This window comes from Callospermophilus lateralis, chromosome 10 (assembly GCF_048772815.1).
Source record: "Callospermophilus lateralis isolate mCalLat2 chromosome 10, mCalLat2.hap1, whole genome shotgun sequence".
In the NCBI taxonomy this organism is placed as follows: Eukaryota; Metazoa; Chordata; class Mammalia; order Rodentia; family Sciuridae; genus Callospermophilus; species Callospermophilus lateralis.
Genome location: NC_135314.1, coordinates 101,041,085 through 101,113,173, shown reverse-complemented (window position 1 = coordinate 101,113,173; position 72,089 = coordinate 101,041,085). Strand labels below are relative to the sequence as shown.

The 72,089-nt window shown below is 31.5% G+C and overlaps 1 non-coding gene across 1 annotated transcript; it reads left to right on the top strand.

Annotated features, from left to right (window-relative positions):
* Positions 1 to 48,105: 48,105 nt before the first annotated feature.
* Positions 48,106 to 48,240, top strand: LOC143409034 (U8 small nucleolar RNA). Its single transcript, XR_013092550.1, has one exon. It is a non-coding gene; the product is annotated as a U8 small nucleolar RNA (small nucleolar RNA).
* The last annotated feature ends 23,849 nt before the right edge of the window (positions 48,241 to 72,089 follow it).

Genomic DNA, 72,089 nt, shown 5'->3' with positions numbered 1-72,089 from the left:
TCTCCGAGATCTTGTTTCTTAAGAAAGGGGAGAAATTATGGAGAAATGGGGAGAGAGGAAAAGAAAGAAATATGCTCATTTTAAAATAAAGATGTATTGACAGAGCAGCAAGAGCTATATTCAAAGAAGGAAGTGGACTACTGTTACATCTTTGATGTCTGATCTCTCCATACTCAGACATGCCTCAGGCTTCCTATTTGTTGTTGTTGTTTGAATTGATGTATTTCTTAGTGGAGGACCAGGGTCCACACTGGCAGGTGCTACTGCTGGCGGCAGCAGAACTAAAAATTCGTTGTTTTGCTATATCTAACCTCATGAGACCTCAATCTGCTTTGAGCATCCAGAATGAATCCCAGTAGAACCTCCCCTTTTCAACATGATGAGAAGTTGTGCGTCCGATTTCATGCTGTGGAACAACCAGGAAAGTGATGTTCTCTAATCCACAGTTATTCTCCTCCTCCTGGTTTCTCTTCTTGAACCTATGTTCCTCTCAGCTGCAAAAACCTACAATCCTCCAACAATTTTGTAGGTGGAGAATATCAAACATGTAATTATCCCAGGTTCTGCTTTTAAAAGTTCACTGCTGAGAAATCCAGGATGACAGATTGGAGGAATGGAAGATTAGAAGTAAAATTTAAATATGCTGGCAGTGAAAATAAAAACAAAAACACCAATAAAATAAAGGAGAAAACTGAAGAATATTTGAAAAGTTAAATCAACAGATATTAAGTGTCTGTCCTAAGGCATTCAATAAACATCTCTTTATACAAGTATAGGATATTAAGAATAAGGACCTTCCAAAGTGTTAGTAACAATAGAATTAGCATTCATTCATCAGTACTGAGACTTATTCCTATTGTTATTATTACAGAATACTTTGTTCTCAAATTAGCTTCTACGTTTGTCATGAGAAGAATATAGAGTATGGGAAACTACATAAGATACACTAATAAAAGTTTGGAACTGGAAATTATACTTATCCCTGTGTGCCTTTCATTTGCCACGGAAAATCTTCATTCTTAATTTCCCAATAGAATGTAACTGAAAGGAGAAAAGTAATTTAAGTTTGTTGAATACAACTACTATAATTCCAGTGCTCTGTGCTAGAGATCAGAATACAAAATAAGGATATTTAAATAGGTATGTGCATTTTGTATGATTCAACTACATGGAAAATACAAAAGAGAAAATGTTTGAGATCAGTGATGAAGAAACCATTACAAGGCATGTTTAAAAGTATTTATGTGATGTGAGAATAGAATTATACTATATTGCAGGTGTTTGAGGTGATGAGTTTGAATTATTCTATCCAATTATAGGATATAACTTGAGATGAAAGAAGCAATGGAACCATAGCATCCATAATGATCAGTGTATTTATTAGCAGTATCATTTCTACCAAAAATTTTAAAATTAAAATATTCTATTTCTTTTGTCATTTGTCATTTTGTCATTATTCTATTTTATTTTATTTATTTGTTATTTGACAGATTTTACTAGATAAGAAGTTTTACCATCAAATGAGATTTAGGAGTATTGACTAACTTTCCACTTAATGAAAAATATCTCCTTCAGTAAATAATATGTGTCTAAATTTATTTCACTTTGTTGACAATTATTTTCAAATTTTTTAAATATATGTTATATGAAAATGGAGAAACACAGCCTAGAATAGTTCTATTCTGAAACCTGAAGCATACAAATAGAATTTATTACTCCATAAAAAAATGTTTCTCCTTACTCTCTGATCATTTGATTTAAAATAGTGAATTATTGAGCAGCATATGTTCCTTAGAACTAGAGTGCATCTTCAATGAGATTTCTGTTCATCTGTTGTTTTTTTCTGTGGGAAATAAATATTTCTCTGTAGAAAATGCTAGATGTTTACTAATAAGTTGTTTTCTCAATATGCTTAGACTTTTGGATGCTAAATTTAAATTTTTCTTTTTATTACATTGAGTCTGTTTTAATATTGTACAAGTTCCTAAAATTCAGAGACATTTTAGCCTACATTTATATTACATAACGTCAAGGAACACTTACAGACCTTTGTGAATTATTTTCTTAGAGATTATCATACAAAAGTATCATGTTTAATTCATGTGGAAACATAGTGCCTTATGATTCTTTCCTTTAATTGATTAAATGTTTTTCAAATGCATTTTTACTCAAATATAACTGAAATTTTTTTCTAGAATTGAATGTGTTACAGAATTAACAGTGTAATAACAGCCATATAAGGGGGGTGACTCAATTTGGGGTAGGGAGGGAGAGCATGGGAGAAAGATTACCTCTAGATAGGGAAGAGGGGTGGGAAGGAAAGGGAGGGAGAAGAGGAATAGCATGGATGGTGGAAGGAGATAGTCATCATTATACAAAATACATGTATGAAGATGTGAATTGGTGTCAACACCTTATATACAAACAGATATGATAAATCGTGGTACAAAGGTGTATTAAGAATTGTAATGCAACAACAATAATAATAATAATAATAATAATAATAATAATAATGTATAATGGCATAATTTGGCATACTTCATATACATACTTTATACACAGAGTTACAAAAATTTGTGCTGTGAATGGATAAATAATTATGATTGTAATGCATTCCACTAGTGTCATGTAAGAAATTAAAAAAAAAATTAAAAATTGAAAAAAATAAAAAATAAAATAAATTTAAAAAATTGCAGAAATAAATTCATATGTGTTTTTTTATCTTGATTTTTTTCTTAAATGCCTAAATGTGAAAATATGTGATGAATTCTAATGAGAGCAACACACAGTATCCTGATCCCTCTTTCAGTTCTTTCTAAAAATGTAGAAATCATACTGTAACCCTTACCACAAATAGTCATACCAATAACTCTATAACAAAGAAAAACAAATTTGAATAATATGTATTTATGTAAAATTATTTGATGATCATTGTGATAGAGGTAGATAATGTCAAGATGAGGCAGTGTTCCATGAGAACTGCCCTCATGATCCAATTACTTCCCCAAAACTCCACCTCTGAACACTACTATATATTGGGGACCATGCCTACAAAAAATGGGCCTTTGGAAGTCATACTCATCCAAGCCATAAGAACAAGATTCTAAAGATTTAGCTAAAAATAACAAATAGAGTATATAAAATATGAAATAGAAAATCATTTTAAAGTTATTACTTTATGTCTGTCTGCCTATCTAACTGAATAAGAGAGGACTTTTCTGTATAATCTGTTTTGTGAAATATAATGAGTAAAAATATGCAGAAACATGCAATCAAAAATACGTACACAGCTATGTTAAAATATTGCAATGAAGATCCACCATTAAAGGAGATTCTCTGTCCCTGGACTCTCTGGAACTGTTTTGCCTAAATAATGTAGACACAGCTGTGGGGAGAGTCAATCTGTATGCTAACCCCAGCTCAGACACCAATTCACAACTGACCTTGTACGAGTTACTTAACTCTTCTTAAGCTTTCTCATCTCAGGCAATAAAGACCTTATCTAGAGGTGAGTTGTGGATATTGATCAGCTAATGTTCTGAAAGTTCTTTGCAGATGGAAGAAGTAGGACATAAAAGATAAAAGTAAGTCCTTACAGACAAGGAGACTTCAGTTTATGCTTCCAATCATAAAAATTGTATTCTTCTTGTTATTAAAAATAAACTAGAAAGGTGACATTAAAAAAATGATGCAAATAATTTGTAAAGATTATTTTTATTAAAATGGGATCAATCTACATATAATATATGCATATTTGTTTCTACATTAGTTTTCATTAAAATTGATCAAAATAAATAACAAGTGTACACTAAAATTTTCATCAGGTAGGGTTAATAATTTCCACCTAAGAATATGTATTAGACAAGTAGAAATTTCTTCAGCCATAATTTAAAATAATGACTAATATTTAAGATAAAATTTCAAGGTCTAAAATAGTTTTTATTATCTCTGTGATTATAACTTTACCAAATAAACATTAAAATAGTTATAGCTTAAATTATCAATATCTATGAAATATAAAAAAAAATTCATAACTGGCTTTTAAAATCTGCATATAAGAATCTTCTACAAAATCAACTGAAATAATTTGAGGACATATTATTTTAGCAGTCTAGGCTTCTTATGTGCAATGACCTTTTTCAACTGCTTTGTAAAATTCAAACTAAATTAATGTCATATTATAGAGGTATAAGTTATTTTTAAAATATTTTAAAAAAATCTTTTTCAGTTGTCAATGGAGTTTTACTTTATTTATTTATATGCAGTGCTGAGAATCAAGCTTCATGCATCACACATGCTAGGCAAGCATTTTACCACTGAGCCACAACCCCAACCCCTTAAAATCTTTATATAGTATCTTCCATACATGGGAGATAAAACAAAACTCAATTATTGTAGGCTTTCAACATGTCTTAATGTAAAAGGCTCTGAATTCAATCTCCAACACTACAAAGAATTAAAAATACAAATAAACAAAGCCATGAATTCGTCATTTCTTCCTTTACCCACTTTTCCCCTGAATGTTGTGTTGATTCTGGAAATTATTGGAATAATATATATTTTTCAAAAGAAGAAATACAAATGTCTAATACATACATGAATAATTACTTCAAATTATCAGCTGTCAGAGACATGCAAATCAAAAAGCAATCAGATGCCATTTCACCCAAGTTGAATGGTTGTTGTAAAACAACAACAGCAAACGAAAAAATAAATGTTGGCAAGGATGTAGAGAAAAATGAACTCTTATGCACTATTGATAGGATGTACAGGATTATGGAAAACATATCAAGTGTCCTTAACAAACTAAAAATAGATATATCATATGATTCAATTATTTTAATTCTGGGTGTGTACCTAAAGGGAATGAAATCAGTATTCCAAAAAGATTCCTTCATGTCCAGTTTTATCACTGTTCTTTTTGCAATAGCTGATTATATTGAATCAACCATGGTGCCTATCAATGGATAATTAAAGAAAAAAATGGTATATATACACAATGAAAAATTATTTAGCATAAAAATAAGAATAAAATCATATAATATATAGTGAAATAGATGGAATTGGGCAACATTATGCTAGATCAAATAGGTACACACAGAAAGAAAAGATTCACACACTTTCTCTTGTATGTGGATGCTAAAACAGCAACATGGAAATAAGAAGGTGTTTAGTAGAGGTGGGAAAGGATGTGGTGAAAAAAGGAAGGTTGATTTAATCAATACATGCTAAATGCATGTGTTGAAAGATGATGCCAAACTACATTAATATGTACAATAAATATACTACTAAAAATATAAACCAATTTAATATGTTTTTGATGAAAGCCAAATTTAGAAAAGTATTGCATGTTGAAAATGTGTTAAAACTACTTTGGTAACAATTTGAACTTAATTACCAGTGAATATCAATTTCATTTTTTATAGTTCAATGGATTTAATATTTTCAATAGTCAAGATGTTATTTGTGGCAAATCTAGTATCTTCATCATTTCAAATGAGTTACATATACCCAAACAATAATATTCAGCCATATAAAAGAATGAAATCCTCTGATTTGTGATAACATGGATTGGACTGGAGATCATTGTGTTCAGTAAAATAAACCAATAAAATCTTCATGTTAAGATTCACAGCTTAACTTTCACTGTAAAAAAAATAAAAATATAAAAATCTTTTCCAGGTATGTGTTGAGATTAAGATAAGAATTTTCAATATTTCAACTTGTTATTTACGTGGGAATTATCTCAACCTCGTAATATACAAGGCACCTGAAATATGATAATGAGTGTGGTAGTTTGAACATGAAGAACATTTTCATTTGAAGGGTTTTTGTTGCTATTTCTGTTGCTCATTACATGCTTTCACCAATATTTGGAAAAAGAGGCATCTAGTGAATGAGATGCTTAATAATAGGTGCCTTCAAAAATTCTACCTGTGGTTATGGCTCTTATTCCCTGTATTTTATTTTTTTTCTTTACTTAGCTTTACATAAAACCATACAATTTTATACTATGTGAGGTTTTAATACATGCATATATTGTAAAACTTTTAAACCACATTAAATGTATTTCCTCAAACACGTTTATTTAAGGTGAAAATATTTCAAAATCATTTCTTCTAGCCTTTTGATATACAGTAGATGATTGCTATCTATATTCACCACACTATGTGAGGATAGCAAAGGAAAACTTACTCCTATCTAACTCCAAAGTGGTACCACTAATCAACTTTGCCTTCCCCCCATCCCCATATTCCTCAACATTTGTAATAACCATTCTACTCTTACACTATGAGATTCACATTTTTAGAGTTTCATGAGGAGCTTCTGTGTCTGGCTTATTTTATTTAACATAATGATCTCCAGTGCAATGCATGTTGTTACAAATAACAGGATTTTATTTTTTTTATTTATTTTGTAGATGCATAATATTCCATTGTGAATATGTGCCAGATTTTCTTGACCTATTCATCAAATTATGAGTATTTGTATTGTTTCCTTTTATTGGCTATTGAGACTAATTATTCAAAAAGCATGGGAGTGCAAAAAATTTTTGATAATTGGTTTTATTTCTTTGGATATTATACCTAGGAACAGGATTGATAGATTCTATGTTAGTTTTACCTTGATTTTTTTTTTTTTCGAGTGAGGGGTACTGGGAATTGAACTCAGAAACACTCAACTCACCTTTTAAGGAACATTTTTTCCTAGGTTTACATACATATATATATACTCATACATATATATTCATTATTGTAAGTATTATAATTTCTTGATTTCTATTTAAAAAATTTACTATCAGGATACAGTAACATTAAGGATTTTTGTAGGTTGATTCTGTATCTTAAAAAAATCACTGAATTTATTAGTTTTGACAACTTAAGGTGGAGTTCAGATAATATATAATATTCATATGTATATATGTATACACACATATATACATGTATATATACATGTATATATTAAATAGAGAAATAGACAAAATTTGACTTTCTCTTTTCCAGTTTGGTTACATTTTCTTTCTTTGTCTTGTCTGATTACTTTGGCGAGGACTTGGAATACTATATTAAAAGTGGTGAAAGTATATATTTTTGTCATATTCCTGATCTTATAAAAAGAAAAAAAAACTTTCAACTATTTCTCACTAATCTTTTTTAATTATGCAAGGGTAATGTTGACTTTGTAGATTGTGATTTAAAGAATTTCCTGTTAGTCAGTTTTCCATCACTGTGACAAAAATGCCTGACCAGAACGACTTAGAAGGAATTTTTTTTTTTTTTTTGGCTCATGGCTTTGGAGATTCAGTCCATGGTTGGCATGCTGCATAGCTTTGTGTCCTCGGTGAGATACAGCATCAAGATCAATGGGCATGATGGAGGAAAGCTGCTCAACATGGCAGTTGGCATCAGAGAGTTAGAAGGAAAGGGGCTGCAGGAAAGATGCACCCTTCCAAGGGATCCTCACAATGACCCTCCTCCTCCAGCCATGCTCCACTTGCCTGGAGTTACCACCTAGTTAATGCATTCAAACCTATGGATTGATTAGGGGAGAGCTCTCATGAACTAATCTTTTCACTTCTGAGTATTCTGAATTAGCACAGGTACTTTGGAGGGAAACATTATATCTAAACTGTAATACCCTTCTCTTTAAATTTTTAGAATACTAAAGATGTTGTACTAGCATTTGTTTAAAATGTTTGGTATAATGCAGCAGTGAAGTCATCAAGTCCTTTCAGTTTTTCTTTTGGGGTTACTTTTTAATACTGATTTGATATTGTTACTGATTACTGGTCTTTTCCTGTTTCCTTTTTCTCCATGATTTAATCTCCATGGGCAGGAATTTGCCCATTTCTTCCACATTATTGAAATTGTTACTGTATAGTTGTTCATAATAATCTCTTTGATACTTTGTATTTCTGTGGTAGTGTTAGTGATAATTTTTCCATTTGAGTATTCTCTCTCTCTTTTTAGTAGTCTAGCTAAGGGTTGATCTATTCTGATAAAGTTTTGGAAGCACCAGCCTTTTGGTTGCTCTTTTGTATTTTCATGGTTTTATTCTCTATTTCCTTTTTATTCTGCTCTGATTCTTACTATTTCTTTCCTTCTATAAATTTTGAGGCCAGTTTGTTCTTATTTGTCTTGAGTTGTAGCAATAGGGTTGTTTATTTGAGTTTTTACTGTATTTTTATGTAGATTTTTGTTGCTGTAAAATTCAATCTTTATATTGCTTTTGCTGCATCCCATGAATTTTGATTTGCTTTTTTCCTCTTTATTTTCACATATGTCAGCACACTTTTAAAATTTAAAATTGCTTGTTAAAGAGTAAGTTGCTTAATTTTCATATATTTGCATGGTGTCAAAATTTTTATTTTTTGATATCTGGTTTGATTGCATTGTTGTCAGAAAAAATAATTTGATTTCAATTTTCTTGAGATCTGTTTGTTTGTTTATTATATGCTCTATCTTAGATAATTCCCTTGGGCTGATGTAATTGTGTATTCTTCAATGATTGAATGAAATGTCCTGTAGATGTCTGGAGTACATTTAATTCTGTATTTTTCCTTTGCTGATCTGTCTGAATGATCTGTCCATTCCCTGTTGTTAAGGTTCCCTCCTCTTATCATTTAAGAATATGAAGTACCATGGGTCTATTAATAAATGTTTTATACTTTTTGGAGCTTTGAGTGCACATATATGTAATCATGATTTCCTCTTGCACAACTGATCGCTTTATGATGACACTATAATTTTCCTTGTCTCTTTTTGCATCTATATTAATGCTGATTTATGCATGTAAATTTGTTTTCAGTTTTCATTCCAGTAATTTTGCTATTTTTTAAAACTTTGCTGATCTTAAATATAATTAAGAACATGTAATATTTCTTATCAGTAGCATCTATATAAAATTTTGTAAGGGAAAAAAATTTTAAATGTAATGATCAAGGAAACGTTTTTCTTAAAACTTTGCCATGACAAGTCTGTTCGTCCAGGCTAGACATTTACTTATATTTCCATTTTTCTCAAGAAAAATATGTATAGAACTCTTTGAATCTACACACTGAAGCTAAATTACACATTTAAATCAATTTTCATAACATTAAAATGTGTTAAAAAGTACATACTAAGTTTTCATTTGTAATAGAATTCTACTCAGAATATTAGGCTTTCATTCTTACTGTATAAATTAATCCATAGCTTTAATTAGGAACCCTTTTGAATACTTATTGTTTACCTTCAAAACTCTTCTTTCTGAGTCAGCAAATCCTACATAAAATTATATTGTAAAATTTCCGACACAGTTATATAATATAAATATTAAAATAATTAAAATGTATATAAATTCTTCTATCTATGCTATGTCTCATTTTATATGCTATTATAAGATGCATAGTATCATTTCTATCTGTATTATAATTCTTAGGACCAGTGATTTAAAAAAAATTTGCTTATTTCTTTACTGTAAAATTCATAAAAATACAGTATACTGAAGAAATTGGAAAGAACTATATTTCATATAGAATGAAACCACATAATTTTTTATACTTTATGGTTTTTTAAAAGAAAGTGAGAGCTATGGCAAGAGAAAAAAAGGTAACATATATTTTAATTTTCGCCAGACATCATTATACATATCAAAACAGTGGTTATAAACCATTGCTATTATCTCTTTCTTCAAAAGAATTAAGGAGTCTAGGAACTCTCTAAGAATAGGAACTAGATCTAATTCTACAGTAAATTTTATATCTGAAAAACAAAGGAACACTTAAATAAATGTTTACTGACTGAAGAAAGCTAAGAAATGGACAGATGTCATGTGCAGACAGTGCTTTACCAGTTTTCTATGATTATCAGAGGGAAAAATAACATTTAAGGAGAAAGTAAAAAGACAAATTGTGGAATAACTGGAAATTTTGTAATTTTTATATTTCACCATGCCTATTCCTCTTTATTCTTCTCTTTCTTTTTATTTTTTTTTCCTCTTCAGTTGTTGTTACTTGTTTTATCAGGATGAGGATCTCACTGTCTTGCCAGGCTAGTTGTTAATCATGAGCACAAATGATCTTCCCATCTCAGTCTCCTGAATAACTGGAACAGCAGGAGTGTGCTATCATGTTTGACTCTTTTTCTTTTTTTTTAATCATGAAAAAATAATATGATAGGATGAGAAAATAAAACTTTATTTTTAAACCTAAATTTAGACTATATTGAATCCTGAACATACTAAGATTTTTTGCTCAGAGTTTGTATTTTCCTGGATAAGCATAGGTATTATTTTTAAAGGGCCAGTGACTTAGAAGACTTTTCGTTTGATCAGTTGCTAGGTTTCTTCCTTCAGAAACACTGAAAACTTAATTTTCTCTACAATTATCAATGAGACAGGATATACACCTTAAATATTCTACAATCTTTCAAGTATACAGCCAGACCCTAAAGTTGGGTTACTTTCATTAATGCCCCAGTTCCCTGCTGCAGTTTGTATGTGGGTATTAGACAATCTTGTTTCTATGTGCATATGTTGATATAATTAAATTTCCTTCTTTAAGCCAAAAAGTTCTATTTTGTGATGTCTATTCATTTAATACTCTTGAGTGACAAAGTAACTCTGTCCTTTTACACAAACTTCTCATTTCTAACTCTATTTATTATTTTTACTTTTTCTATCGCCAGCCTTGTTGATTCCATTTCTTTTAAAATTTCCTGGTTTTTAAAATAAGAAAGTAAAATATGCAATTTTCTTTTTCAATTATTTATGAGTATGCCTAAATAATCTTATATTGCCCTTTTATTCTAATTTCTCTTGTCTCTCCCCTCTTATCTAATATCTTTGAATTCTAAGGTGTTCACCAAACATGTCATTTTTTCTCCCACATGAGACCCAACAAAAACATTTCCTGTCAGGGGAGAAAAAATCATTGGCACTGGCCTTGAAAACAGAAAAACCCAGTGAAGCCCTTTGCTATCTTTGCTATTGTTTGTCCCCAAATAAATCTTAATAAACAAACAAAAAAAGGTCAATTAGCTTGCTTAAGTACACTGTGCTTAACAGCTAGTAAATATGGTCAAACTTTACATTTCACATTGCCTTATAGACCCCAAAACAATATGATAAAAAAATAGAGTTTCTTATTGCTAGATTTTTCTTATAGTTCTATTGATAAGGACATGCAGTGAATATAGAATATACTATGAATGATCAATTCCTGAATCTAGTTCTTTATTAGTTTCCAAAGAGATACAAACATTGAGAGATGGTTATTCCAATCTTAACTTTCAACTGTTCTGTAAATATACATTCAACTTTATTTCTGAAAGTATATGAATTCATATGATTCCTGAGGTTAAAAATGAAAGGCAAAGAAATCGAAGTGTTTGGAAACTTATGAATAAAACACTTATTTGATAATCTTCAAACATTAAATTTTCAAGTGGGCAGAAAACCAGAGGAAAGAATCAAAAATTATGGTGCCAACAAGTGACTAAGATAATAATGTGAAGTATTGCATAAGAATAATATGCAGAAGACAGACAAATCACAATCAAATAATTTAAATAGTCAATAAACCTCAGGAATGTGCCTATTGTGTATCAGCTTATTTTACACTGCACTTGCTGCATTACTTACTATCAATTTAGCAAATATAAAAAAATAAGAAATAGCTCAGAGTTTTATTAAAGTTTGCAATATATGATATCAAGCTCACAGGATTACAAATAAATTTCATAATGCAGTACTTGGGATACTATAAAATAGTATTTTACTGCCAACTCAATGTGAAAGTAAAATTTTATTGCAACCAACAATCACGTAAATAACCACATGTAATTCCATATCCAAATAAGAGATGCTATTTAGAGTGATAAGCAAACCACATCCAATGACATTTATGGAACTCACACCAGAGTGATCACAGGTACTTTGCAACCTATAATCAACATTTTGCTAATTTAAATCTTAAATTTTTTTCTTTTCTTTTTCATGACAAGAAATCATGTGGACACATTAGTATTTGTAGTTACTTAATGAAGTAAAATAAAATATTATGTAATATATTAAATGATCATAAAATATGTAGACAGTGCAATCATATGTTAAGAAATAACAGTAAATATATGAAGAATTCAATGAAGAATAATACCTTTATTGTTTGATAATTAAATAAATAACACATATGTTGATATTGCAAACTACTTCAAAAACAGACTATAAATGTTGGAAAAGGACTTATGGTATATACCAGAAAAACGGCTATACTTTTAATAGTTAACAACATATTAAGTAGTAGTGTCTAATAATAATAGTAATAGTCTAATAAATGAATTATGGAAATTAACTATAAATAAGTGGTTTTCATGATATTAAAAAGGTTAAAAGTCTTATGATTTGTAGATAAGGTGTCCCCAAAAAACTCCTGTGTTTATGCAGGAATATTCAGAGTTGAAATTATTGCATAATAAGAGCCATTACCTAATCAGTCCATTTCTGTGTGCATAAACTAACAGTGAGATAATCTTAGGCAAGCAGTTTTCTAGAGGAGGTGAGTCACTGGGGAATATATGGAAGAGTTAATATTACCTACAGCTCCTTCCCCTCTATCTCTCTGTTTCTCAGCTGCCTCGGTTGAGCAGCTTTCCTCTGCCACATTCTTTAGTTGCAATACTTGCTTTACCTAGGGCCAGAGCTATGGAGCCAGCCAATCAGAGCTGCTAAACGATGAGCTCAAAATAAGCTTTTTCTCTGCTAAATTGTCTTGATTAAGTGTTTTGGTCATAGTGACTAAAAACTGACTGACAAATACCAAAGAGATAAAAGTAAATAATCAATAATATATGCTAAAATTGTCTAATGAAAATAATAATTATTTGTTATATTTTAAATATTTTGTTTGGCTCATAATTTTAGCCCCAATGTGTTTTAATGCTTTTAAACCAACGGCTCTAAAAAAGAAACCCAAATTTATAAACCAACAAAAATAAAATTATAAATCTGCAAAGACAATTTAGTATATTAGTTGTAGAATATAAACTAAACACAAACCTGTAGGTAAAAGTGATATTTAATAGAATTAATTATTAGCTAGTTTTCAAAAGCAATAATATCTATCTATTTTTATATTATAGAATTTTTTAATATTTTAGTTAACAACTACAAGAAACATCTGTTTTGTTATTTTATTTTATAGGCATATGTAACTAAACACAAAGTTAAAAAATAATTCATATAAAACATGCATAGTTTTCAAAATGCTGAGAGTCAAACTTTTGGAAAACTTTTTAAAATTGTGAATCTCTTTTTTTTCACAATTCTTTATCTCAATAAGTTAGGAAAAAAAACAATAAATTAAAGCAACAATAACTGAAGGGAAGAAATTACCCAGGTAAGAACAGAATTACTGAAGTAGAATACCACTTTACAATATAGACAGCATAAGGGGAGAAATTAACTTATGATTTCAATTTAATATGTAAAGACCTTGGAAGTTCTTATTGCCTCTATTACCACTGAAAGAAAATGGAGGACCAAATGGAAAACAATGATTTTTCTTGAAACAAACCATCATTCTGAATTTTCTCTTCTTTTCACTACATGAACACATCAAGGAAAAATCATATGAGGACATAGCATGAGGGTGACCCTCTAAAATCCAAGGAAAGAATTCTTACCAGAATCTGACCTTGCTGCCACACATTGATTATGAACTATCCTCCAGGTGTGTGAAAAATAAATTTTTGCTGTTTAGGATACTTTTTCTATGGCCCTGAGTTTTGGCAGCCCACATTGACAAGGGCAAGAGCTAAAGATTTGATTATCTGAAATAGAGGCCACTGGAGTTATAAATCCGCAGCAACAGTTAAGTGGAAATCTTGACAAGTTGTTAGAGATTGTGTGTGTATTTTTGTGATAGTAAAAATGTTTTGGGACTCTCATTCTTGGTAGAGAATGAGAATTAAGTGGCAAAAATTTAACATAGTTAAAAGGCATCAATCAATCATAGACATTACCTCCAGGAATTCCACAATATTCTCATGATGAAGAATAATCAAGAATTATCCTCTCATATTGTTGTGGTGTGAACTGATAAATACAATAAATAAGAGTGTAAGTTATAGGTTATACATTGGTAAAAATTCTATATTATAGATATAGGATTTTGATAAGTGAGATAAGACAATTATAAATCAAGAATTGTCATAGACAGGCCTAAGACTGCTTTCTGCTGCCTTTTGTAAAAAAAAAAAAAAAAAAAAAAAAAAAAAAAAGAAAGAAAGAAAAGAAAACTGTTACAAGAGCTGTTTCTGAGAAACTGAAATGAAAGCTGTTTTCTTATAAAATTGTCTTTCTGTACTTTTTACCCCACAAATTGTACCCTACTCAGGATGCAGTGGGTGATCTCGTGGTGAGCTACAACCTGGGTTTGAATGCCCTTATGGGTCTACGTGACTTTGAAGTAGATTCTCACCCGTCTGACCCCTGCCCAATTCAGAATGCGACTGTATAGCATCTGCTTGAACCCAGGACTGTGTTCAACTGAACTGCAAAGCTAATGCTTTTTGTGCTTCTGTTTATCGGTTATGTGCTGATTGAAAAATTCCACTCCTGCCTGGAGCCCACAGGCCCCTCTTATTAATGTTTTATTTTCTAGGATTGGCTAGCTTACATGACGATAAGCAAGTCACTAGGTTGTTGTTTTTGTGCTTATATTCTCTTAGATGAACCAGGAAGCCTCTGTCCTCCCACAGAGCTTGAGTCTCTGCGGTGGATGACAGTCCCTGTCCAGGTAAATAAAGCTCTCTTTTGATTTGAATTCAAATTTAGAGTGCTTTCTGAGGCATCTCCCCATAACAATATCTATGGCAATGGAAAGAGAAAAGTAATTATTCTGAATATGGAGAAGACTATAACTATATTCTGTATGCCAGAGAAAAGTACTTTGAGAGACCTTATTCCAATTTGGGATGGACATTGATCTCACTCCAGCTTCCTATCTAGGTTTTGACTGAAATTAAGTGGTAAAAATTTAACATAGTTAAAAGACATCGAGATTTCAAGAAAATGTGGAAAATCTTCACTCAGAAAATTAAATATGTGGTGTTGAGGGATTTAGAGTAAAAAGAACACAATAAAACTTTCCAAAATAAATGATGGACACTAACCTTCAGAGCTAAAAATAACTCTAAAACTATAATCCTTTTAGAATAAAATAGGAGCTAATCATAGCTGTAACCAAATCATCCAAAAGGAAATATGTAGAGAGAACATTTATTTAGGCCTCATGATCTCAGAGGTTCAGTTTGTAAACAGCTAATTCAATTGCTCTAGGCTCAATATGCATCAGCATTTCATGGTGGAAGGAGCCAGTGGAGGAAAACTGCTCTCCTCAAAACCAGGTCAGGAGAAAGAGAGCAAAACTTGTAGTGACTGCAGGGTACATGCACCCTTCTTGAGCACATCTCATACCTATAGGGACTTACCTCCTCCAGCCATACCCGACATGTCCACATCCATCCAAACTGGGATAAATTGATTAGGTTATAGCTCTTAAAATCCAATCACTTTACTTTGAAAAATTCTGAATCAACCCAGGAGCTTTTGGGGGAATGTCTCACATACAAACCATAACACAAAGTGAACTATGGTTGATTAGAGATTTTTATATGCACCAAAAATAAGATAAAAGAAACAAAAATTGTTAATTTATATTTTATTAAGTTTTAAACATTCAGCTTTGATATAAATTTATATGCTATTAATGACATTTTATGTGAACACCCCCCACCCTGAAAAAAAGTACTATGATAATTAAATTTTGGTGTCAACTTGTGTTGGAGTTCCCCAATACTTACTTAAGCATTATTCTGGGAAGATAATTTTGGATGATATCATTGTTTAATCAGTGAGCTGATGAAAGCAGTTTGCCCTTCTGAGTAAGCAATGGGCCATATCTATTCAGTTGAAAGTCTGGGGAAAAAAGGCTGACACTTTTCCAAGTAAAAGAAAATTCTCATGTCTGATTGTCTTTGAACTGGAACATTAAGTTTTTCTGCCTCTAACAGCTGCTTCTAGCCTCTGGACTTGAACTGAGACATTAGTTCTACAGATTTTGAATTTCTTAGATTTTGTAATTACATTGACCAGTTTCTTACAATAAATCTTTTTACACACACACACACACACACACACACACACACACACAGAAACAAAGGCACACAGATTATTTTGCTTATTGCATCTGTTTCTATGGAGAACACAAACTAACATAAATTTATACAACTAGTCTGATTGTGAAAAAAAGTAGCAGACAGATTCAAGTTTTAAGATTTGAGGGGCATTTTACAAAATGCCTACTCAGAGTTGCACAAAAATGAAAGTCATACAAAAAAAAAAGAGAAGTCTGAGAAGGCAACATAGCAAAAGGATTCTTAGTATATGGTGATGATTTAATAAATATAATGTAATTTTGTGGACAATATTCTAGGACAGAAAGAAATACTAGTTTAAAAATAAAGGAAATTTTAAAAATGATCATAATTTATTTCATGATGATGCCTAAAGTGTGAATCATAAATATATTACACAAATATACCATCCTTATGTTTGGTGTCAACAATCAGAAAAACTGAGTATTTGGTATATGTAAATAATTTGTACCATCCTAATATATCTGTAAACCTAAAACTGGAAAATTTAGTTTATATTGTAAAGGCATAACAAGTTTTTTGAATACTATAAATTGATATTTGTGCTGAGACCAATTAAGACAGATTAAATGCACAAATGCACAATCAAGAAATTTTTCTATTAGGTTTCTGAAATAAATAATCTGGTGATATGAACTCATTACTTTATACATGCTTATTTTAATTCAACATTAGTTAGAATTGTAGTAAGAAAGATGTACAATGATGTTACATAGAAAACATTATTTCAAGAATTTGCAAAAATATTTGCATTAACATTAAATATACCTTGATTTTCAACTATGTTCAAACCATAGAGAGTTGTGTATGATACTATAAACTAGAACTGTGTTTTATATCCCTTTTCTTTTGTCCTTCTAAATAGTTAATTATATATTATGGTATGGAAAATATTACAGTTTATTTTTAACCCAGGAATATGTCAAATAATACGGGGAAATACCAGAAATATCCAGCAGAATTTTACTTTTATTTCATAAGCCAAAGGAAAGAGAAATCACACATTTTTAAATTTTTTATGTAAACCCTGAAATATAGTTTTGAAATTTCTACATTTGATTATCTTTAGTATTCAACCAGTTTCTGCAAGCAGAAAATTACTTCTTTATTTATTCAATATTGTACTAGGAAGAATAGGAAGGAGGAGGAGGAGGAGGAGGAGGAAGAGGAAGAGGAGGAGGAGGAGGAAAAAAGGGGGAGAAGAAAGAAAGGGGAGGAAGAGAAGGAAGGGGGAAGAAGAGGGGGAGGAGGAGGGGAGGAATAATTTCTGATGTGACTGTGTCCCTGTAGTATGCTGTTTTTAAGACCTTTGGGTATAGACTGAGCATAATACTTATATTTTAGCCTAAATTTTAATATGATAATATGCATTTTCTGATGGTAAAATAAGGTAGAAAAATATAAAGTTGGTGAAAGCTAATTGATCTTTTACTTGACTTTAGATTTTTTTTCAACAATTAAAATTTTCAACAATTAAACTATTACTGAACTCAAAAAATATCTCCAAAAATATATCCAATAACCCAATCTATAAATGTACAAAATATCTAAACACACATTTCTCCAAAGAAGAAACACAAATGTAGAACAAATATATGAAAAAATGCACAATATTCACAGCAATAAAGGAAATGCAAATCAAAAGTACAATAAAGCCAGTGCAGTGGGGCTCACCTGTAAACTCTGTGGCTCGGGAGGCTGAGGCTGGATGATTACAAGTTCAAAGCCAGACTCAGCAACATTGAAGTGCTAAGCAAGTCAGCGAGACTCTGTCTCTAAATAAACTATAAAATAGGGCTAGGGATATGTCTCAGTGGTTAAGCACCCCTGAATTTAATACCCGGTAACCGCCCCCCTCCACCCCCCAAAAAAGTACACTGAGATTTCTTCTCATAAGAATTAGAAAGGCAATTCTTATGAATGCAGATAATGGTAAATATTGGTGAGAATGTGGGAAAAGATGTAAACTCATGCCTTGTTGGTGGAACTGCAAATTAGTACAACCACTTTGGGAAGCTGTATAGAGCATCCTTAAAAGATTAGAAATGGAAACACCATATGTGGCTATCCAACTTCTTTGCATTTATCTAGAAGAACTAAAATAAGCATACTTTGAGTGATACATGCATACCAGTTTTTATTCACTGTTTGTTTATTTTATATTTTATATTTATTTTCTTATTTACTTATACTCAATCACAATTCACAATATTCAAGTTATGGAACCATTAATAGATAAGTGGGTAAAGACAATGTAGTATATATACATAGGGGAGTTTAACTCAGCCCTAAGGAAGAATGAAATTATGGCATTTTCTGGATATGGTGGAAATGGAGAACATCATTCTCAGTGAAATAAGCCAGAATGAGAAAGCCAAAGGTTGAATGTTTTCTCTAATATGTAAAGCTGAAGAAAAATAGGAATTAAATACAAGTGATCTCATGAAAATAGTAGAACAATGGAGTAGAAGAAGGTCATCTTGTGTGGAAGAAGAAGGAGAAGAAAAGTAGAGCAACTGGAGAATAAAATTGACCAAATTATACTGTGTTCACAAAATCTCACAATAAATTTTGCTTTTATGTGTATCTATAATGTACCAACTAAAAAACAATATAAATATAAGGAAGGCCAGCTGAATAGAAAAAGGAAATCAGATGGAAGGAATTACTGAGTATTGAAATGAAACAAATTATGTCATATGCATTTGGAATATGTCAAATGAACCCTAATATTATGTACATTTATAACGTCTTAATAAAAACATTATAAAATGCTCTATTACTATAATTGGTTACACAGAGTCATTTAAATATTGATAAACAATGAACCATCCATCAATTCTAATGACTTAATGGGATAACTTCTAGGGAAATTATATAATGCTTGAAAACTTGAAGTATTTAATGTAAAAAGGTCTCTTGCATCTTCTAATTCTTCAAAGTGGAACTCTCATCCTCAAATAACCCAAATAGTTATTCCCAAAATACTATTGAATGGTAAAGCATATTTATGATGGTGCTTATTTAGATTAGCAATGTTCTTGATTCCCTTATTAAATCTTCAGGCACTGAAAAAGGAAACAGTTGCACAAATTCTAAGAACTCCTAATAAGTGAATAAATTCAATCGATAAACAGTATGGCATTAAATGGCTAATAATTAGAGAGGAGTTGGAATGCTTTTTCCCAACACAGTACAATGAAAATGGGAAAGGACATGGCAAGAAGTGATTTTTCTTCCAAAAAAAAATAATATAGAATATACAGTGTTGAGAACAAATACGTATCTTTCTCAGGAATATAATATTTTTCAATTTCTATGGTTTAGAATCATTTGTGGCCTTAAGTTATATGAAGAAAGCTTAAATGAAGCTAGCATAATATCATAAGTAACATTAAATTTGAATGTTAAGTAAATAACAGTTAAGTAGATTGTTACCTCATTTATCTTGGGTGAGAAATACTTAGTTAAATAAGATATTAAAAGCATAAAAATATACAAGTACCTAATAAAACTAAAAATCACAGAATAACCCAAACTTACCAAATACTGAAAACCACTGAATAAATCTACAAGGTTACAAACAACCGCTATATAAAGTGGAGTGTCACTTTAGCACAAAGATAGGTCTGAGAAATTTGTCCTGCACCAATTTCTTCAGTGTGCAAATATCAGTGTATACCTATGTAAACCCAGATGTTATAAGTTAACCAGGAATTACAAGATGTGTGATGCTTCTGCCAGTGGAATATGGTATAATATTTTACAGTAAACTTTTTATAAGAAAAAATAGTACACTCTAAAGATCAAAAGTGTAGTGTAGAGTAGCAAATACATAATCCAGTGACCGTCACATTATTGTTATCAAGTATTATGCACTCTATATAATTTATATGATTAGTAAATACAGTAGGTTTGTTTATATTGGTGTGACCACAAACATGAATTACACATTACAATATGATGCTATAATGTTTATGACATCATTAGACAGTGGGAATTTTTCTAGCACATTATAAATTCTTGTGGAACCACTTTCATATATGTATTCTATCATTATTGTAAATGTCATTTGGTGCCATATAGTTTCAGGTACAATTCCAAGACAGAAAACTTAGAGTTTACTGATCATATGGAGGTTGTATTTAAGATTTAATCATGTAAGAAAGTGAGCTGAATGTGATATCATCTGAATAAATTTATCCTATGAAAAATATTAATCTACTAGAAAAAGTCTATTAGCAGAAACTATAAATAGTGTATTGGTTCTGATTAGGAAAATCCTTCTTTCCAGTAGTAAAAATATCCATGTAATGAATATTAATTGAGAAAAAAATTATACAAGTTTATAAATAATCTTAAAAATGGGAGTCCATTGATATTTTTGTAATGCTTGAGAAAGCAATGAAAATATAATTATATAAAAACAACATTAAACCATGATTGCAAGAAAATTATTCACAAAAAATGCCTCTAGTAATGAGATCAAAATTAAAGTTAAGCACACGCATACACAGAAAGAGAGAATGAGGGAAGCAGGGATAGAATGTCAGAGATAACAGATATTTAAAAAAAAATGCACTCACCTCGCATGTGCGAGGCCCTGAGTTCAATCCTCAGCACCACATTAAAAAATAGATAAATAAATAATATAAAGGTATTATGTCCAACTACAACTAAAAAATAAAATATATATTAAAAAAGAAACATCAACAATAAGAATGCATCAACTTACATGCATTCCCAGCCTCAGGGAGCTGAGATATGAAATCACAAGTTTGAGCCTTCCTTAGCAATATAGTATATTTCAAAATAAAATTAAAAGGGCAGGGCTGTGATTCACTGGTAGAGGGCCTCTGGGTTCAGTCTCCACTACCATTCACCACACACATACACACACACATACACACACACACACACACACATTCACACTCATTCACACACTGGAATGCTCCAAAATTAGAATCACATAATAACCTGAAAAAAATACGAAATAACTCATTTTAGGATAATTATGTTTTAACAAAAGAAAGAAGAGATTTTTTTTTCATAACTATGAAAAAACAACACGTATTTTTCATATTTTATATTGGTACATTATAATTGTACATAATTCTGACATTCATTGTTACATATTTATATGTGCACATGATATAATAATATGATTTACCAGTATCATTCCCAAGTATTTCCTCTTTTTCTCCTCTAATAACTACCCTAGGTAAGCTAATGTTGCTTGTGATTTAACAAAAAGAAATTGTTACTAAAATAATAAAACTATGAGGAGTTTATATAATATACTAGATAAAGTTAAGAGAAAATTATATGAGCTGGAAAATAACATGGAAGGTATTATACAAAAACTAAAAATATAAACTTATGAAAGAGAGGTATAATGACATAAAGATGCAACAGTACACAGACAAAAAGAATACCTTTTAGAAAAAGAAAATTATCTTTGTGTTAGTCACTGCTGCATGACTGTGACCAAAACACACAGGAATAACAACATAGTGAAGGAAAAGTTATTTAGGCTCACAGTGTCAGAGGTTCAGTCCAAGGTCAGCTGATTCCATTGCTTTGGGACTCAAGCAGACTTGTCATGTAAAGGAATGGTAAAGGAAACTGCCTAACACATGGCAGTTGCAGCCTGAAGTAGAGAGATTGGTAGAAGCCTCGATTAACTATATTGTCCCCAAGCCATTCCCTCAGTGATACACTTCACCATCCTTCTCTCACCTGCCTATAGTTATCACCCAGTACAATAGTCTTCTCAAATTATTAACCCATCAAATAGACTAATCCATTGATTATGTTACAGGCCTCATATCACTTTACCTCCAAACATTCCTACATTAACACAGGTTTGTGAGATACCTTGTATACAAACCAATACACTCTTAAATAAGTGTTTCAATGAAAACTGGATAGGTAAATGCAGGATAAAACGTACACCCATCTTTAATATATACAATAATTAACTGAAAAATCAAAACCCTAAATGAATCATCCTAAACTAGAAAACTATCAAAAGAAAACAGGGAAAATAAATCAGGATAATGGTTGGAAAAATTGGGATATGATCCCCAAAACATTAAAGAAAAACAGAAATTGACAAATTAAAGTAATCAAACTCAAGTGCTTTTTAGAAAAAAAGGTAACAACAGAATTAAAAATAAAACATACAAATGGAAAAAATATGTGAAACTATTCATTAGAAAAACAATTAATATCCCAAATATATAAAGCACTCAATTAAAAAGCAAATAATAATGATAATAAAATAATTTAATTTAAAAACAAGTCATAATCTAAATAACCATTTCTCAAGAGAAAACACACAAATTTCCATGACCTGTATGGCTAAATCCTAAAGACTGGCAAGTGGCAATAGGGGATTAAGAAAGACATACAAACATTTACAAAAAGAAAACTGGGACCCAGTGGGACACTAACATCTGATGGAGTGTCAGTGACTCAGAAATAACACAGCATATTTATTACATAGGATTTTTATCATCAAAAGATTATTTGTGAGAAAGTTCGTGCAAAGCAGGCAGGCTTGAAGGTCACAGCACTTGCAAGATATAGTGATTATCTTGTTATGCTCAGAATTCTGTATCCCTAGCAGCTGGTATCTGAGATCAAGGTCAAGACTATTATTGTTCCATACCTTTGCACCAAAATTCCTCAGGCAGAGCATCATCATAGTTTGTCCTGAACCTTTGCACAGAAAGTTCCCAGGGAAAAGCCCAGCCACAGCTCCAGGGCAGTCAAAGGCCATGGTCCAAGTAACCACTCTTCAAACCTCCCCCTTTTTAAATTTTTTTTTTAAATGTAACTGATGCATATCTACTCTAAAGGGCTGGAACTTAGGTCAGATGAGCTTGCAGTTTACTGTGTGAAAACAACATAAAATTAAGAACAAGGAAATATGTCCTAAGAGATACCATGTAGTATGTTTCAGCATATTTCAAGGAGTGCAAGAATTCAGGTCATCTAACAGCTTTTCTACAAAAATGGGAAGAATAACATGGAAATCTGTCCTTACTGCATAACTTGTATGTAATGGAGCAGTTGCAAGAGATCTGAACTAATATTGTTATGATTCTAAATCCCAAATAGATGCATATTTATCTTTTTGCAACCCCAGTGGGAACTAAACTGACAGATGTTTGTTGTCTGACCTTATCACTTTGTATCTGATCACCCAAGCCTACTACAGTAGCCTCTAAGGCATTCAACATAGCTTCATATTTATTATCAATAGCCTCCTGATCTCAGAGGGCTCTTGAAGTATTTTGTACCAAAGCATTGGTGATGAAAAATACTATCTATCCATTTCTTTTCTTTATTAATCAGCTACTGGTTCTTTGTCTTGATCCAATTCCCCCACTCGAATTAAGGGAACCCTACTGCCATAAGGCAAATGGGCAAGGATCACTCCAGTTGCTTCAGGCTGAGGGGGGGAATACAGGGCCAGCAGTTCAGACTTCCCTTTTAGAAATGTTTTGGGTCAGTTGGAGGGATCTGTGATAAAAAGTCTGGTCCAGAAAGAAAACTTTTTAAAGTCATCTGGTAGGTGAGTATTGCTATGATAGAAATAAGAAGGCATGAGAACTGGAAGGAGATAAATACAAAATGAATGATATGTTGATGACAATAGAGACTAGCCATTTTTTTTTTGCCAGAAGGTGCAAAAGTTAAGAAACTGTTTCTTTGAAAAATCCAGTGAAGATAATGGCCTCTATTTGGGGATGTAAATCTTTAAGGATATAAGCTACATTGTTAGAGTTCTCAGGAATGTAAATACAACACTAGTTTTTTTTTTTTTTTTTTTAGAGAAAGAAAGAGAGATTTTTTTAAAAATATTTATTTTTCAGTTTTTGGTGGACACAATATCTTTTTTTATTTTTATGTGGTGCTGAGGATCGAACACAGCACTCCTCGCATGCCAAGCGAGCACGTTACCGCTTTAATCACATCCCCAGCCTCAACACTAGTTTTTTAATGTCATAGAGGCTCCTGTAATTTGTAGTTAAGATATCTAATGTCATATGATTTTAAAAATCTTTTTTTTAGGCCTATCTTTTGGGTTTAGTACAGTTCCCTTTATTTTTTTCACATAGGGCTAGATAATCATACTAGCAAACACAGATTAAGTCTGCCTATGTAGAAGGTAAGAAAATTTGTAGGCCTTAAATTGCCAAAAGCATCTTTTGACTCTGATAGAGTTTTTTTTTTTTTTAATAATTATTAGGCAATCCTGTCTAAGCATCCTTCTTTTATAACTTCAAGTTTTATTTACTCTTGGTGGGGCTGACACAAGTGCACATCTTAAGTTACATTAAAAGAACTATTGTCTTTCTTTTAAATGTCCAGTTATGGCTCTGTTTTAATTATAACTTGTTTTTGCTAGGTGTTTAAGACTAAGCTAATCAAATTAAGCTTGCTCTTATCTCCTGTTAAGAGTCAGTTGAGTTTTCTGGGGGAACCATTTTTGGGAACTTGGGAGAAGCCTCTTAGCTCCTCTAGTGACATCTGTCAGTATAAGTCAGGATTTTGTTGACTATGTGGTTTCCCTTGGAAACACCAGGGATATTTTCCTTTCCAATCATCCTCTCCATTGTAGAATGTACACTGGTTGACTTTTGTTCTCCAGAGTCCTCCTGATTGGGAGGTCATGTGTTCCAGAGTTGTAAAGCCCTCACAGAAGTCTCCTTGTTTCCTAGGTTCAAGCTGACTCAGAGAGCAAGAACCAAACGTTGGCTGTTTTCTTCTTGGTCTTTTACTTCCCTAACTTTAGTTCCCAAGTTTTGGCTTTAAACATCTAGCAAGCCAGTTTCACCAATCTTAAAGTAGGAATACTAGGGTTTTAACTTTAATATCTATTACTTTACAGCTATTTTCCCTTTCCACTTAATTGGAAATTATTAGTTCTGGAAGTTAGTCTTACATTCCATCTATCCTTTAGATGAATGCTTATTATTTTAAATTAACTCAGGTTGTTATATTAATAGTCATACTTTGGTAAGGCACTACCAGAAAATAGTTATAAAGTTTACAAGTAAAATACAAAATGAAATTAGCAATTGTAAAACGTTGAGTTTGTATAGTAGCTATGAACCAATATACATAATTTTTACAATCCCAAATCTTTACCTTAAACTTTAATTTGAAGAACACCAGCTTGGCAAAATGTTCTTCTAAACCTGATATTTTTAAAGACTTCTAAACTTGGAAAATTTGAATATATCTAGTATGCAAAAAAGCCAGTAACCATACCACAACTAGACTGATATTCTTATATTAACCAAGTTTAACTGTGAAAAAAAATTGGAATCTGGAATGTAGTGTAATACTCTAAAATAACAGTTATGCAACTATATTCATACAAATCATAGTCTTTAAAACTAACTTTTCTAAATAAGAAAACTTAAGAAAAGCATAAGAAATTATCTTGATAGATAAAAGCAGAATAATGTCTTAAGAAACAATTATTACTTTAATACAAAAAGAATTAAACTTTTTTGTTTATATCAAAAAGAATTAAACTTTGGTTTATGTCTGCAGATATTAACATTTGACCTTAGGAAAAGCCTTAAATAACTTTAACTGTGCTTATTATATACAACAAATTTAATTGCACATAAACATTTGATATTTACCCTCAACAAACCTTATGTAACTTACTTGGACATTTTTACAACTTTTTACTTTAACACACAGAAGAATTTATCACTCATCTTTTTTAAAACTATATTAAAATTTATTTTAATATATTTTTATACCTAGAACTTTCTTGTATCTCTTTACCAGTTTTTATCCCCCTTTAAAATTTACATTAGGGGCTGGGGATGTGGCTCAAGCGGTAGCGCGCTCACCTGGCATGCGTGCGGCCCGGGTTCGATCCTCAGCACCACATACAAACAAAGATGTTGTGTCTGCCAAATACTAAAAAATAAATATTAAAATTCTCTCTCTCTCTCTCACTCTCTCAAGTTCAATGTCATTCTGATTTCCACTCATGTGACCTCTCTTTCTAAAAAAAAAAAAAAATTACATTAAATTTACATTCTGAAAACAAATTACAAATTATTCCATTTTAAAAAGATAGAATACTTTATTTTTTATGTTACTTTAATTGAAACTCAACTAAAAGATTTTGTACTCTTTGTATGTAGAAATGCTCTTCAAAGTTTCTTAACTCCTAATAACCTTGTTTTTATGAAAACACAAACATAAAGCAATCTCCAGCTTTTTCCATTTACCAGTTTATTAAAACACATTTAATGTTCAGATATATTACCTCATGAAATTCAAGAAGAGGAGTACTTGATTTTATATTTAGCAGTTGATGTTTTAGCATTTTAACTTTGCAAATTAATCAGATGTCTCCTTGAACAAAAATGTTTATGAAGATTTAGCCCATTTATGTTAAATCTGATTGACTCATTTTTTAACCGTAAACATCAGGATATCAGGCAAGTGTAGATAACAGAATAGCCACATATTCCCTGTTGAGGAAAAAACCTAAAAGCAATGGATATTACATTTAGACATTTTTATAGAAACCCACACAATATTGTCTGACCACCTAAGAAAATTTGTGAGTCAGTAATTATTAAAAAAATCTTACTCTAATCTGTTTATCTAATTTAAATTGAACTTCTTTTTTATGTCTCATGAACTAAAAGGTATTTGGGCACATTTCTTTTTAAAATTTTGATTTTTGAAAACTCATATATCTATATGCCAATTTTGATACAATGTACCAGATATATGGACACAGCACATATGTAGACACAACAATACAATACCCAGGTGTGCATACATACACAAAACCAACAGGAAATAGAAATATTGTAGATTTTTGTAGGAGTTCTTCAAAGATAGGAGGCAACACAATAAAAGTTTATTAAAGCCTTTATTAGATTTAACATGCTAGAAACGAAAAGAGCCTATCAAACATTTACATTATGGCTTATATTTATGGCAGGATTGTACAGTTGGAAATGACAGGTGCAAAATCTGACAGCCACGATAGACACTAAAATCAAAGGCTCAGGTTGACACTAGGCTTCAATGACCATCAGATTTACTCCAAACATTACCATGTCTATATCCTTTCTCATATTTTGTACAGGAGACTTTCCAAAGTATGTGACATTCAAACCTTGACAAACTAATTTTAAACAAAGAGTATAGTTAGATGAAATAAGACTGATCAGAAAAATATACTAATTTAGGCATGTAGGATCAAATATGAAACCATGATATAAAAAGTATAGGAAAAAACCTACATAATTCAAACAACAAGAACAACAAAGGAGTTCTAAAAATATGACAGGTCTATAATTACTCAAGTAAAGGAGCTTTGTAGAACATCATTATCAGATTGGAGTGCAATTTTGGCTCAGTTAGAGTCAACCCAGGTATCTAAAGAATGTGAGAGTCCTGAAATCCTCAGGTAAAAATTCTAAAGCTAAAGAAGTCTTATATATATGAAATTATTTCTTTTTTCCTTCCTGTGCTGTAGTGTTTAGGGGAAAACATGTTAAGAAAGTAGGGTGGAGTGTAAGAACAGTTATGATAACCAGCCCTTTAGGTCCCACAGTGGTTTAAATATAAAAGTGACACCTTTTTTATCCCTTTGGTCTCAAACTAGTCCTCTGTAGGCCCTATAAGTCTTTCAAGTTCTGCACACTCTGTAAGACTTGGGAATATAAGGATATAGCAGAAGCCAAAAGTAAGGTGAGCTACTGTTCTGGGATTGAGAAGCAAAACCTCATATATAGGGCATTATAACTTTTTATTTATTTTTTTTCTAAATCAGTCTCTTAAGGTGCAGTCCTATAGTTTATGTTTCCTCTGAAGATAAGTTTTCATGTCCCAGTTGGTAATTAGGCAAGGTTGGATGCAGAATATTATGAGACATTTCCATTTTCCAACTGTGCTGATATCATTTCCCAGAAAAAAATGAGACAATTTTTTTGAGCATCTAGCTACCAGCCTCTAGTTCCAGTCATCTCTGTTCCTTCTTTATGACAATGAGGTTGTCCTCTGAACGACATGAAAATTCAATAATTTCAATATGCAGACTAGGGGTAAGCCTGGCATAACTACTGATAACAAAGCTCCCATCTGAGTATGAGAAAACAGAACTCCAGCACAATGCCATAAAAAAGAGGAATACTTTTTTTTTTTTTTTTTTTTTTTTTTTTTTTGCTTTAGGGACATCTCCCTATGAGTTTCTTTTTATCATCAAATCATTCTCTCAGCACATAATTTTGTCAAATATACTGCTGACATCATTGGCATAATAAACAAGGTCCTTTTTTTGCCTCATGCCAAAGACCCTGTAGAGTCTGGAAACAGAGGCAAGACCTCTTTTGCCACTATAAACTTCCAAATGTGATAACCCACAGGAAAAAAAAAATAACCTAGTTGGTGTATATTTATCTACTCTGTTAGCCAAAGTGATCTCTGGAGGGTAAGAATGTCATCTAATGGTTCTTAGACATTTAATGCCCTTCTTCAGGAGGAGTTTATAGAAGGAGTGAATTGAAAATTCCTCCCTTTTGCAGCCCACACTACAGAACCTTCGTAGCAAAGTATTCCATGAGGAGGAAATGAAAAACAACATGAAAATCTCCAAAGGGAGAACTACACTAAAGGGGAGGCTAAAAAAATAAAAAGAGAAACCAACACAAGTCAAAAAGCAAAAATAAACCAAAATGACCAGTAATACAAAACACATTTCAATAATAACCCTGAATGGGCATGGCCTAAACTCATCAATTAAAAGACATAGAACTGGCATATTAGATTTTAAAAAAAGAGAAAGAGACCCAACAATATACTGCATTCAAGAGACTCATCTCCCAGGGAAAAACATCCACAGACTGAAGGTGAAAGGATGGGGGAAAATCATCACTCACACAGACCATATGAACAAGTAGGCATTTCCATTCTCATATCAGAAAAAGTGTATTTCAAAAAAAGATTAGTGAAAAAGAATAAAGAAGGACATTTCATACTACTCAAGAGGATCATACATCAACAAGTCATCACAATCATAAATATCTATGCCCCAAACAATGGAATAGGGTTTTATAACAAACCCTTTAGGCTTTATAACAAATCCTTCTCAACTTCAAGGATCAAATAGACCACAAAACCATAATCCTGGGTGATTTAAACACACCTTTTTCACCATTGGCTAGATCTTCCAAACTAAAACTAAACAAAGGAACTATAGAACTCAATAAAACAATAATTTAGACTTAACAGACATATATAGACTATTCTATCCATCAATGAGTGAATACACTTTTTTCTCAGCAGCACCTGGACCCTTCTCCAAAATTAACCATATGTTCTGTCACAAAGCAAGTCTTAGCAAATATAAAAAAATAGAGATACTACCCTGCATTCTATCTGATCATAACAGAATAAAATTAGAAATCAATGATAAAATAAAAAAGTTGAAGCTTCTCCAACATCTGGAGACTGAAAAATACACTACTGAATGAAACATGTATAAACAGAAGATATCAGGGAGGAGATGGGAAATTCTTAGAGGTAAATGAGAACTGCAATACAACATAACAAAATCACTAGGATACTATGAAGGCAGTGCTAAGAGGAAAGTTCATTACATTAAGCTCATTCAATAAATGAAGAAAACGTAAAAAAAAAAAAAAAAAATGACCTGACATTACATCTCAAAGCGCTAAAAAAGAATAACAAACCAACAACAAAAGTGGAAGAAGAGAGGAAATAGTTATAATCAGGGCTGAAATCAATGAAATTCAAACAAAAAGAAATTCAAAAAATTGATAAAACAAAAAGCTGGTTTTTTTTTTTGAAAAAAAAAATAAACTGACAAACTCTTAGTCACTCTAATGAAAAGAAGGAGATTAAAACTCAAATTACTAAAATTTGTGATAAAAAGGAAATATTAAAACAGACACTTGAAATGCAGGAGACAATTAGAAACTATTTTAAAAATTTATACTGCAGTAAAATAGAAAACCTCAAAGATATTGATGAATTTCTAGAGGTATATAATCTACTAAAACTGAGTCAGGAAGACATACACAATTTAAAGAGATCAATTTCAAACAAGGAAGTAGAAGACACCATTAAAAGTCCACCAACCAAGAAAAGCCCAGGACCAGATGGATTCTCAACCAATGTCTATAAGACATACAAAGTAGAATTAATACCAGTACTCCTCAAATTATTCCATGAAATGGTAAAGGAGGAAACCCTTCTAAACTCATTCTATAAGGCTAATATCATCCTGATACCAAAACCAGAGAAAGACACATCAAGGAATGATATCTCTGAATAACACAGATGCAAAAGTTTTCAATAATATTGAGCAAATTGCATAAAAAGACATATTTTTAAATTGTGCATCATTATCCAGTGGAGTTCATTCTAGGGATGCAAGGTTGGTTCAACATACAGAAATCAATAAACATAATTCATCATATCAATAGAGTTAAATATAAGAATCATGTCTTATATCAATTGATGCAGACAAAGCATTTGACATAATACATGACCCTTGCATATTCATAACACTAGAAAAACTAGGGATAGCAGGAATACACCTCAACATTGTAAAAGCTATCTATGCTATACCCAAGGACAATGCCATTCTAAACAGAAAAAAATTGGAAGCATTTCCACGAATAAATGGATCAAGACAGGGAGGCCCTCTTTCACCACTTCTATTCAACATAGTTTTTGAAAGTCTAGCAAAAGCAATTAGACAGATGAAAGAAATTAAAGAGACATGAATAGGAAAAGAAGGACTCAAACTATCATTATTTTCAGATGACATAATTCTATATATAGAGGATCCAAAAAATTCCACCAGAAAACTTCTAGAATTAATTAATGAATTCAACAATGTAAACACTCATAAATCAAGTGAATTTCTACACATCAGTAATGAATCCTCTGAAAGAGAAATTAGGAAAACTACCCCATTTACATAGCCTAAAATAAACACAAAACTTGGGAATCAATTTTTAAAAAGAGGTGCAAGACCTCTACAAAGAAAACTAGAGAACACTAAAGAAAGAAATTGAAGGAAACTTTAGAAGATGGAAAGATCTCCCATGTCCTGCATAGGCAGAATTAATATATATCAAAATGGCCATAATACCCAAAGCGCTATACAGATTCAATGGGATTCCAATTAAAATCCCATAGGCATTCTTTATAGATACAGAAAATAATTATAAAATTCATTTGGAAAAATAAGAGACAATATTTAGCAAGAAAAGTGAAGCAGGAGGCATCACAATACTAGACCTTAAACTGTACTACAAAGCTATAGTAACAAAAACCTCATGGTATTGGCACCAAAATAGACATGTAAAGCTATGGTACATAATAGAAGACACAAAGTCAAACCCACAAAAAGCCAGTTATCTCATACTAGACAAAAGCACCAAAAACATACCTTAGAGAAAAGATAGCCTCTTCAACAATTGGTGCTGAGAGAACTGGAAATCCATATGCTACAAAATGATGCTAAACCCCTATCTCTTTCCATACACAAAAATAATTCAAAGTGGATGAAGTACCTAGAAATTATACCAGAGATCCTATGACTAATATAAATAGATTAGGCCCAAATCTTCATCATGTCAGATTAGGCCCCAATTTCCTTAACAAGATTCCTAAAGCACAATAAATGAAATCAAGAATCAATAAATGGGGTGAATCCAAACTAAAAAAGCTTCTTTTCAGAAAAAAAAAATGATGTGGTGAAGAGAAAGCCTATGTTTTGGGAGCAAATTTTTGCCACATGCATGTCAGATAGACACTAATCTCCAGGATGTATACAGAACTGAAAAAACTTAACACACACACAAAAAACAAACAACCTAATCAATAAATGGGTTAAGGAGCTGAAGAGACACTTCTCAAAAGATGATATACAATCAATCAACAAATATATGAAAACATATTCAACATCCCTAGTAATTAGAGAAATGCAAATCAAAACTAAGATTTCATTTCACTTCAGTCAAAATGGCAGTTATCAAGAATAAAAACAACAATAAGTGTTGACAAGGATGTGGGGGTAAAGGCACACTTACACATTACTGGTGGGACTGCAAATTGGTAGAGCCATTCTGGGAAATTGTATGGAGATTCCTTTTAAAACTTGGAATGGAACCACCATTTGACCCAGCTATACCACTCCTTGGTCTATACCCAAAAGACTTAAAAACAACATACTACAGGGACACAACCACATCAATGTTGATAGCAGCACAATTCACAATAGCCAAATAGGCAAAACCTCAGGCATAGAACATTTTAACTATTTTTTTTTTCTTTTAAAAAATCAATATCTGAAGGTGTGGTGTTATAGGTTATGTTTCTCTGAAGAACCCTTTTTCCCCCTTCTTTCTTTCTTTTTATTTCTTGAGCTTTAAGCAATTAGTCTAAGCATTTGTATGTAAAGATTCCTCTTTTGGGAAACTGCATGTCCCATATTAGCTTCCACACAGAAGAGACATTTTATACTCCTTACCTTTCTTTTTCTGATGCATGTCCTCAGGAGTGTCCCGTAATCTAATCATTGAAGTTCCCCTGTGTCTGGTCCCTGTATGAGTGCCAACTGCTGTGACCCACAAGGTCAAACCTTAAAGACTGGTGAGGGGTGATGGGGGGTTTAGAAAGACACATATTCACCAAAAGAAAGCTGGGACTGCGGAAGTCGGGCTGCAGCAAAATAACGGGGGGGTGGGTGGGGGGGTGGGTGAGGAACAACTTGTGTAGATTGATACAGCAGGAGTGGAAGCCCTTTATTGTAGGACAATAGAGGTATTTATACATTCCACACAGCTTATCTAATTAGCATAAACTAGATACAGCAGTCAACCAATAAGGAATCTCCACACTTAATGGCTCCCTGGCGTAACTTCACAAACCACTCCCTCTGGCAAAATGCCAAGCACCATCCTGACTTGTTTACAGACTCTAACAGGGACCAGGTGGGATACAGATCTTTGATGGAGGATTAGTGACCCAGAGTTAACACAGCACATTTATTGTATAAGTTTTACCATCAAAAGGTTATTTGTGGGAAAGTTTCTGTAAAGCAGGTGGACTTGAAGATTGCAACGCTTGTAAGATATTGTGGTTGTCATGGTATGCTCAGAATTCTCTATCTACAGAAGCTGGTGTTTCATCTGAAGGTCAAATTTTTTATTGTTTCATACCTTTTCAAAGAACTTTCTCGGTAGGGCCTCACCGTAGCTCCTGGACACTCTCAATGCTCATCTTTGCATGGAAAGTTCCCAGGGCAAAATACAGCCACAGCTTCGAGGCGGTCAAAGACCATGATCCAAGTCACCAGTCTTCACAACAAATCATGAACAAGTGTATAAAAATCCACAGTAGCACTAATCATAAGGGAATGTATACCAAAACCAGAGTGAGACGTCATCTAACTTTACTTAGAATGGATAATATCAAAAGGCTAAACAAGACACATCCTGGCAAGAATATGGAAAACATATGTGAGAATATAAATTAGCAAAGTGTTTAGAAAAAATAGTACAAAGTTTCCTTATAAAAGTAGAAATGTAATTATCACATCATCCAGCAATTCCATCCCTGAGTATGTAACCATAAAAAGAAAATCATTATGCTAAAGAGATATCTGCACTCCAATGTTTACTGTAGCACTATTCAAAATACCCCAAATGCCATATTGATCAAGGACACACACACACACACACACACACACACACACACACACGTTTATATGCACATACACATATATACAGTGGAATATTCTTTAATCATAAAAAGCTTGTCATTTATAGCAACCTGTTTGAAACTGAAGGACATTAAATTCAATAAAATAATTTAGGCACAGAAAAGTAAATCTTGAATGTTCTTGCCCATATGTGGAAACTGAAAAGGTTGATTTCATACTAGTGGATAGTACAATAGTGATTACTAGAGACTGAGAAGTGATGGAACAGGGACAGATGGAGAGTAGATGATTAATGGTTACATGGGAACAGTTAAATAGGAGAAATAATTTCTAGTTTTTATAGTACAGTAGTGTAATTATGTTTGACAAAAATTAATAGCATACTTCAAAATAGCTAGTAGAGAGAATTTTAAATATTCCCAACACTCAGAAATGATATATGTTATGGTGACAGATATATCAGTTATCTTCTTCTAATCATTACATATTGTATACATTATCAAAATATCACACTGTACCCATACATATGCATTGTTGTTTTTTTGATTAAAATTAAATGCAAAATAAAAAATTTGAAAATATCTTACAATGATTGCTAGAATAATGGCAAATAGCATATAGAGAAAGAGTATTCATAATGATAAATATGGAATCCTTTGAGTACCAATAATAAGTATATTATTTAAAGGAAAAATTTAGTACAAGTTGAGCTGGTATTTAGTAATCTGCTCATTGATCAATTGGTATAGGTATAATATTACTTTGAATCACCTTAATTATATGGATAGTGTTTATTAATATAGAAGGCATTTTTAAAAATTTTATTGGTTGTTTTTTATTTATACATGACAGTAGAATCCATTTTGATATAAGCATGGAATATATCTTATTCTAGTTAGTGTCCCATTCTTATAGTAGGAATCACTATGTCGTTTTCATATATGTACATAGAAAAATCATGTCAGAGTCATTCCACTGTATTTCCTTTGCTTATACCCCCTTCCTTTTCTCCACTTTCCATTGTCCAATCTCCAGAACTTCTATTCTTCTTATCAGTCCCCCTTCCCCTTACTTTGGGTTAGCTTCCACATATAAGATAAAACTTTTTACCCATAGATTATGGGGACCAGATTACTTAGCAAGATAGTCTCCATATCCATCCATTTCCTAGCAAATATCATAACGTCATTCTTCTTTATGGCTGAGTAATACATTATTGTGTATATATGCTGTGTTTTCTTTATCCACTCATCTGTTATATACATTATTATATTAGGTATGTACATTAGTTTAATAGCTTAGCTATTGTGAATTGAGTTGCTATGAATATTTGTGTGGGGTTGGGGCTGTGGCTCAGGGTAGAGTGATTGCCAAGCATTGTGTGAGGCACTGGGTTTGATTCTCAGCACTGCATATAAATAAATTAATTAAATAAAGGTCCATCAGAAACTAAAATAATAATAATAATAATAATAATAATAATAATAATAATAATAATATTGCTGCTTCAGTATAGTTAGCTGATTTTAGGGCCTTTGGATATATACAAAGGAGTGGGACACCTGGGTCAAATAGTGGTCTCATTCCAAGTTTCCTGAGGAATCTCCATACTGCTTTCCATAGTGGTTGCACCAATTTGCAGTCCCACAAGCAATGTATAAGTGTACGTTTTCCCCAATAACCTTACCGATATTTATTGTTACCTGTATTCTTAATAATGGTCATTGTGACTGGAGTGAGATAAAATCTCAGTGTAGTTTTAATTTGTACTTCTCTAATTGCAAGGGAAGTTGAACATTTTTTTTCATTTACTTGTTAGTTATTTGTACTTCTCCTTCTGTGAAGTGTCTTTTAAGTGCCTTTGCTTATTTATTGATTGGGATATTTGTGTGTGTATGTGTGCGTGTGTGTGTGTGTGTGTGTTTGGTTTCTCTTGTTGTTTTTGAGTTCTTTATATATTTTTATTCTGGAAATTAATGCTCTGAGGTAGAGTGGCAAAGCATCTCTCCCCTTCAGTAGGCTTTCTCTTCATGCTCTTGAATGTTTTCTTTGAAAAAGCTATTCAGTTTTATGACATCCATTTATTGATTATTGACTTTATTTCTTGTCTTTAGGCATCTTAATAAAGAAGTCAGTTTCTGAGCTAATACATTGGAGCATTGAGCCTACCTTTTCTTCTAGTATGTATAGTGTTTCTGATCTAATACCTAGGTCCTTGATCCACATTGAGTTGATTTTTTTGCAGGGTGAGAGAGAGAAAAGGGTAATTTTACTACATATAAATTTCTAGTCTCCCAGCAAGATTTGTTGAAGAGGGTGTCTTTTCTCCAGTGTATATTATTGGTGCCGTTGTCTATTATGTATTTATGAAGATTTGTCTCTGTCTTCTGTTCCATTCATCTTTTTACCTATTTTGGTGCCAATGCCATGCTGTTTTTATTAACTATATCTCTGTAGTATGATTTTAGGTCTAGTATTGTGATGCCACCTGCTTCACTTTTCTTCCCCAAGAATTTTATTTTTTTGAGGATATTGTTAAAGGAATGATTTTCCTAATTTTTTTCAGCTGATTCGTCATTGGTGTTAATTTTATATCCTATTATATTGCTGAATTTATTTAAAATTTTAAAAGTTTTATGGATAAGGGGTTTGGGTCTTCTAAATATAGGATCATATCATTGACAAACAGAGATAGTTTTAGCTCTTCATTTTCTACTTATATCCTTTTGATTTCATTCTTTTGCCTCTTTCTCTGGCTAGAGATTCACGGACTATATTGAATACAAGTGGGGAAAGTAGGTATCCCTATCTTGTTCCTCTTTTTAGATTGAATGTTTTCATTTTTTCTCCATTTGGAATGATGTTGGCCTTGGGTTTAACATATATAGCTTTTAAAATATTGAGTTATGATCCTTTTATTATTTTTGTTTTCTAGTGTTTTAATTTTTATTTCATCTTCAAACATAAAGCTTAATTTTGCTAGAGATAGTATTCATGGCAGACATCCATTTTTGTTTTTTTGTTTGTTTGCTTTCAGAACTTCTTATATATTTTTCCAAGTCCTCCTAGCTTTTAGGGTCTGGATTGAAAAATTAGCTGAGATCTGGATTGGTTTGCATCTAAATGTGATCAGTCTTTTTTTCCCTCTTCTAGCTGCTTTTAAAATTTTATTCTTATTGTGTTTGTTAGGTATTGTCATAATAATTTGCTTAATAGTGTGTCTTTTTAAATTATATACATTTGGAGTCCTGTATGCTTCCTGTATTGGATTTTTCATTTCATTCTTGAGATTTAGAAAATTTTTGTTATTATTTCATTGAAAAGATTATGCATTTTATCTTCCACTTTGTCTATCCATATGAATGTTATCTTTGGCCTTTTAATGATATCTCATATTTCTTGAAAATTATATTTGTGGTCTCTTAACATATTTCCTCTATGATCACCTTTATTTTAAAGATTACATACTTCATCTTTGTTGCCTGAAAATCTATATTCCAAGTGGTCTAGTCTATTGGTGATGCTTTCCATTGAATTTTTAATTTGTTTTATTGATTCCTTAATTTCAGTAATTTCGGACTGATTTTTCTTTAGAATTTCTACTTCTGTATTTAAGAGATCTTTCACTTCTTGTATCTTGTCTGTGATTTCACTCCTTACATTACCTTTTATATCATAAATCAGTTTAACAATCAACTTTCTAAATTCCTTCTCTGACATTCCTCTACTGTGAGTGGAGTCTGCTATTGAGCCATTCTGGTTTGTTTGAGATAGTTTATTCCCTTGCTTTTTAAAATTATTTGTGTTTTATTCATCTATCTGAATAAATCTGAAGCAGCAGAGCTGTTATTTTATGTGCTTTTGATGGTCATGTTAATTTCCTATGCCTCAAAGATTGGGGGAAGCCCAATAAATGCAACCAACTATGCATGCAATATATAGCACTAATTTAAGTACTTAATTCCTAGATGAACATTTACAAAGTTATATGACACAATAAACAACAAAGGTAGGCTCATAAGTTTCTAAAAATAAAGATAATATGTAATCATGAAGTATATCTGGCTTAAAATCAAACAATAGGTATTTTCTATGACTTCTGTTTTATTAATTGTTGCTATAGCATTAGTAGTGGGGTCCGGAATTTTATAAATCAACTACTGTTAGGAGAAGTTAAGGATAGAGTTCATTGAGACTAGCAAACAATACAATCAGGATGGCTAACGGTAAACCCATAAAACAAAAGGGAAAAATGTCTGCTTATGCCTTCTTTGTGCAACATTCAGAGAAGAACATACGGAAAAATTGAAGAATTTGCTGTCAATTTTGCAGAATTTTCCAAGAAGTCTCTGAGAGTAGAAGACAAGATCTGGGAAGACAATATCTAAATTTGATGAATGACAAAGACAGATAAAGTATGCTATGATTGGAAATGAATGATTATGGACCAGCTAAGAGAAGTAAGAAGAAAAGGACCCTAATTTCTCCAAAATATCACCATCTGTACTCTTCCTGTTTTGTTCAGAATTCTTCCCCAAGATTAAGGCCACAAATCCTGTTATCTCTATTGGAGATGTGACAAAAAGCTGGGTGAGCTGTGGTATAATTTAAGTGACAGTGAAAAGCAGCCATACATCACTAAGGCTGCAAATTTGAAGGATAAATATGAGAAGGAAGTTGCTGACTCTAAGTCTAAAGGACAATTTGATGGCATAAAGGATCCTGCTAACATTGTCCAGAAATGGTGGAAGAGGAAGATGAAGAAGATGAAGAGGAAGAAGAGGAGATACCTTAGAGTACAGGAACACCGTGATCCCTATTCTCATTAGGATCAATTACAGAATTTGATCACGATCATATTGTACTCTCTCAAAAGTGCTCTAGAAATTGTCAGTGGTTTACATGATGTGGCCCTTGGTGTCTAGAGCATCCTGAAACTCTCTGAAAGTTTTGTATATTTACAAACACTTTTTAAATAAAAAGGCACTCTCCTGCTGTCCTCTGTGCACTTTGTGGTTGGTGGGACAAGGCATTTGAAGATGTTTCTGCCATTTAAAAAAAAAAAAAAAAACTTAGAAGATGGTTCTAACTATAAGGTTATTGGGTACAAATTCTCAATTATCAACTGTACATATCTAGCATTGTAATAAAAGAACAAAACAACTGGGAAAAATTTATTGATGCCCCTTTCTTGGCTTTGAGGCTGTGGAGTGAAGCTCGGGGCATGAACTGTGAGTCTGGACCTGTTGACACAGCAGTGGACATCCATATAGCTTCAGGTTGTTTTGTTTTTGTACATAGTGATAAAGCATTCTGCTTCCTTTCTTACTTGTGGAAAAAGGAAAGTCATCTGGCATGAGAAGTGTTTTTATTTTTTTTTCAGTTAAATACAATAGATTTTAAACTTTGTTTTCCAACAAAGTTTAGAACTCTTCATTGTCAGCGAAGGGCCACCACATCAATGAGAACTCAAGAACCTTCTGTACTTACATACAATTTGTAATGTTATGTTATATTTGGTATGTTTAGAAAGATGAAATGTTTCTGAAGTTAAATAAGCAGTATTACATCAAAAAATAAAGAGAGTGTTCATTAAGGGGAAAGAAGAGGAGAAGGGGTTAGAAAGGGTTTATGGATTTAAGAGGTGAATCTGGTAAATATGGAGGCAACATAGGATGTACTGTTTATGAATGGGGAGGAGAAAAATGTAAGAAAAAAAATTAAAGGAAGAGCGAAAGTGAAAACAGTGGAGTTTGGCTGTTAGCAAAAGAGAGAAATAGAAACAAAGGGAAAGAGATGCACTTTTACACTCTTTTGGACCTTGTGTACTAATTTGGCCAACTCCTACCAGGAGCTCAGCTCCAATACTTTTCCTCATCCTTGTCTGATACAACACAAATTTTCTACTCTTCAAAGATCTCTGTTTAATACTGAACATCAGTGGACAGCTTTTTTCATTCACCTTACAGATAAGCAATTTACTCACTCTTTGAGTCATCTGTCACAGAGTTGTGAGAAACTCTGCTTTCGGTTAGTCCACCCTCTTGTCTCCTTCTCCTGCAGGAGGTATTTCATGAATCAAATAAAGTGAGAACTTTTAAAATACTAAAAAAAACCAAAAAACGGAATATATTAAGCTTTTTTTCCATGAACTTCTAGATAGACTGTAAGAATTTTATTAGTGTTTTTCAATCATTGACTATTGTTAGAACATTAATAAAATGTACATATATGCTTACTGTATTTTTTCCTCACCAGCATTAGATGATATAAATGTAAATTTGTATTTTAAACATAAAATGTTACAGCCAGAGACTCTCCGTGATATTCAATTTAATTTACGACAGATAGGCTGGATTGAAGAAAGAACAAATTACCTAAATTTCAAATGAAATTAAATGTAATAAAAGAAATTTACTTCCATCTAAAATGAAGAATTTTTGTTTTATACTAATGAGAAATGTCTTGATTTAATTAAAGTCAAATTTGTATCTATATTTGACTAAGTATTTATTGCCAGATTCCTTTCTTTGTTTAAAAACAGTAAGAAGATGCCTTTTCATATTAATAGTACATGAATAATTCAGAATTCCCTGTTTTATTTTTATGGTCCCATTATCCCAACTATTTTTTTTCTGTATTGTTGCATTTTATTACTGAAAGCAAAATTAAAATTAAAATCTCTTCTATAAAAAAGCAGAAAAAAAACTTTGTTTTGACGAAATGAAAAATAAAAAGTAGTCAAGATTAAAAAAGAGAACTTTTACAAAGTTTGGGAATAAAAAAATCTATAAAATGAACAATACAGGTGGGAAAATTTAAATATACCTAACTCAAAATTCCAGGAAAATAAAGTTTTTGGTAAGATTAGGCATAGCAGAGTACAAAATTGATGAAATAAAATATACAAACTAGAAAACATTTATAATTGTATACATTTTAACAGTTTGTAATAAATTTAAATTCATAAGGTATAACTTATTACATAGAAAATTTAATTTTCTTTCTAATGGATTGATTTTAAAATTTTACTTAAAAAATAAAAAATTCATACTCAAATATAAAGTAAGAAAATTTTAAAAAGAGAGTAAAAAGAACTTGTAAAAGAAAGTAAAAGCACTCTGTCATATGTTTAAATATAGTCCCATAGATAAAAGCAAAGACAATGAAGTGAAACAACAATCCTGTGAAAATCTATTTTTCACCTATTTAGAAATCACTAAAGGAATAAATACCTTTTTCCTAAACATAGTTAATTTTTTTTATATAGAAAGTATTCATCATGTTGAGATAATATATATATATATATAAGCCTACATAGATTTTGTATGTAAGCATTATTCAATCTACTTCATTTTTATACTTAGTTTTATTAACAAAAAGGATAATTTAGTATTTTAAAATAATGAACAATGAATCAAAATTGATGTTTTTTTAGCTGATAGTGGGAAACTGATGTGACTCCATTTTTGAGAAACCAGCCTCTACCTCAGAGCAAAGCCTGTCCAAGGAAGGGGACATGGCCCTTGTCCTTGGAAAACCCCACAGAGCACTCCTAGTCACATACCCATCCTGCTGAGTTGTTTGTCTGCAAATAACAGGAGAGATCTGTGGCACCAGGTGTCCCTGACTCTGTCAGGCCAGGTAAGGACCCATAGCAAACCCCTAGCAACCACCAATCAGCATGAGACAGAGAAAATATCTGGTAGTTTATGGTGGTTGATAACACTTTAAGAAACCATGTAGTTCAGCATATACTCCCCTTGTGGCTTAAACAATCAGTTCAAAGGAATCCCCCTCTTGTACTAGCCAATCACCCTTACCCAACTTGTTCCCGCTAGTGAATGTGCTAATCATGTTTTAGAGTTGTTTTATGATTTTCCTGTGGTGTGTGATGATTTGCTAAGAGACGCTATGATGTATGTACAGTCCCTGCCTTCCCCAAAGAGTGTATAAAACTTCTGCAAACCCTGGGCTCAGGGCCTCTCAGCATCACCAGTTGCTGTGTGCATGTGGAGGAACCAGCTAGCTCGCAATAAAAGCCTCTTTGCTGCTTACATCGATCTTGGTCTCTGGTAGTCTTTTGGGGGTCCTGAACTCGAGCTTATCAATAGTTATAAACGATACCTGACATAATACAGATGGTAAATCAATATAGAATAAAAAATTTCATAGACTGATTAATATGTAAATCAAGATGCCAAATATCAAAGGACTGCCACTCAGTGTGCTTAACATGATATACAAATATGTGAGACACACACACACTCATATATACACACATACACATAGACTCTAGAAAATAAAAGTGATACTTAAAGAATAAGATTCTACAGCCCCAAAAGACTGAGACGATGCAAGAAAATTTAGACATGAAATGATTGGGTGATGAGAATCTTAACCTAATCAGTACAACAATCCACCATTATGGGTTAACTGGGTGGTAACTGTAGGCAGGTAGAGTGTGTATACAGGAGGTGTGTCATTGGAGGTGTGCCCTTGGGGGGTTATATTTTGTCCTGTTGAGTGGAGATCTCCCTCACCCCCACTTCTGTTTCCTGTTGTGATGTCTTGAGCCACTATCCTCCACCACAGTCTTCAGCCATGATGTTTTGCCTCACCTGGAGCCCTGAGCAATGGGGTTGGCCATCTAGGCTGAGACCTCTTAAATTATGAGCTCCCAAATAAACTTTTACCACTCTAATTGTTCTTGTAAAGTACTTTTGGTCACAGTGGAAGAAAAGGTTACTAAAGCAATCAGGATTCAAGATATGGACAGAAGTGAAACATGTTTTTTCTTTGATCCTGGTACCTAACATAAATGCTTGAAGAGGGCAATAAAATGTGTGAAACCTGCCATAGACATTCCACCAAAGGTAGTTTCTTACCCTGCGCTTTAAGTAACAATTCTCAAGCAACACCTGAGATCCACACAGCTATCAGAAATTGGCATTTGCCTGACCCAAATATTTGTTTATGTAATCTGGCCAGATTAAATGCCACACAAGAGTTCTAAAGTTTCAATCAGATCTAGGTCCTAAGTGCTGGATCTTTCTATTTAGAATTCTAAATAAGATTTGCTGAGGGTAGTGTTATTTATTTTCTCTGTTTGGACAATACTCTAATAGAAATTTGTATTCTATACTACCTATTACAAGCAAGCAGAGCACCTGAGAGCCAATTCAACAGGCTGTTCCAGCAACACAAAAGAAGGAATAAATCAAAAAGGTTAAGCATAATGAAGAGTTTGTTTATTAAAGAAAAACAAGATTGATAAACTCTTAATTAAACTTACAAAAAGAAAAAAAAAGAAAACAAAAGACCCAAAATAATTAAATAAGAGATGAAAAATAGATGCCACAACAGCAATCACAGAAATGAGGAGATCATTGGGGACTGTTTGGAAAATTTATACTCCCCCCAGTTTTTTTTTTAAAAATGAATGAAATGGATAAATTTCTAGATACATACCAGTAAGAAACACTGATATGGAAGCATTGGTAAAAAGTGCAAGAATTACATCAATAAATGTAATCAATAAATGGGATGATTCAAATTAAAAAGTCTTTACTCAGCAAAAGAAATAATCAGTAAAGCAAATACAGAACCTTTAGAATGGAAGCAAATTTTTACCACACACACATCAAATAGAGCATTAATCTCTAGAATATATACAGAACTCAAAAATCTTAACACACACACACACACAAAAAAAAAAAAACCCAAACAAATAACACAATCAATAAAGGGCCAAGGAACTGAACAGATCTGAACAGATGCTTCAAAGAATATGGTATACAATCAATCAACAAATATATGAATAAACGTTCAACAACTCTAGCAATTAAAGAAATGCAAGTCAAAACTACTCCAAGATTTCATCTCATTCAAGTCAGAATGGCAGTTATTAAGAATACAAACAACAATAAGTGTTGGCGAGGATGTAGGGAAAAAGGCACAATCATGATTGCTGGTGGGACTGCAAATTGGTGCAGCAAATAGGGAAAGTATTATGGATATGCCTTAGAGAACCAGCAATGAAACCATCATTTGACCCAATTATCTCACTCCTCAGTCTATACCCAAAGGACTTAAAATCAGCATACTACAAGAATGCAGCCACATCAAATTTGTAGCAGCACAATTTATAATAGCTAAACTGTGGAACCAACCTAGATGCCCTTCAGTAGATGAATGGATAAAGAAAATGGGGTGTATATATACAAAATGGAATATTACTCAACATTAGAAGAGAATAAAATCATGGAATTTGCAGGCAAATGGATGGAGTTGGAGAATATCATGCTAATGAACTAAGCTAATCCCTTAAAACCAAAGACCAAATGTTTTCTCTGATATATAGGGATGCTAATTCATAATGGGGATGGGCGGCATATGGGACAAATAGAAGAAATCTAGATAGGGCAAAGGGGAGGGAGGTGAAAGGAGGGGACATGGGAGTAGGAAAGGCAGTGGAATGAGAAGGACATCATTACTCTTTGTACACGTATGAAGACATGCATGGTGTGACTCTACATTGTGTATGACCAGAGATATGAAAAATTGTGCTATATGTGTGACATGTGAATTGAAATGTATTCTGCTATCAAATATAACAAGTTAGAATAAATTTTAAAAATGTGGGAATTCAAGTTATGAAACAGAATTTGGTAATACAGTCTTTCTGAGATGAAAATCTGGTGGGTGCAGGGGCAGATATTATCCTTGAATCTAATAAGAATCTTTAAAATATACAATTATTCAAAGTCTCATATTTTTATCTTTTTTAGGCATTGTTGTGAAATCTTAAGTTTTAAAGTTTCCTTCTTTGTTTGGTACAAATTATTTTCTGCAATCCCCAACTAATGTTCATATAAGGAATTCTAGATCCTTGTTATTCTAGTTTGTGTGAATAAATCCAGTGAGTTTTTCACATTAAAAAAAATAGATTTCCAACACAGGACCATATTAATTCTTAGCTATACTCTCTCAATCTCTAACAGAATAAATAATATCAATGTTCCTCCAATTATTTAATAAAATAGAAAGTGAGGAGAACATTCCCAATCTCATTCTACAAAGCCAGTGTCACTTTGGTACCAAAATCAGAAAAGGACACATCAAGAAAGAAAAACTACAAAACAGTAAATTTGATAAACAACCTTCATAAAATATTAGTGAATCATACTCAACAACATATTCAGAAGATTGGTTTCATTCCAGTGATACTGGCTGGTTCAACATATGCAAATTAATAAGGGTAAATCACCACATTAATAGACTTAAGAACAGAAATGGCATAATCATCTCAATGTGATTAAAGCCTTCAACAAAATTTAAAACACATTCATGGGCTGGGGTTGTGGCTCAGCTGTAGAATGCTTGTCTAGCACATGTGAGGCTCTGGGTTCAATCCTCAGCACCACATAAAAATAAATAAATAAAATAAAGGTATTGTGTCCAACAACAACAATTTTTTAAAAAATAAAATAAATAAAACCCATTAATAATAAAAAAATTAAAAAATAAGGATACAAGGAACTTAAATAAATATCACATGACAAACCCAAAGACAACACCATACTTAATCAGGAAAAACAGGTTGAATGATTGGGTTTTGAGGTTCTTAACATAAGCAGTGCATTAATCCCCTGAGAGGGATTAACTGGGTTATAACTTTAGACAGGTAGAGTGTGGCTGGAGGAGGTGCATCATGGGAGGCAATTTTGGGGGCTTATATTTTGCCTATGGTGATGGGATCTCTCTCTCTCTCTCTCTCTCTCTCTCTCTCTCTCTCTCTCTCTCTCTCTCTCTCTCTCTCCTTGCAATGTTCTGAGCCACTTTCTTCCACCACACTCTTTTGCCTTGATGAATTTGCTTTATTTAGGGCTTAGAACAATGAAGCTGACAATCAGTAGATTGAGACCTCTGAAATTGTGAACCCCAAAATAAACTTTTCTTCTTAAAATTGTTCATCACATCTTTTGGGCACAGTGACACTAAAGCTGACAAAAATAATAGGGATAAATGCATAGTCATGTTTATAGCAGCATATTTCACAATAGGTAAATTATGGAGCCAGCCTTGCTGTCTGTCAATACACTTATACATAAATCTTGATGTCTGTCAATAGATAAATGGATAAGGAAGATGTGATGCACACATTATATATGTATAAATAATATCTATACATACATTTACACACACACACACACAAACTATGTATACACATGTACACACATACAAACAAACAATGAAGTTTTATTTAGTCACAAAGAAAAATAAAATTATGTCATTTGGAGAAAAATGGATGGAAATAAGAGCATTATGTTAAATGAAATAAGCCAGTCTCAGAAAATCAATGGTTGTATGTTTTCTCTCATATGTGGAAGCTATGGAGGGGAAACAAAAAGTAAAAGCCAAAAGAAAACAAAGCAAAAAACTGGGAAGATCTTAGGAACATAGAAGTGAGACAAGTAGAAAAAATAACAGGACCATGAAGAGGAATGAAAGGAAGCTAACAAGTACTGGAGAACAAAACTGACCAAATTATGTGACATATTTTTATGCATAATATGTAATAATGAATCCCACTATTTTGTACAATTCACCAATAAATATATTTTGAAAGAAATTTCATTCAGTATCCATTTATTACATGACTCAGCATTTCATATTTTTACCCAATAAAAATGGAAACAAATTTATTAAAAAACTTACACTCATAGAAGTTTCATTCATAACAGCTGAAAATGGATGGAAAACCAACCCATTTGAATTAGCTGGTAAATGGAAACTCACACTGAATTATTTACCTATAACTGCATACTACATAGTAATGCAACAAAAAGGATAAATCTCAAGTGGGTTTTATTTGTGGGGATAAGTGCATGGCATACTTTAAGGGCTTCTGAGTGGCAAACCACTCCCACAAGCTAGGCACTTAAGTTAGGCACTTAAGCTAGGCACTTTAGCTAGGCACATGAGTGGCAAACTGCTTACATAGTAGAAATAGCCCTGGGGATAAAGCCACTTGTTGCAGTCGTTGTGCTGGCTCCACAGCCCACTCCTTGATTGGTTGCTGCAAGGACAGTTGGTCAGAAATTGTACTGATGGCTGCCTATAACCTGTTGAGCTACTGCCTGAGTATATATACATGCTAACTGCCCAATAAAATCAAACCTGCTTCCTGCTTGGTCTCTGGAGTTCTTGATTAGTGACTCTACAGCCATGTTCTCCTCTACCCTGTTCAAAGGACCTCTTTGCTGAAGGAGAGAGAGTCGATGCATTTATTGTTAAAATGACCTACATTAGATATCTAAAATAGTCAAATGATTGTAAGAAAAGTCAGGTAGAATGTTGTTGGTTATAAGGATCATAGAATATTTTTCTCCTTTTTGAAAGTGTCATGAAGGAAATTTTTACAGTATTGGAAATGTTCTAAATTTACTTTTGTTTATGTTTACATATTCAAGTCATAAAGTTGTATACTACAATTTGATTTGTTTTATTATATGTAAGAATACCTCAGTAAAGCTCATAAAAATATATTGTGTTAATACTGAAAAATTTATTTTAGCAAATCAAACTATTACAGGAAAAACCATAATCATCATACTAATGAAACCAATGGAAATTAGAGGGAAATAAATTTTCTGAGTGCCTAAACTGTGTCAGGCATCAACATGCATTGTTTTTATACATTTCCAAGGAAGATGGTATCTTATAATAAATGCAAAGAACAAAAAGAACAATATCAGTTAATTTATGCAATTTAGTTTTTGTTACATTATAATAAGGAAATATACACTAGAAAATAGTTGCATTTCAGCAAGTAAATATCCAGAGACCCCAAACTTTTTATTTCTTTTTTTCCAAGGCTCATTATAATAGTTAATAATTAGGAGTGAAAACTAAAAAGCTTTTTTTTTTTTTTTTTGCCTGGGCATCCATTCAATGGTCTGTAAAATGAATCAAAATAATGTGTATTCATAATAATAATACAGATATTCTGTTGTATACCATAGCTATCTTTAATAAGTGTTTTGTAATGTTTTTTGTTGTCCTAACAAAATCATTTATAAGACATTTTGTTTTCCTACCTCATAGCTAACTTTGAGATTTTTTTATAAAGAAAGGAGAGAACAATCATCAGATGGGATAATCCTTACCTGTTTCTCCTTTTGGAGGGCAGATAGAACATGATAATTGGAGTTCACATGATACCTGATTAGCTTCCCTGCATAATCAGGAATTGCAACACCATGATTGCTCCTATCTGATTCTTCCTGGCGATCTGAAAGATTAAAAAAAAATGGAAGGAGCAATATATATGAAGTACTTAGCCACTTTAGCAGCATAATAAACATGACAATTCTTAAGATAGTATCCTTTTATTTCTTAAGAAGTCATATGACTTCATACATTGGCAATGTTTTTACATATTAAATAAAATATTATTTTCAGTTTTGAAGTGATTTTTAAAATCGATTTCGATGTTTATATTTTATATGACACTATTTGACTTGGAGCAAAGTTAAAATATTTTATAATATATAAACCATCTGGAAATAGTTAATAGTGATTGAAATGATTGTAAATCAATGTAAATTAGTAGATGCTTTTGAAGTGATAAACTCTTTTGTTGCAGGATAACATTCAATGTAATTTTTCCTTACTGACTTTTTTTGTTGAAATATTTTCAGATTGAATTTGTATTTCATTTACATGTATGATTATTTTAAAATTGGTTAAATGAATGTTTATTATCTTCACTTGAATTAAAGTACGGTCAAGTATCCTTTCTTTAACATTTAATGGAGATTATCACAAAATTTATTGTTTTCTAGCTTCCATTCCCTACATAATTCACTGAAAATTAAAAATGCATTATCAGCATTAAAGTTGTTTTTAAGTCCTTTGGGTATAGTTCAAGGAGAGGGATAACTGGGTCAAATGGTGGTTCCATTCCCAGATTTCCAAAGAATCTCCATACTGCTTTCCATGTTGGCTGTACCAATTTGCAGTCCCACCATCAATGTATGAGTGTACCCTTTTCCCCACATCCTCCCCAACACTTATTGTTATTTGTCTTCATAATAGCTGCCAGTATGACTGGAGTGAGATGATATCTTAGAGTAGTTTTGAGTTGCATTTCTCTAGTTGCTAGAGATGCTTAGCATTTTTACATATATTTGTTGATTGATTGTATATCCTCTTCTGAGAAGTGTCTGTTCAGGTTGTTGGCCCATTCGTTGATTGGGTTATTTGGGGTTTTTTGGTGCTTAGCTTTTGGAGTTCTTTATATACTCTAGAGATTAGAGCTCTATCTGATGTGTGAGGGATAAAAATTTGCTCCCGGGATGTACGCTCTCTGTTCACCTCACAGAGTGTTTATTTTGCTGAGAAGAAACTTTTTACTTTGATTTCATTCCATTTACTCAGCAATAAAAAAAGAGTAAAATCATGGCATTTGCAGGTAAATGTATGGCACTGGAGAAGAAAATGCTAAATGAAGTGAGCCAACCCCCAAAAACCAAATGCAAAATGTTTTCTCTGATATAAGGAGGCTGACTGATAGTGGGGTAGGGAGGGGGAGCATGAGAAGAATAGATGAATTCTGGATAGGGAAGAGGGGTAGGAAGCAACAATCGTGGAATGTGATAGACATCATTATCCAAACTACAAGTATGAAGACTTGAATTAAGTGTTAACATACTTTATATACAAACAGAGATATGAAAAACTGTGTTATATATGTGTGATAAAAATTGTAAGGCATTCTGCTTTTTTGTCAATAAAATAAAGTTATTTAAAAATTCCATTTGAACTTTTACTTTTTTTGTGTGTACAGATATATTTGGGAGTTTGAACATTTATAAAAATTATAGCCTTGTATATTAATTTAAACATATATCCAATGTTACTGAAATTCTGACAAATTTATTTATACATATATTTAATTAAAAAAATTTTCTTGTTTCAGTATTGATTGTTTTTCCTGAGTTTCACTTTTCAACTTCATGACATAAATAACATCACTTATTTCACTCTTATCATCACTCAGAGAAATGGCAGCTCTATGATCTCTATGTCCTTGCAATGGTGGGCAGAGCCAGAAAGAACTTTAAATAACCAGGAATGATTTTGTCCAAAATCTGTGTATCAGAAACAGAAATTACATATCCAAATAACAAGTGAAAATTACCATGTTTCTCCCATTGTTTTTTTCTATCCACATTTTCTTTCTGTTTTTTTTTTCTTCTCCAAACACTTCATACTAAATATTAAGCTGTTATGTAATTTTAAGAACTTTTTCCACATGCTATGGAAATTATTTTTCTTTAATACTATTCTATTGTTTATTCCATAGTGAGTTTTTAACCACTTACAAAAATATGAAAATTAGCATATTAGCGCATTCTATAAAACATTCTGAATTGGAAAGCTGTCAGTATTTTTATGCCTTTTTTAAGATAATGAATAAAGAAATAATAAAACAAAATGAATAATTATTATGAATAATTATATGATTAAGAATATTTGTAATATGTTTTAAAAGAGCATCAACTAAAAGAAAACAATATCCTCTTCTCCTATTCTGGGCTAAATCTTGAAATGTTTTTCCCCACTGTGAATCTTTATGAATAGCATATTCTGTAGTAGATAACTACTCTGAACACATTCATATTTTTATTCAAATAATATTTATTTTGGATATTTTCTTAGTGTCATCCTTCATTATTTTATATTGATTCAGACCTTATATGTATTATAGTTTGCCTCAGTGCGATAATTGTTTGATTTGATAAATGAAGGTGTCCAAATTCAGACCCCTTTGATAGACACTGGCATAAAGTAGTCCAAAGAGATTTTGACCAATGGAAAATTTGGGAAGATACATAATGTGTTGTCATTAAATGAGTTGGTGTATCTCTATGTGTGTGTGAATCTGTTTTTAATAAGCAGCATTGAGGCTGCAGATATAAAATAATACATCTTTGTGTATGAATTTTAGCAAAGAACTTTCTCACAATAAGGCAATTACATATAGTAATATAATGTGGCATACAGTGTTTTTTAACATGAATTGATGCTAACTATATAATACTTTTCTATAGTTTTTCTTGTAAATTTGATCATGTAACAAATCCTCCACATAATTTATTAAAAAATGTTTTGTAATATTTATGTCTGGTGTATTTTTATTATTTTTTACTGTTACTAGTTATTGAACTTCACACAATAATATTCACTAAGAATTACATCTGTGAATGTTGATAGTAATTCTTATTGTAGGCAGTTGTGAGGAGACAGAAAATAAAAGTAGTCATCAGCTATACTGTCTTGGCCATATTTCTATATTTTTAGTGACATAACAATATTTGCTCACATGAATCATGGCAAATTACACTCCTTGAATGTCACAGTTACACTTTTTATGTGAATTACTGAGCTGTTAGAGCATGTGAGGAATTAAATGTCACACAAAATGAACAAAAGTGCTTAATGGCATGAAACAAACCTAACTGAGGATAAGATAATTCCTCATGTTAGTGAGCCATTTTCAATGAATAAAATTGAAATTTATATTTCCAGAAGAAAATTAACAGTTTATTAAGATAGGTTAAAGAATCTTATTATTTATCAAGTATTCCTTGTATTTCAAAGTTGATGTATAACTGATTGACTTATTAGAGCAATTCAACCTATTTAAAAACATTTTTTGTTTAATTTCAAGGAACTAAATTAAATTATATAATTTGAATTAGTTCTATTTTTGAATCTTAAGCATTTAATGTTTTTAAAACTATTTAATTATTTATTGTGCTTTAATTAAAAATAAAATTATGTCATGTATGGTGTAACATGGAGTTTCTTTATCAAATGTTAATATGAAAATAGCTTGCAATCCACATAAAATTATTTATACATGATGAATTACTTTGATTTACTTCTTCAAAAACATGATGCTTATTCAAGGAAGCATTCAACGTGTTCAGCAAGATTATTGAAGTTTGAAAATGACTCAATAAATACACTGAAGATAAGAACTGTTAGAAATGACCAATTCTAACAAATACATTATGCATATATTTGGAGAGACTTAGTTCATCACTGACTGTCAACCTGAAGCTGTCTGGTCTCAATTATTTGCCATATGTATTTATGCAAGTGATATCTAATCAATGACAAGTTAGCTTCATCAGAAGAACAGGTAAGCATGAGAGAGAATAATCATAATGAAGTGCACAATATTTATAACTTAGTCTCAGAAGAAACATCTCACTATCTTTGCTGTATTCTGATTGTTAGAAGAAAATGATTTGGACCCAGCACACAAGATGAGAAAGGGATTATCCAAAGGAATGGATGCATATTCCAAGACTAAATTTATTTTAGGTAGGTTTATAAAAAGTCTACTTTATTGATAAATTTTAAATACCTGAATTAATTGAAAGTAAGTAGAACCAGTCAAAAATTTAGAAATATTCTGTATAAATTTATCAAATCTAGGTTAAAATAACCAGAATAAGACAAAATTGTCATAACCATGGGATTATGCTGGGAATTGTACCAACAACAAAAGCAGAAACAAAGACTTTTAGAAATTAAACTAGAGAATAGTAATAATTTAAATATTAAAAACACACATTAATAAATAATAGGACAGATTTGGCTAGGTCACAAAATACAATCATGCCAAATTCTTCACAATATCACAGAAAACTTAAAGAAAAATTAGTTTATAAGGCTACTGTACATACTGTATGGAATGTAAGAGGTTGTTGGTATCAAAGTACAATCAACTCTGAAAAATATGTAAATTCATCAAGGCCACTTATTATAAACGCATTTTGACAGTAAAGCTGGTATTAACATATTGGATCAAATATAAATTTAGCACATAAAATAATGAGTTTTATAAACATGAATTTGCCATTATGATGTGTTACATATACATCAGATGCTCTCAAGATACCTTTATTGTTATGTGTAAGTTGGAGAATTTCTTATAACATATAAGTGTTGAATATATGATACAAAATTACAATTCATTCTTTCCTGTTTAAAAATATAAAATTAAATTTGTCATTATACAAAATAGCAAGTATTATTGTAAAAAAGAAATGCTTAGAAAAAAAAACAAAACCTGAGATACATTTCTTGGGTCTCTTTAAAGAGAACAGTTTAAAGAAAGGCAATAAGAAATTATTAGAAAATATCAGCTACTAAATAGATAAAGTATTTCCTCCATGTGATCAAATTATATGATGTAGTTGGGCACATAGAATGCAATAGCAGTCTTCCTGGGATGAGCACACCATAGGTTGTCTCCCACGACTACCTTCTCTTCACATTATCAGCCTATTTTAGCTCCTCCGCTGAGTGTGGACAGGATTTGGGACTGGTTAATGTTTTAACCTTTTGTGTGTGTGTGTGTGTGTGCGGCCGGGGGGTGGGGGGAGTCTGTTAAATGTCTTTTCAAAAAATCAAAAATGACACAGTAACTCTAAAGAATGCTATCAAAATGTGACGGATGCACAGTAAAATAATTTAAACTTTAGTGGTCCTTGTTCTAACATTTTTCTTCTAAATCAAGTTCTTTTTTATTTGCTTAATCACTTTCAGTTTCTATTCAGTTGTGCAGACAGAAATGATGGTTTGGCTTCATTATATTACTTATTTGGAAAGCTAATATGCATAATAAGAGTTACATCATGTAACATTTTTACATCATCTTTGTTTTTTAGTGCATTGGCAACATTTCCTAAATATAAATTAAATAATATAAATGTTTTACCTACATTATCATCCACGTAAATGAGCAGTTATGAAAAAAAAAGTCCCTATAGATCCTGTTTACTCAATCCTAAACTACTGAATTTTCAAAGCCTTTGTCCAGTAGGAATTTTTATTATGTGTATTGCTTTGTAGCCTTCTAGTAGAGGTTCAACTTCTTCCCTGAGCATCCTGTCTTAGAATTCACTAAATGGGATGATCCTTTTGACATTGTTCTCATATGAAGTGAGCCCAGAGTTCAGAGTGTATTGTCAGGTGTTCAGTGCACCAGCCCTTGGCGAAGATCCTAAATATTCAACAGTTAATTTTTTGACTGTTCCCAAGCTCCTTAATCTGACAATTTCTGTGAGCTTTCCAGGTTATTTGTGTCCCTTTACAATATTAATTCTAAGGGTTCAGTTGGAATTAAAATATCAGATAATGTAGAATATTTTCCAAATTATTTTTTGTCCTTCAACTTCTCATTAATGGCACCAACTGTTTGCTCTTCTCTTTGTCTCTGCTGCCCACATTGACAGATTTCAATTCCATATCCCTCAGTTAATTTTTAAACCATTCCTGGCAAAAAAGATTTTACCAGCCACCTTGTGTGGGAATAACTTGCTCAAAATTTAAATCCCTTCAGTTTCTGCCTTATTACCCAGCTTGCTTTGTTTCCAGTCCCTTCTGTTCTGAGCTTTGACTGTTTTCAGGGCTCAGTTTAGAAACCTGCTCACTTATTCCTCCAGGTTTTCCCCTTTTGCCTACTTTGAATCACAGGCTATTCTGCATGGATCAATTTTGTCCTCCATCTGTCCCCATCTGCTTCATGTCTTCCAGAAATCCCTCAAAATTCTGGTTCATCAAAGATACTTGTTTCTGTGTCCCAGTGATGCTAAAACTTAAAAAATATTTTAAACATCTTTTGAGCGGAGAAGGAAAAATTTGTGATATATCAATAACTTTTAAACAAAAATGTAATTTAATTTATTCATCATATTTTTGTTTCTGTCTCATTTTTTGGTTTATTATTTCTTCTATTTTTGTCTCTATAACTTCTCCATAGTGTTTTGCACCAAACATAGCAATATGAAACCTCAAATATTTGTGTTTGCAATATTTGATGAAAAACCTCTCCAACATTCCCAAATATCAAAACCTATTTCATGAAAAAAGGATGCAAATGTCCATTAACATTGATTTTTCTCCATGTCTATGGTTATAATTTTATAAAGAAGTAATATAATTCTTTATCTCATTAACCCTTATACATTAAGTTTTATGAAGCTTTATTGTCAACAAACTAAATTCTCACAATAATTTGAATTTTTGAGTTTTAATACAAGGAAGTGACATCAGAAGCTAATAAAAATAGTTTTGTACTATGATTATTTTTACATAATTTGACTGTCTGAAACATTTATGAGCTTTCTATCAAGACATTTCAAGGACTATATTTTCAATGAATATTCATTATGGAAGCAGAAGTTGTAGGAGTGAATTCTACGATAAAATTCTTTCCAGTCTATGTGGGGTCTGACCTAGAGTAATATCAAACAAAGCTCTCACTTTCTTCAGAAACTGTGAACTCTTCACATGCCCACCATGTATGTGATGGCAATGGACAATACAATTGAGGACAAATTGGTATTTATAAGAATCTTACAATAGCCTACCTTTTCAACACCTCTAACAATTTGGTTGTGTTAGTTATTTCTTTATCATTCTACCTCTCTCCTGATTACTATAGTCATAATCCCAGAGTAAACTTTAACATTTACATTTGATTTTATGGAGATAACAAACTTACTATATTTTCACAGTTTAAATATTGTTTATATATAATACTTCAAAATGTACTTAAAATTTGCCAAAGTTTCCACTTCTCTTGTTTTAAACCTTTTGTTGAATTATTTAGATCTCCTATTTGAGAAATAAGGAGATAACCTTGTAAATAGTGTTGTCTTATTTTTCTAATTCAGCAAAGTTATTCCACTATGAGCTCTTATACTGAATAATATTTCAGTCGAATTTAAGTAACAAAATTTCTGTTAAGATGAAGCATATTTTATATTTAATGTAAATATTAGAAAGATTTATATCAGAACAAATTTTGTTCTAATTTATAAATAATTAGTATTTTAAAAGCGGAAAATACTAAACATTATGCTTTACACTTGGGTTTCAGTTAAAATTGTCATTGGTTTACTACTTCAGGCTAATCGATTTGTCTAAGTTCACCAAACCTTTGAAAACTGTTGGTATTTTAATAAATTTGAAAAGATAATTGTGGAGGACAATTTGAAAAAGAAGAATATTCTTAGATATGCATTATAGAATTTATTTTACAGAATTGTTGCATTACTTGCAAAACATTGTTATTCCTTCTTGTATAATAGTTTCAACATAAATAGAGGAAACAAATTTGAAATCAAGACTTTATGATTTATTGATGATTCATTATGATGCTGTACTCAACCTATGTCATATTATATACAAAAAATGTATCTCCTATAGTTAGCATTTTTCTCCTAAAAGCAGCATTCATTTATACCTCTGATTGCAACTTATATAATCATATGTCTGTATCAGACTTCAAGGTGATTACAAAATTTTGTCTTTTGGTGTGCCCAGACAGGATGAGATCTGGAAGCATTCAGAGGAAGTATAATTCAGACATCTTTTTCTCTCAATCACCTTCTGACTTATAAATTTAAAGCATCATAGATACTGAATCCAATTTCTTTTCTCTATCACTATTATGTTATTTTAAATTATCTTTAAATAATATTGCTTATTTATGCATCAATATATGCATACATAAAATCAAGAAATGTTTTCAAGAATATTGGTCTTATCATTTTGCTATATGTGAATTTATGAAAATTACTTAAATTTTCTGATTCTATATAGCATCTTATAAAATAGAAGTAAAAAATCTCCCTTTTTAAACAAATGAGGGAAATAATGAGAAAACTCTAACAGTTGTGCCCAGCATTATCAAGTGTACTCAAGAATGTTATCTTCTGGCATTCTATATTCCTATAGAACTATACTTCTAGCTTCTTCTCTAACTAATTTGATGCTTTGAAATCATTTGTATATTATGTTGTAGTATCAAAAAACCAGTTGTTTAAAATAATAAAAGTTCATTTCTTGCTCATATAATCTCTGCTGTGGTTAGAACAACTCTCTACAGCAGCTGTTTCTTATGTTGTTTTAATATTTCAGGCTGCTTCAGAGTACTGCCACATGAACGCTTACTTATGAGATCATAGTAGCATGGCAAAAGTTATCTAAAGTACATTTATCTAAAATTAGCATTCATACTTTTGATAGTAATTTATTAGTTAATAAAGTCATTTGTTTGTATCAGACTTTGAGGTGACTAAAAAATCCTCTGGTGTGTCCAAATGGCAAAAGAGAAGTAGAAACATTAAAACAGTGATGATATGTACCATTTTTTTTTTAAATCATCTACCCACCAACTTAGAAATTGAAAGTAACGTGAGTACTGTATCTTCAGTAATCATCTTGAGAGGAGGAAACTAAAATCAGGCAAGAAAAAAAAATGATTTTGGTGTAGATTATTGTGTATACAAGAAGCAGAGATAAGAGGACTCATGCAGAACTTCTTTGTGCTTTGTTTTCAATATTCTTTTTATTACCAAATAGTTAAAATAATTAAATACTGTAAAACTAATAACCCAGTGGGTAGCATATACCTAGTTGGAGTCCAAAAAGAAGTAGTATTGTGTTAAGATGGTCCAAACTATATAAAAATTAAAATAGCTGTTGTGGGAAAAATAATGGTCACTAGAAAAGTGCAAACCTTGGCCAAAACATCTAACTGAGGAAATTGAAGTTGTAGTAACTAATATGAAACACAGACTTCCTTTTAATCTGTGAGAAACAAGAGTTTACTTGTCCATCTTTGATTCCTTTCAGATGGACCTCCTGTAATGTCTGTTGCAATGGTTATGGGAAACACTTAAGCAATCAATCCTGTAGAATGCTAGGGCATCCATGCTCGACACAGATCCTAACAGCCAGAACAGTTCAAAACCCTAAGAATTCCAACTCTCTTGTCACTCCAGAGGAGTGAGACCTCCTTGAATATGAAGCTAAGGGCCTGAGTATGTCTGCATTCAAGTTTCTGTTATGCCATGCTGAAGAGGGCTATCCACCTCTGATCTCATCTTGGAGGCTTTGGTCCTTCCTTGTAAATTCCATTGGCCTAGTGGCTGTTTATCTTTCTTTATACTATCCTAAAATTTAAAAAGAAGTGTTGAGGGCTGGGGTTGTAGCTCAGTGGTAGAATGCATACCTCACACATATGAGGCACTGGGTTCGATCCTCAGCACCACCTAAAAAGAAATAAATAAAGATTGTATCCATCTACAACTTAATAAAAAAAAAAAAAAAGAAGTGCTGATCTACACATCAATTATTTATCTTGAGTATGTTAACTTTCCTCAATAATGAGGCATCCTGGGGCCTGTTAAAGGTTCAATCATGTTATTTCCCTGAATTATATTTGTTTAATACCTTCACAAGATAGAATTCAATGTTATAATAGTGGGAGATTTTCATATACATAAGTGTTAAATTGGAAATGTGAAATTATAATTTATTTCTAACCTGAAACTAAAGATGTTAGGTTTGTATTCCATGACAATTATCAATTTATTGCTTTTCAGATCTAAATTCAGTATATTTCACCTACTTTGTAAAATGGACATTGGCCTTTTAAAAATTGTCTTTCTGAGCTGCTGTGGAAGTTGCTAAAAAAAAAAAAAACATTGCAGGGGAAACGGTTTTACTTCCTTGTTTGAGTGAACTCCCTCATAGGCTCTAGACAAGGTGGTTTTTCTCCAGCATCAAGTGCTTTCGGTTTGTTCAGTGTTTGACTCCAACCAGCCATGGTGGCTAGCAAAAGTAAAGGGCTAGGAGATTCTACAACTTGAGAGTTTTGTAGGGCCTCAGGCTCCTGTAGCCCACACATCTTCTTCACTGTCCAGCTCTGGCGAGCATGGAATATAGCAGCACCCAGGAGTCCATAGTTTTCCTCCATGTTCCCGGATACAGTTTCAAAGCATGATATCTACATAAATAACCCCACTCCATGAACATCTCTCCCAAGAACCATAGGATGCATATTTCTAGTAAATTTCACATAGAACCTGTCCAGGAAAATCCAGACAGCACTGCAACGAGCTTACTGCCATTCAGTAAATCAAAAATCTCTTCTCTGTATAGATCTAGCTCTCAAGTTTCTTCTGTGAATGTTCTATATATATATTCTAGGGATTGGGCTGCTCTTTATATCTCCTATTCATATTTTTTTGCATTTTTTTTCTATTTTTTATTAGCCTATTCTTTAACAAGTCAATCTTCTATTACACGTGTCAACCGTTTATATTATACTTTTTCTGTTAAAATTATTGTATGATCTTTCATGATTGGACCCTGAAAGCATTCAGTATGAGATATGTGAATACCAATAAATGTGTTATTTTTTCTGTTTAATTTTGTGTGGTAGATTATTTTGCTTATATTGCACTGGAGTTGTTAATTGTTTGCTATCCATTCTCTCTAATTTCTCTTCTTAGCAAACTTTTTAACCTTCTTTAAAGTATCTCACTAACTTATTGACTTGACCACTAGAATTGATGTCTCAGCCACAATAAACTTAGATTGTCATTCCCCAAAATGTATATTTTATTGAAGAAATTCAAGCCCAAAATTTCATGTAGACTCACAGGCTAATCTCTCCACATTTGTCTATTAACTGTGTCTGTGTATCACATGATATATCACATCCTCTTAACCATTGTGTCTATCAGTGAATATTGATAAATAATATTTCAATGAACATGGTACTTCAGATATCTTTATAAGATAGTAATTTCATCTCTTTGGGATCTTTATCCAGTGGAGTGGTTTCTGGATCATGCAGTAGTTCTATTTTTAGTTTACTGAGAAACCTCCATATTGCTTCCATAATGTGTGTACCAATCTACATTCCCACCAACAGTGTACTACGGCTCCCTTTACTCCACACACTTATGAATATTTGTTTTCTATTAACTTTTGGACAATGATGATCCATACAATGTTAAGAGATATCTCATAGTAGTTTTAATTTGCATGTCCCTTAGATTTGTGATGTTAAGCATCTTTTCTTATACCTGTGGCTTAAAATATATATATATATATATATATATATATATATATATATATATATATATTAGTTATATATTATATACAAAGGATATATATATCCTTTGTGTGTATATATATATATATATATATATATATATATATATCCTTTGGAGGTAGATCTGATCAGGATCTTTGCCAATTTTTAAATTGGGTTTATTTTCTGCTATTGAATTGTAAAGTGCTCTTTATAAATTTTGGATATTAACACATTATCAGATATGTGGTTTGTAATTTTTCCCCTAATCGACTCCCATCTTATTTTGTTGACTTACATTTTCCTTTGTTGTAACCTTACCAATTTATTTTAATTTTTGCACACTGAGTTTTTGATGTGATATTCAAAAACTCATTGCAAAGTCAATGTTAAGGGGCTTTTCCCTATGTTCTTTCCTAGTAATTTTATGGTTTCAGATCTTACAATTACATTTTTTGTCCATCTTGAGTTTATTCTGTATGTCGTGTCAGATAAGGATTCACTGAATTAGAATGTGAAAATCCAGTTTTTCCAGCACCATTTGTTGAAGATACAGTTTATTCCAAATTATTTGATTATAATTTAGATTTATTTCTCAACTGATGCTTTATTTCTACAGGGACTTATTTTTTGAAATCATTGAATAATATAAACATAAAACATATTTAATATTTTTATGATGCTCACAAATTGACTTCTTCTTTAAAAATCTATTATTAAAAATTTAAAGATATTAGTATATACGTGATTTATGTAGTTGTGATATATGGAATCTAATACTGAATGCAATAATGTTCTAGTACATTTGATTTCATTTATAATCTGGTCACTTTTCAAAATTGCTCTATTGTGCAGATTTTTCATAACAATAATTTAGAATAGGGTATATAAAAATAAATCTCTATAAATAAACATTCCATTAAAAAATGAAGAATTCAAGAGACAAAAAATTATTTTTATCATATCAACATTTTCTTAAGCCTTTCTTCATAAGCTAACAATCTTTCCTTATTATAGCAATAATAGCACCATACCTCCAATTTTAGAGAACAAATGAGACAAACAAAAGCAAACTATAATTGCCTCATATTGTAACTTCTCACTTTCATATCACAGATCCCTTCAATCAGGTCAATACCATAGTGTTTACATTTGACATGGTAATCTTTTGTCACTCCCACAATTATCATTGTGTTTAAACATTATCTTTCCCAAGAAAATCAAAATAAGATCCACACTGGTCTCTCCTCTTTCTCCCATTTTCATCTTCGTCTTTTCTATGTATAATAATGAATTCCAGCGAAATAAATAAGGTCATTTTGCTTCTCTGCTAATAACTGTCTTGTAGTTTACTGATTCTTTTTTGTTTAAAACTAAAAAAAATTTGGTCAATAGTTTACAAGTTTGACATGACCCAGAGCTGTCATTACAATGGCTCCATCTGGGACACTTGATGTGACCTTAAATGTAACTGGAAATTTTTATGTACAAAATGCATACTACAATATTATAAATTTGTTATATATTGTTAGGATTTCTTGAAAGATTTTATATTAATTTCTATCAAGTTCTTTACTGTATGTTCAATATACTTAATGTTTAAAACCAAATTTTAGTCGGGCATGGTGGTACATGCCTTTAATCCCAGTGGCTCAAGAGGCTGAGATAGGAGGATTGAGAGTTCAAAGCCAGCGTCAGCAACAGCATGGTTCTAGGCAACTCAGTGAGACCCTTTCTCTAAATAAAATACAAAATAAGGCTGGAGATGTGGCTCAGTGGTTGAGTGCCTATAAGTTCAATTCCCAGTACCAAAAAAAAAAAAAAAAAAGTTAAAGGAAATTATTACCTCTAATTTTGGCTGATGGAAAAATAAATTAACAATGTGTTTTAAAACCAAGTATTTTATTAAAAGAATGGAGGCAATCATATGTATAGGGATATTTTATTAAAATACAATAAAAACCACAAAAGTAAAAAGGCCAACACTGAAGAAGGTATTATAAGTATTAAAATTATGCACATCATAATTCAATTAACAAGTAATCACTGTAGATAATAAATTGAAAGACCATTCCATCACTTAGATGATTCACATGACGATAATTATTTCTTTACACATTTACCAAATATTGTTGGTAAACTGTGGCTAAATTTAAGAAAGGATAATTTCTTAATGATAAATATCTATGGAGTTTTACAAGATAAAAAAAAAATGAAAACTAAGTTTTGTGAATCAGAGAAATAGTGATGTCTATATTAAATTCAAATAAAAATTGAACTTCTCCTGTATTCCAAGTTCTCTAGTTAAAATATGCTGAACATACGCATTTTGCTTTTATTGACACTTATCATTTATTTTCCTACTTCTATTCTCACCCATACAATCATCTTTTGTTGAGTTTTCCATGCTAACTAATCTACTAGAACTACTGTCTCTTGACACGATGATGTATACTATAATATATTCTTCCTTGAACTATATGAACCATTATTTGAGATTAAGAGTACAGAGGCTATACTGTTATGGTTCTTTTTTATTAGAGAAATACTTTATTATAGTGTCTAGATTCATGAAATCCCTGCTTCTAAATGTGTAAAATGGACATTTACCTGATGAGGTTTTGTAACTTCTAATTCATAGACTTATAGTGTCATACGTAGGCTAGAAATTTTTTTTTAATGACATACATTATTAAATATTTTATTTTTTCTTCTGTTTCCTTTCCTCACTAGTACCTTTTCTTAAACATTAAAAAGATTCTCTTATATTCCAAATAGTAGAAATAAAGACTTTTTTATTACTGATAAAGGTAATTAATATAAAATAAGAAAAAAATGGAAGATTGACTTTCAACATGTATAGTTACTGGTTGAGAATTATTTATAACTACTCAGTACTAATCACTACTAAAGTACTGATCAGTACTTTCCTTGGGCTTTGCTATGGTTTGGATTTGTAATGTACCCCAATGGTCTGTATTTCATCTTGACAATGCAGCTGTGTTTGGGGCTTGTAGGAAGGTGATTGAATCATGAGGGCTTCAACCTCATTAGTGTATTAATTCATTGATGGATTCATAATTTGATGGCATTATTGAAATGTAGAACTGGAAAATATAGGAGGTTGGGCCTCATTGGAAAAAGTGAGTTACTAAGGATATGCCCTAGTAGGGTGTATTTTATCATGACCCCACCTTTCTTTTTTTTTTATTAGTTGCTCATGACAATACAATGATCTTGGCATATCATAAATTTGATTCAAATAGGGTATGAATTCTCATTTTTCCACGTGTACAGGTTGCAGGATCACATTGGTTATACGGCTACGTATATACATACAGCAATACTAGTGTCTACTGTTTTCTGAACCCACATTTCTTTCTTTCTCTCATTCTGCTTCTCAGGCATCATGAGGTGAGTAGCTTAGCACCACCATACCATTCCACCATGAGGTACTGCCTCATCAGGCCCAGAAGCAATGGAGCAGGCTGACAATGAAGTCAAACCATAAGCCAAAATAAATCTTCTCCTACTTATAATGGATTATCTCAATTATTTTGTCACAATAACAAAAAGATTACCAACATAATCTCTGCCCAATATGTAGATATTTGCACAGGTTTTAGCAGTTTCTTTTTTTTTTCTTTTGTTTTTGTTTTTGTTTTTTGTTTATGAGGGGGTGAGTGTTAACAAATAGCACATGGGGTTTAGCAGCAAATAAATCTTGGCATAAACTTGTTTATGGTTTTCAACAAAGTTACTAGAACTTTTGGTTTCTTTTGTTTTGAGATGGTCTTGCTATGTTGCCCAAATTGTCTTCTAATTCCTTGTCTCATGTGATCCTCCTGCATGAGCCTCCCAAGTGGCTAGGACTACAACCATGTCTCAACCTACCCAGATTATTAGAACATTTTTTAATTGATTTTATTTTTTCAATACATGACAGTGGAATGCATTAAGAACATTTTATATACCAATCTTCAAAACACATGAATAGTAAAGGTTAAAAGAGAAAATGCAGTCATCCCAAATAGTTTAAACATATGTATGTAGTATTTTTTCAACTTCTATTTCACTTTGGAAATAATCATTTTTCAATTAACTGCATTGCATCCTTAGTAACTGTTTACTTTGTGCCGTATGCATTGGGAACTTTGATATATTATGCCTCTTGATCTACATTACTTTTTAAAATTAACTAATAAAAAATTTACTTTCAGGTTACATTAATTGCAGAATGAAACTAGATAAAACAAATAGATATTTAACATATTACTATATAATATTGTATTTTCATCTTAAAATTACTGACTTCCTTGCATTACCTTGGAGAATTTTAAACATCTGCAGATAAGTTGTTCTCTTCTGCTTATTTGTAGAAAAGTCATATTTTGTGTTCCCATAATAGAAGTTAGAGCACATGCTCAGTGCCTCAGACTAATGATACTAACATTATGTATCCTATTTTAAATCAATGGTGTTTTATTCTACAAAGTAATATTGATTATTAAATTCCACTACTCAAGCTCTCCTTTTGAAGAATTTTTGTGAATTTTAGAGTGCTTTTAATTATTTTTATTTACTTAATACTAATACTTGACAGGGCAAATGATCTAATTTTCAATGAATCCACACTTGAAAATACCATACTTAATGCTGAACATTCACTTTTATCTTCTTATATACTATACTAGAAAAATACATAAATATTAATTTTCAACTATAGTTCTGAAACATAACATTCATTAAAATTATAGCTAGCACAAATTGCATGATTACTCCTTCTTGGACATGTTTTATGTATATTAGGGTGTTTAACACTCTCAGGAACTCTATGAATTAGGCTCTTACGTCTATGCCTGAGGAATCTGAGACATAGAAGTTTAAATAATTTACCTAATATTATATGATTATTAAGTGGCAAAGTAGAATCTGAAACAGAACCATGTTTTCAGAGTCAAATTTCCTAGATGGGGGAAGAGATTATATTATTTAAAACAACTTATTTTATGGTAATAATTAATATAAATTAAAATATTTAGCATAAAATATTTTAAATTAATATTTATCTGCACTAATTTTTTTCATATCTTCTTATTAATAAGAACATTTTATTGTCATGTACAGTAGGTAAGCCACTGGCCAAGAATGTTACATGTATTATCTCATTTAATATATATAATTATTTTATGCTATATAAAATATTTTTCTCCTTATCGGGTAAACAAGATAATAAAGAGTATATTAATTAACTTAAGAGTAAAATGATATATCTGATTAATTTTATTGAAGACCAAAATTTTAAAACATATCCAGATAATTTTCCTTATCTCAATTCCATGTGAATATGTGTATATACATCCACATAACACACATTTTATATGTATACACATAAAGATATAAAATGTATAAACATAAATATCTACATATACATTTTTATATATTCTTTTGGCATACACCTCAAGAACTATGCTTTTTATAAATAATGTATTCCAATAATCAAGACAATGTCAACATTTCTTTGCACAGTTTTTCATTAACTTCACTAGTTAAGCTAGAGTATAAAAGAAATACAGACTGTAGATAATCATCTCTATAGTTATTAATTATAAATAAATATCTACATATAGAAAAACATGGTTCAATTGTTCTTAAATCAATAATAATTCATTGCCAAGAAACTGTATTTGGTTTTCACTTGTCTTTTCATCTACACATCATCCAATCAATTGCCAATTCATTCAAATTTTCTCTGCATACCTTCAAGCTTTCTCAGATAGCTTGTGCCTACAAGGTCTCCACCCACCCTCCATCTGTCATGTTAAGATTTCTTTATCTGTTACTTAAGAAAAACAACTTGTACAATCAAAAACAATGTGTTCTGTTCAAATTAGAATATTTTAGCACATGGTGTTTTCTTGAATTTATGAATATGAGAACATATATTACCCATATTTTAAAATTTGAGTAAAAATTGAATCCAAAATAAATTATTTTAAAATTATATAAATTGAATATATAAAAACAGTGAGAAGAAATGGCAAGAAGGAAATAGCAAATTCATATGAAATATGACAAAGCAAGTAGTTGAAATATGAAAAATAAAGATGATGCAGTTTTTTTTCAACACAGGAACACACCACATAAATATTTTTACAAAAGTAACCTAGACTTTCAAATAAGTTTTAACTTAGATATCAGTTAATTTTATAAAAGAACATTTGCACACATTGAAGTGATGTGATTGATATACTACATAAAATATTTCCATTTGAAAACATGTGTCATAGTAGAAAAGGGTCCATAGATAAAATATCACTATTGGACTATGCTTAAATAACTGGTATGTGTCTATTTCAAAGTGGAGATCCAGCAAGAAACTTGATTTTGGAAAGGAATAGTCTCATGGCTTCTTAGAATGAAAATAAGATTCTTGCCATCATTTATATCAGAATCTAAGGGCATTTTACTCAAGACCAGAACATAAGACAGCTGGCTACTGAATACAAACATATTCATCCTTAGATATTAATTTTTAAAACTGGTATGAGGAACATACAATTGGGTGGATAGGCTTGTAGTGTGACAGCAATCTCGAGGATGGTTTTTATGACAGTGTGGCCCAAATAAAGATAAAGAAGACAGAATTTCTGGCCTTCAGCATATTGAATATTAAGTGACTCTCATCCTAAACAGTGAGGATCATGCTACTTGGCAGAGAATCCAGAATGACAAAGTTATAGAAGCAGAGACATTGATTCTGGTTGAAAATACTTGTTCATCCTTAATTATGTTGTATTATTTTCGTTGTCATTTTATGGGCAATTGAATATATACAGTCTCCACAGCGGGGAGAAAATAAGAGAAATCATGTACCCCAAGGAGAGGATGACATAATTAAAGAGACAAAAGTTTCATGATAAATCCAAAGACTAGCTTGTGAAATGTTTCTGAAGTAAGTTCAAAGAAACATTATTGAAAAGGGTTTTAAAGGAAATGATCACTCATGAAAAGATGGGGAAGATGTTTTAGCATAGGCTCATTTTAACTGTACTTGGTTGCTAAAGGAAAATCAACTAAAGAAAACCATTCAAATTAAAAGAAAGAAATGATAAAACATCACAAATAAAGAGGTAATAGTATTTAAAGATTAAGTAATTTCACCTTTTGGGGAAAACCTCCAAGTATCTAGATACTATAATGCTTCTAAAGTTTGAAATCTATTGACCTAAATTGATTAATTATGTTTACAAGATAATTACTAAATGTACCAAGTGTGGAAATGCTGCTAAACTTTTAAAATCGTAAGTTATAATTACAGCAATTTTGACTTATAGCTTTGTGCTTTATAAAAAATAAATTTTCAAGCATCAAGATTCTTGCATTTCACAATTTATCTAGGGAAAGTGAATTGTTTCCTACCCAAAGAGAAGTTATACCTTCTTTCTTAGTGATCTATCCTTATGGGACATGGCACTCATTTTTTAGAGTACTTTATCTTGATAGGAAAATGCATTTAATATTAGAATACATTTTGTAAAAAAAAATACTCAATTGGTAATAGGTTAGCTGGCAAAAGTCACACAACTCATTATTCATTTGCATATTCAGAGAGTCAACAATTTATCTAGGGAAAGTGAATTTTTTCCTCCCCAAAGAGAAGTTATACCTTCTTTCTTAGTGATCTATCCTTATGGGACATGGCACTCATTTTTTAGAGTACTTTATCTTGATAGGAAAATGCATTTAATATTAGAATACATTTTGTAAAAAAAATACTCAATTGGTAATAGGTTAGCTGGCAAAAGTCACACAACTCATTATTCATTTGCATATTCAGAGAGTCAACTAACATAATATTTGAGTAAATGATCTCCAAATTGAAAAAGGTGATCACCAGTGATATGATTATTTCTCTTCCACTATATTACCTCTCTGCTGAAAGAATATTTACTATCGATTAATCAGAAAAATTCACCGCTCTCAAAGACCACTCTAAAGGTTTTCATATATTTTCTTTCCACAAGTTCTGGATGGAGTTTCTCCCCCCAGGTGAGTGGTGCCATCCAGACTATGGGCTTGGATGCACGGAATACATCTTTCCACTCAGCCATGGCTACCACTGATGCAGAACTTCAGAAATCTCATCCTTTTCACCCTAACCCCCAACAATCCCATTTTACTGCAAACAATGTATTCATTAGATATAATTTATTCCTAAGGTAATGTCATCATAGATATCAGAAGTTCAGTACTCCAATCTCTCAAAGAGAAACTGTATTTTATTCTAATGAAAAACATCTTTTCTGATTTTCTTTGAACTGGTATAGGATCTAATTTTAACTTTTGCTAATTCCTTAAACTAAAAGTATAACCTACTTATATCTTTCTCTTAAATTACAAAAAATACTATCAGCAAAATAATTCTTTATTTAATGTCTCAATGATGCTCGGGAGTGGTAAATTAATTACGAATAAAAATGTTAGATGTGTAGTGGTTAAGACTGATCAAATAAGTATTTTAAAATTCATTGACATATTTCATATAAATGCATGCATCTACATACATGTACATGTATATGTGTGTGTGTATTTCAGAACTTAAAAAATTCTCATTCTACATTTTTCTTGTGGTAGGAAGGCTAAAATTATCTTGCTTGTTTTAGATTGCCACTGCTCATATAACTAAATAAAATTAATAATGGTTTTCAAAAGTACTGATGTTCTGGTTATTGCCTGCCTCTGTTTTCTCATTTTGCATCATTTTCCTTGTATACATGTGAACTCAGGGCGTAGTGAATTTCTTTCAGCACTGGTATATACTCCTTTTTCACAAAGAGCTTTGAAAATGCTGCATTCTCGATTTATAGATATTTCTTTCCTTTTTTTCCTCATTCTTTTTCAGATCAGGTCTATTTCTCTCAGGAATCTTTTCAGAAATTTCAAGCCATGTGTCCTAAAACATTTTCACAGTACCATAGACGTTTATCCCAATTGAGATTTTGTATTGATTTTTCTTTTTTAACATCTGTGTTCTTAAGTGTTCTCTCATATCTAAAAAGTACCTGAATCAAAATAGTTAGGGAATGGTATCATGTTTTGTTTCTATTGACTTCCGAATTTAATACGTACCATGTATTTATATAAGCAAATGTTAAAATTTAGAAAATATGCAAAATTATAAGCTTTTGTTAATCACACTTTTTAATAAAATAATAATAAATAAGATTAAATGAATTATTACTTTCCTTTAAGACATTTTGGACGAAGCCTAACATTGCAAAAAATACTTCCAGCTTTCTGATATTCCTGAACACACTGAAATGGCAGAATATTAGACATTTTCAAAAAGTAAGGCAAGTTAATAAACAAGCTTTCATTATTTTTCTATTCAATCACTTTTCCTTCCAACATAGGTACTGTTTACCAAATTAAAAACACAAATTATACAAAATAACTAAAAGAGAATATTTTCATGCTACAAAGAAAATTCCTCAGCACTTGATTCCCATGACAAAAATCAGGGATTACATCACAGTTTATTACATCTCAGTACTTAACCTATTTTTCATTCATTTTTATGTAGCAACTCCAAACCAAAATTTTTAATTTGCTTTGATTTTTATTGATACATATTAATTATACATATTAATGGAATCCACTGTGATATTTTTATACATGCATTATTAAGTCAAATTCTATGTTTGGTCCACTTTCCACTCAGATTATTGCTGTTGTATGCCTAGAGGAATGTTGTAGGTTCTTTAGATCGTATTTATATATGTAGATATTATGTGCATAATGATTTAAATAATTAAATTTAAATTGCTCTTTGCAAGTTGGAATGAAGAAATGATCATAGAAGGTTGACTATTTTAAAAAATTGAAGTTTTAAGCCAATATTCATGTAGCATCTACATGTATAAAGTGCCTGTCTTGAGTGCACAGTGGAACAAACACAGAACTTGACAATTTGAATCTTGAGCATCAACAAATCAAAAAATTATTTACACTCTTGAAACTTCTTTTTCATTACCTGCATGCTGCATGGGATCAACATCAGAATGCAGACTGAGTTTCCTCTGTGTGCAAATACACACCCAAGTCTCCAACTGGAACTTTGGATTCTTTGATTTTTCCCTATTTTGTACACTATTTTCTGGATTTTTTTGCTTTTACTTAATTGGTATGTTATTCATATATTTTTTTCTTCAGATTCAATTGTCCAGGAAGTTGACTCTTTCTCTTGATGAGTAAGGCACAGTGTCACAGCACAGAAAAGTGTGTGCTGAGAGATACCAGGGTGCCATAGCAGGCAGACATGGGCACAACAACATGAAATTAAATTATTAGAGTACTGATGTAAATGAATATAAAGTCTATTAATAAACATGATTAATCACTTTCCCAGCTGTTTAGTCCATTTCTTACGACTTAGAGATAAAGTGAAAGTAGAGTTACAGGCATTTCAAGATCACTAATCTCTGTAAAAATGACAATGTTTTAACAAGAATCTGTAAATATTATCTAGTTTAATAGGTATTATCACTGACATCAATATGATATGTAAGATATAACCCTCTACAAAGTAAAATAAAAGTAAGTAAAAATAAGGTGAAAGGCTAAAATCCTCTCCAGAAAGCACATGATTTCAGAAGAAAAATTTTAAAGCCTATTCTCATGCTTTACCAAAACAAAACCAAAGAATCCCCAGACATTAGTATTCCTCCTACTAAAGAAAACTCATGATATCAGTGGGTTAGTTTGACAATGATATCTTGTAACATTTTCTATTCCCTCTGATCCTAGTGTTTGCCTCATGAGTTTATAAAAATTTACAGGTTATATTTAATACAAATGGTTCTGTGTGAAGTCAGTGTATTATGAAATAAAGTTACAGAATATAGTGTAGGGCTGGTAATGGGGTGGGGATTTGACGGTGGTAATTTTAACAAGGAATTTAACAAGGAATCTAAATTATAAATATATCCTGCGAAAGATGAAAAGTATTCAAAACTATAGTTCTGTGTATTGCTTTGGATTGAATTTGCAAAAAAATTATTAATGAAAAATATTTAATACTAAAATCTCCTTAGTTGCAAAGTGTAATGATTGAAGAAGAGTAGGTAAATCTTTTCTATCAATATGTAGCTTTGTCACATGAACAAATAAGAAAATATTAAAAGAGAATAGGATATTAATAAAAATTCATTTTAATGAGTTAGGATAATGAATTTATATTTGAATCCAGTTGTTATAAAAGCATATATGTGCATGAATATATTTATCATAGTCTTAATTTGTACATAGAGAAAACTATTCCTGCATTCAAGGAATTTAACCGTACTGGGTGATAAACCATTATGGGAGATTTTATTTGAAAGGTGTATAAGATAAAGGATATAGTAGTAGAAACCGGTTTGAGCTTTCAGAAGAAGGAAACTAAATTTATTAGAGGATATAATAGTACTTGAGCTAGACCTTGAAATTTAAAATAGGGTTTTATAGGTATAGAAATTGTGGAAGTGTGTATTTCAAGAAAAAGTGAAATAGAAATCACAAAACAGAGCTTTCTGGGGCTCAGAAATAATATGTTTGGGGTTGAAATGTAGTTCAATTGAACTAAAGTTTGCTTTTTTTTCTTATTTCTCCTTTCCCCTTCCTTTCTCTTTCTTTCATTTCTTCATTCCTCACTACTATTATGGATATTTTTATTTTCTGATTAGACTGAAAAGACAGATAAAACTGGTATTACTGAGATTAACTGTACAAGTGAAAGAAGCTTCAATTTTAATCTTAAATTTATACTTTCTCTTATAATTTTTAACAGGGATTGAAAAGAACAAATGTGTCCATAAATGATTTGAGTGCACTGGGCACAATATATTATATATGTACTCAATATTATCCATGAGATTATGATAGTCACAATAAAATTCCAAGCAGTTATAATAGAAATTTCAAAATAATAGTTTTAGGACAGTAAATGTAGCAAACATTGATAGTACTAGAATCAGAACAAAGGCATCAAAAATCACCTCAATAAACTAGAGGTAAGTGATGGGAAGAAAGGGGAAGGGGATGTGTGGATAGGAAAGGCAGTAGAATAAAATATACATTATTACTTCATATATATATATATATATATATA